General features: G+C 39.7%; 1 pseudogene; it reads left to right on the forward strand.

Moving 5' to 3' along the window:
- Nucleotides 1-37,971: 37,971 nt before the first annotated feature.
- LOC100437676 (mas-related G-protein coupled receptor member X3-like) lies at nucleotides 37,972-59,766 on the forward strand (annotated as a pseudogene).
- The last annotated feature ends 12,323 nt before the right edge of the window (nucleotides 59,767-72,089 follow it).

A 72,089-nucleotide genomic window follows, 5' to 3' on the forward strand; every position in this document is an offset into this window, starting at 1 on the left:
CTCATGTAACCAAATACCACCTGTACCCAAATAACTTATGGAAGGATAAACAAAAAGACTTTCACCTTTTGACACACATCTGTGTCAATTGGAAAGAAAATGAAAACCAGCATAGAAAGACTTCCTCTTTCCTGCTGCCAGATTATAGATTCCCTGCTGAAACTCATCAGCTCCTTCCACCCCATCTCCATCTCCATCCCCTACTTCTGTATCACTATGATAACTTATTTTTACATTACGAGTCTATGCATGCTCAGTGCCATTAGCACCAAGCACTGCAGTCCGTACTGTGGTGCATCTGGTATATTGTTACCACCACCTGAGACAGAAGTCAGCTGTCATATGTGGCATCTTGGTCCTGTCCCTGCTGCTGAGCATCCTTGAAAGGAACTACTGTAGCTTCTTTTGGGGTACTCTAATTTTGCTTGGTTTCTGGCACTTTATTTCATTACCATGTGTTCTCTCTGGGTCCAGCCTGTCCCTACTGGTCAGACTCCTGTGTGGCTGCAGCTGCTGCAGCTGACCAGGCTCTTATGTGACAACCTGCTTCTGGTCCTAGTCTTCCACTTCTGCGGCCTACCTGGTGGTATTCAATTGTTTCTTGGGTTGTGGGTTCAAATTGACTACAATTCATTCTTTTGTCTTGATTGCATTGTGTTTATCTTGACCTGCTAGCAGCTGCACCAACCCTATTATTTGCTTTCTTTGTTGGCTCCTTTAGGCAGTATCAATATGGGAAGACCCTCAAGCTGTTTCTCCAGAGGGCTCTGCAGGACACTGCTGAAGTAGATGAAGGTGGAGGCAGACTTGTTCAGGAAACCCTGAAGCTGTCGGGAAGCAGACTGAGGCAGTGACGAAAAGCCTCTGCCTTGGTCAGTCAGATGTGACTTTGGCAGTAAACACTGCCCTGCCAGACTTGACAATTACCTGCTCTTCTCTCAGCCTCATGCCACCAAAGTGCCTCAGTTATTCTTCAATGTCTTCAAATAGATATATTTAACGTGGCTTTTCTAGTTTTTCTCAGAGAAATCATTAGTCCCAAAGTAGAATATCTCTATGATACAAATAAATTTCTTATATTATCTCCTCTGGATCTTTTCTTATTCAACACTTTTTACTTTTTTCAATCTACTTAAATTTTAGTTGTTTTGGCTACATACGAGTTGTACATATATATGGGGTATATGTGATATTTTAATATAAACATACAATGTATTATGATCAAATGGGGTAATTGAGGTATCTACCTCAAGCATCTAACTTTTTGTGTTAGGGACACTCCAATTCCACTCCATTATTTTGAAAAATACAATAAAATTTTGTTAACTATAGTCACCCTATTGTACTACCAAACACTAGATCTTATTCCTTCTAACCATATATTTATACCCATCAGCCAACCCCTCTTTATCCCCCACTTCCCACTATCCCTCCCAGCCTCTGGTAATCATCATTCTACTCCCTCTCCCTCCCCGCTGCCCCCTGCTGCCACTGATAGCCTGCTCATGTCCCAGATGGATTCCCACTTCATGTTGGCCCTGTGAGGCATGCAGCCCTCTTCTCTCTGGGATCTGGAAGTAATAAATGACCTCTGTTATTGTAGGTGTTTTGTTGAGTTACCTCCTCTGTCTTACCTGACCAATACACTTGAACCTAACTTCTTTCCTGGTCAGGGCTGTCCTAGAGAGTGGCTATCTTGGCTAGGGGCGGTGGCTCACGCCTGTAATCCCAGCACTGTGGGAGGCTGAGGCAGGTGGATTACCTGAGGTCAAGAGTTTGAGACCAGCCTGGCCAACATGGTGAAACCCCATCTCTACTAAAAATACAAAAATTAGCTGGGCATGGTAGCACACGCCTGTAATCCCAGCTACTTGGGAGGCTGAGGCAGGTGGATTACCTGAGGTCAAGAGTTTGAGACCAGCCTGGCCAACATGGTGAAACCCCATCTCTACTAAAAATACAAAAATTAGCTGGGCGTGGTAGCACACGCCTGTAATCCCAGCTACTTGGGAGGCTGAGGCAGAAGAATTGCTTGAGCCCAGGAGGCGGAGGTTGCAGTGAGCTGAGATCAGGCCACCGCACTCCAGCCTGGCTAACAGAGCAAGACTGTGTCTCAAAAAAAAAAAAAAAAAAAAGAGAGAGAGAGAGTGGCTATCTTGGAAAAAGTAAACTGGACACAGATAATACAAAAGCCACAAGGGTGTCTGCCAGTATAAACAAGTTTCCTGTGCAAGGAATACCTGGCTGTGGGTCAGACACTTAGTCATTAGGCCATCTGCCAGGATAAAGAAGCATTACTTGAAAGGCACACTGTAAACAGCCATGACCACAGTCCCTGAGTCACATCAGAGCAGGACTAGAATTCATTGCTACTCTCTTCAGAGACAGATTTCAAGGCAAGACTAAAAAGAAAAAAAATACAATATCAGTTTTCTGACTCCAGATTTTATATTCTTCCAGGTTCAGTACTCTGTTGACTCTGTATCCTATAAATACACCCTTGACTTCCAAATGCTGTTGTAGATCTTGGCTATAGGTGAGGGCTTCCTATAGGAGGGAAGAAGCAGGAAGACAGTGTTTGTAGCCCATGCAGTAGGCATGGTGCCTTGATGTGATGTCACCAGATCAGACTAAGAATTATTATGAGTCAGCCCTGAGAATCTACCATCCATTGTACAGCTGTGGCTGAAGATGTTGTCCATCATAAAGAATCCTGTAATGCAAGGCCAAAATGAGAGAGGGAGAGATGACTCATTTTATATTAAATACAACATTTTTCTCCTACCATAAAAATTCAACTCTTAATCTTTTTATACCCTGATATAGATGATGTCTTGAGAGTTGGGTAACCAATTTTAAAATAAGAATTTTAAAAAGAATTTTTAGGTAAGAATTTTAAAATAAATTAGAAACTTTATTTTAAAATTGTACATGTCATACAGCACTGCTTTTGAAATATATTTTTGATAGTATCTTCATATTAGATACAATTGGATTTTTAACTTCCAGTTATCAAAACTGGATTAACTTCCACTATCTTCTTATTTAGATGAAATTGGATTGTTAACTTCCATTATTCTGATGGGCAGAAAAATGCCCATCAATTTCAACATCTTTGAAGAGCCACAGAGAGAGAAGCAATGCAAGGTTGGAGCATTTGTTGTATCTGTAGTTTTATTTATTCATTTTTAAAGAGAAATTGATGACAAATGATACATCTTTAATATATGCTTAATAATTTGCAGGGTGGGTATGTGAATGTTTATATTTTCGGTCCTAAGTAGCCAGTTTATAGACTTCTTCAGCATCACCCTGTCCTCATTCGTGATGACTCCAATGTCCTTGTAGATGGCAATCCAACATCCTAACCTTTCCATCTCCTAAACACCTCCTTCCTTTAATCTTGTCACCCACACCATTCTAACCATCCAGCCTTAGATCTTGTCATAACCCCCAATGGCATCACCTCCACAATCTCAGTTTCAAAATTGCACTGCCTTCCCCTCAACTCTAATCTGTACAACTTATTTTCCCTAATGCCTCAACTCTTGCACACCATCTCAGCCTCCAGTATCTTCACCCAACATGACTCATTGACCTTGGCTTCCCCACTGTCACCATTGCTAACTTTAGATTTCACACCCTATTTTTGTAATCACTACCTTGCACATACCCTCCACCTCCTTGCCACACCTTCCTCTGCCAACTTGCCAGACAAAACTCCATCTGGTTAAATTCATCTTTCACTCACTCTATGCTTGCTCCTAGAGAGCTGAGTGTGACTAGTGTGTGTGTTAACTTCCTTACATCTCACAAGGAGTGACAATTTATCCAGTTGTAACAGAAAAATGTTAAACAGAGTAATAAAATTTACTGTTCAAAGCTATATTCATAACTAATGAAATATTTAAGAACAAAAACTCTAACAAGTTGTTGCTTCTAGAGAACAGGATTTAGGAAGACTTTGACCTTGTATTTGATACACTTCTGATATGAATGGAGTGTGTGTCCCTGCTCAAATCTCATGTCAAATTGTAATCCCCAGTGTTGGAGGTGGGACCTGGTGGCTAGTGATTAGATCATGGGAGCAGATTTTCCCTTTGGAGCTGTTCTCTTGATAGTGAGCGAGTTATCACAAGATCTGGTTGTTTAAAAGTGTGTGGCACCTAGCCCTCCTCTCTTCCTCCTGCTCCAGCCATGAAAGAAGTGCCTGCTTCACCTTCCACCATTATTGAAAATGTCCTGAAGCTTCCTCAATCATGCTTCCTGTACAGCCTGAGGAACCATAAACCAATTAAACCTCTTTTCTTTATAAATTACCTCCCTCAGTAGTTATTTATAGCAGTGCAAGAATGAATTAATACAATTTCTGTGCTCTGGGATGAAAGAGTAAACATGGACATGTTACTACTTTGATAAAGAAAAAGGGTGGGACAGGCCACAGAGGGCCTTGAGTGACAAATGAGGAGGGTGTGCTTTATTCTTAGTTATAAACTCTCCCAGCACAGGCTCACATTGCTTGGCATTGCTGGTCATACACACAGTGAGCAGTAAAAGACTCCAAAACAACCATCATTTACAGGGACAGGAATTGGATGTGGGCAGGGATAGGCAGAAGTTCAAAGACAAGAGTAGAGTGAGACTAAATGGTGAGACACATCTCGTGAGCGGTCATGACTCAAACGACTCTGCACTCTCATTTGCCAGCAGATCCCTGCACAGGAAATCACAGGGCAGTCCAGTACTTTGATAAGCACCAGGCTTCCCTTCAACTACTGCAGGCACCTCTGTAGGTCAGAGAAGTGCCCTCTAGCAAGTGTCAATTGCAGTTTGTCACTGTCTTGAGCACAGATCAGCCTGCCACTTCCAGCAAGGAGAATGAAGGAAATGTTAGAATTTATTGAGCTTATTTCCAAAGCCATTATTATGTTTTTCCTCTTAGTGAACATTCACATAACTCCACCTTGGTATGGCATATTCAGGGAGCAATAGGGGCTCCAGCAGGAAAAGACAGGAGACATGACGCTCCCTCCTGGCAACTTTGGGAGCTGGCAGGCTTGACAGTGGGAGAGCTGAATGCTCAAAAACAGGACTGTGCCCCCTTGTTGCACACTCTCACCATTCTCTTCATCAAACCACACTAATTTGCTGTCATAGCGATGAATCTGATGTTTTCCTTAATTTAAGAGGCAAGCTGGGGCACATGCATGTTTCTCAAAGCTAAAACGCTGTTAATAACCCAGATTTCACTGATTTCCTTGCTTTTCAAAAGTTTTCCTTTTTGTATATCTGGCAGTGCCCTGGCATGAAATGCAGGGTCCAAACTGAAATAATTGAAAAGAGTTTAATTAAACCACTATTTACAAAAATGGACAGGTCAAGCAACTCTTAAGAGAGATAAAAACCCAAAGGCAATTAATTGGGAGGAGTTTTACTACAAGGCTGAAGAAATAAGAAAAAGGAACAGCTATCAAGAATTCAGAGGGCTGTAGCTGTGACTGTAGATATAGCTGTAGCTATAGAAAGGGTCAACAGGCAGGGACTATGTCATGAGGTAAATAACACTGCCACTGTCAACTCACAGCCTAGCAGGGAGAGAGCCAGGAGATAGATGAACAATCCCCATATCCCTCACATCCTGCCCTCTAATCTCATCAGTGTTTGCCTTTAACTGAACTTTACAAGGAGCCACAGGGAAAGGAAGCCCATTGGTAAGGTACGGAAATGTGTCCGACTGGGTTGTTAATTGTGCTAGAGAAGAATAGCAAATAGACCTTAAGGGTGAATGGAGAACATCCATCACCTTCTTATATCCATCATACAGTTTGTACTTCCTGGAACTAAAAGAAAGAGTGAAACTCTTATAAACAGAGTAGAATTGTGGTTACCAGAGGTTGGGGCTTGCGGGCAGAAATGGGGAGATGTTGGTCAAAGTGTACAAAGTTTCAGTAAGATGGGATAAATTCTAGAGATCTATTGTTTTGTAAAAAAAAAAAAATTCCCTAAATTTTCTTAGAGAAATGATTTATTCAGGGGGTAAAGTCAGTAAAATGTGAGAGTAGAAGCCCCAAGCTTACCTTCACAGAAACATCAAAAAGCAAGCAGGAACTGTCCAAAACAACTTTTTCAGAACTCTAGAAACTAGTCAAATGTTTACAGCAACCAACAGAATGCTGAATCAAGAAAAAGGAAATATGAAAATGCTAGGAACACTTTGCGGCTTTTTTAGTCATCTGCTCCACATCCTTCCCATCACAGCACAGTTTGAAGTGACAGCAGCCCCTGTTTCATTGTGGCACCTGAGACCCTGTTCCAAAGAGAGCAGTGCAGACTCCATTTGAAAATTAATGTGAATGTATGATCTAACTTGTGTAGGAGCTACCCAAAGCAAGGTACTCGTCTCTTTCTTACCCATCATTGAACTCAAGCCAAAAAAGCTGCAGATATTGCTCAAAAATGCTGCAAGGTGAACTAGTAATCCCAGGACATTTGGAGCAAAGGACTGTGGGTCAAGACATGCAATAAATCACCTAAAACCCAGGAGGAAAAGCTGGGGGAACATTCCTTGAGAAATTAGGACATTCAAAAGCACTCAGGTTTATGGAGAAATTTCAAGAGTCATGTGCATGTTCAGGGCAAGATTCATGCTCAGAAAACATCTGAGAAGACTATAAGCTTTCACTTCAGTCTGAATCCATAGGCTCAGTGCAAGTCTTGCTAAAGGTTGAAGAAGAACACAACACAGAGCCAATCTGCAAAAACTAGAAGAGGTGTTCTTTTCACAGGGTTGGGTTGGGAGAGACATTGCTTTCTTTTGTTCCAATTTTGTTGCTTTTCTTTTTTTTTAACCTCCTGCATTCAAGGAGATCTCTGTTACTTAAGATTAGCTGAAGTACAAGCTAAAGGAACAGCAAGACTGTTTATTTTTGCATAGACTATATTCCCTGTGTGTGTTCATTGAACTGCATTCCTTCACTGAACACACACAGGAATACAGTTTGTGCAAAAATAAATGTAAAAATTATCAAATGAACGACTACATCATTCAAAATAAAGCCCAGTAAACCGTGAGAAGGGAAGAATCATCTTTTTCTCAATTACCTCAATTACTCGAATGCCCTGATTTCAACATTTGGCAACCATTAGAATAACAGTTAATTCAGGCAAGAAAAATCAATGCATGCTAAAACTAGTGGGTTGAAATGGGGGTGAGGAATAGTATCTATTACAGTCTCAAAGTACTTCCTCTCAAAATTCTTACTTACAAAGTAGGGGTGGAGGGAAATAACAATAGTGGAGAAACACGGTAGATACCGTTTTGATCAAGTGATGAAGTTAATGCCACTGATAGTGGGATGAATTCACATCATGTAGCACGCAATGAGAACACAGCATCATTTTTGTGGTATTCTAGCCAAAATGTATAACCCAGGTATAGCCATGAGGAAATAATGGACAAAACCAGATTGAGGGACATTCTACAAAATGACTGGCTTATAATTTTCAACAAAATATCAAGGTCATGAAAATTAAGGAAACGCTGATAAGCTGCTACAGACTGAAGAAGACCGTAGGGACATAAAAAGTGAATGCAATATGTGATTCTGGACTAGATCTTTAAGTTATAAAGGATATTCTTGAAATCTGAATGGGGTTTCTGAGAGATGTACAAGATTTTTTAGAACTATTGTTGTAACTTTTCTGTAACTTTGAAATCATGTCAAAACAAAAAAGTTTAAAATAATCTACATTTTATTTTGGAGAAAGAAAAGCTAAGTCCACTTAAGGAAGGGCCCTGAAATACCACTGTGTAATAGTGATTCCTCTAGTCCTTCCCTGAAGAGACCTATTGCCAGTATTTTGGTAACTATAGTGCCAGTATTTGGATAAAGGAGAATACCTAGATCTAATGAGGGCTGTTATTTCTCATTTCAGCTGACACAGAAACCTAGGGACACAAAGCACCATCATCACCCCGTTAGTGAAGTGGCACATGGAATTAAGAAACAAATGGAATCTTGGGCCAGATCTGTCTGAGCCCACTGGGTCCACAAATCTACTAGTGGTCATCTCTCCAGTTCTGAAATGTACCATTGGTATGGACTTACTTAGCAGTCAGCAAAAGCTTCATATTGGTTCCTTGACCATGAAATGAAAACTACTATAGTGTGAAAGACTAAGTGGAAGCCCCTGAAATTATACCCTCTTCTGGTCAAAGTAGTAAAAAATAACATTGCATTCCAGGGGTAGTGACTGAGATTGGTACTACCTGCAACAATTTAAATGATGCACCAGTTGTTGTCTCAATGACATGCTATTTTCACTGGTCTGACTCTTGTAAAAAGCAAATGGATATTGCAGATGACAGTGGTCTACTGACAACTACCAAATCATAGTAACAACCACAGCTGCTGACCATAGTAACAATTATAGCGACATGACCTTGGGTGTATGGTATTGCTTCTGATCTGGAAAATGTATTACTTAAAAATACATCAGGAAGGAGGTTCAGAAGCAGTTTGCTTCAGTTTACTTTTACTTTGTGGTCTTCTTCAAAGTAAAAGACAAGATAATGGCACCTTGTACCCCCTACCGCCAAGAAAAAAACTCAAGGTTTGGTCAGTCTCTTTGGAGTTTGAAGGCAGAATGGTTCACACTGGAAGATACTGAGATGACTCATTTATTGAGTGATGTGCAAGGATGCCAGTTTTGAGGGGAACCCGAAGCAAGAAAAAGGCCCTGTAGCAGGTTTAGTCTGCAATACAAGCAACTCTGTCACTTGAGCCACATGACCCAAAGATCCCATGGTATTAGAGGCATCTGGGGTAGAAAAAGAAGATATATGGAGCGCTCGTAAATGCCTGGCAGGAATGCAAAATGGTACAACCACTGTGGAAACATTTGTCCGTTCCTCAAAACACCAAACAGAGTTACCATATGACCCAGCAATTTCACACCTAAGCAGATACTCAAGAGAAATATCTGAAATATGAAAATACATGTGTACATAAATTTCGTGCAGAAATGTTCATAGCAGCATTATCTGTAATAGACAAAACTGGAAGCAATCTAAGTATATATCAATTAATGAATGGATAAACAAAATGTGCATAAAAATGAGGTATTAATTATTATGCTACAACATAAATAAATCTTCAGAGCATTTTTCTCAGTGAAAGATACCAGACACCATATATTACATGATTCCAATTCTATGAAATGCCCAGAGTAGACAAATCCATAGGGACAGAAAGTAAATTAGTGGTTGCTTGGTGCTGAGGCAGAACAAGGGGAAGAGAAGCAGGTATTGGAAATAATTGCTAAAGGGTACAAAGTTTCTTTCTAGAATGAAAATGTTCTAAAATTAAAGTGTGATGATGTTTGTACAACTCCGTGAATATCTTAAGAACCACTGAACTGTGCCCTTTGTATCACAGTAATACCCACTAGAGAGCATCCACTGCAGAAGAGGCAGGAAACAATCACATGAATAGAATCCAGTAGATGTCAGCTAGATGCTGTTGGTGACCCCTTCCCCAGGGATTCCCTTTTTCCAGTTTGATACACTTACCCCCAGCTGCCAACTGAATTCCTGCTAACAACTCATGCTTGTAATCTCACCAGTGAATTGTCCTTGGGTGATTGGAGAGATCTCACAGTTCACATTATCTCCAACCCAGGCTGCCTAGAGCTAATGACTGACCAATATGTGCAGTGTACAGAAGCCCAGCTCACCTGACTCAAACTGGACAAGTCTACAGTGCAGTCTATACTCCAGGGCCGCCTACAGGAGCCAGCTGAAGCTAGACTTTTCTGAAATCATATTCCTGCCCAGTTTTTGTCCCCTTCCCTGCCCTCTTTTCCCCACTCCCTTACAGGCTTCCCCTGAGGGCATTCCTTAACAAGTCACATGCATATGAATCCTCACCTTGGATTCTGCTTCTGGAGCACCTGACCTGAAATTACAAAAGTGATCTCAACATCGACATTGACACAAAGTTTAAGTGAAGTTTAAATTGAAGTAATGAACATTTGAAAGTCTTCCTCTCAACCAGTGGTTCCCAGATCTACCTGGGATGGAAATCACATAGCAGTTTTTTAAATGCCATCTCCCAAAACAGTCCACTCCGTTGTTTCATTGAGGGATAGGCAGAGGAGCATGGTGTTGAGCTCCCTATATCCCCTAATCCTGCTAAGTCAAGAACTTGGGTGGCAGAAGGGTGCCATGACAAATGGGAAAAATTCATCTGTGAAAGAGAAAATACAAGCTCAGACACACTAGCTTTCCCATTGGTAGACTGTATTTTACTTTCTAAGACATTTAGGTACATTTTATCCTACCTTGAGGGTTAGGCCAAGACAGAGTTTGTTAAATGGCAGAGCCATTTCTGTAATTTTTACAGGTTACCAGGGAGTGAACATGTTGCTTAAATCATCACTTCATCATCCCTGAAGCTGAGCACCTGAAGAATCTGAAGGTGATTCTGGACTTGAAGAATAAATAATCAAAGACATTTAGGTCTTGTCATTAGCCATTTCTACAACACAGGAACTAACTTAAAAGAAATATTACCAAGCAAAGTTGATACTTAGGGAACATCAAATACAGTGAGAAAGGTAGAAAGCAAGCAAGCGCCTCCTTTACCATTTATTAGATAGCCAGCAGAGAGTCAGAGGAGAGAAAGCCAATGACCTAGAGTTGCATATTATGGCTACCAGGTGAAGGGGTCCCAGGACTTGGCTTACCTGGTTTCAGAGTTGTAGAGAAGTTACCCTGTGGTGCTACTTCACTCTCTAAATCTCTGGCAGTTTCCTTATAAAATGTTAGGGCTAGAAGGAGGTGCAAGAGCATCCAGCCATTCCAGTACTCTTTTATTTTACACAGGGGAAATTAAGGCCTAGAGAAAAATAAATTACTTGCCCAAGGTCAAATGACTATCTAGTGGCAGAGCCAAAATTAAAACCAAGAAGATTATTTTACTATTTGTTTGGCTGCTTGGGAGTTGTCTTTAGAATTGAATTTTTTGGATTCAAGACAACTTAAACTACTGTTGACTAAGACTTGTCTTTGTAGAAAAGGTTGATACCTTTGAGAGAGACAGAAAGAGAGAAGGGGGAAAGGAGGCAGGAAGTAAACTAAGAGTTTTCTGATGGTCTTGTTCCCAGGCAGCCTCTGTTGCTGTTCCGTCTTCTTAGCAACTGCAGCTATGCTGCATTTTTGAAGTACTCATTTTATTCAAAGATTAACAATAAACCCCCCAAAAAACAAGAGGAAATTTTCTTTCAAGGACTGAGATAAATCATAATTATAGGACAAAAGAGTCAAGGGTGAGCAATCCCTCAAAAACCATCTGCAGAACAATTAAGTATTGTCAACACCACAACTCATTTCTTAAGTGTAGACTTGGAAAGCCCTGGAAGCCAGAACCAGAAGAGGCCTTGGAATCATCACGTTTATATTCCTTACTTTGCAAATGAGAAATGCATGGTTCAGAGGGGAAGGGATAGGATAATAACTGAAATGCTTACAGGTTCCAGGTAAATGAAGCAAGCTGGGGCCAGGTAAGAAATACTTTAATATGTTACAGGAAATGTGTGACTTTCCCTTTTAAGAGAAAGAACTAAGCAAACATTTGATAAATGGAAAACAACACATGCCTTTAGTAATGGGGATAAAAGCAAGGATTGTGGGAACCTGGACATGCCCTGCCTCAAGGAGGCAACTGCTCTCCATCTCTATTTGGTCACTGTCATGTAGGGATATGAGCCTGAGGTTGCCAAATATTCTGTTATTTTTAAAAATATGAAATGCCCCATGTTTTAAAATGACAAAAACTAATTTGAATTAATTGCAGGCCAAACAGAACCCAACTGGAATCTGAATTCAGCCTCAGGTTTCTGGTTTGTGCCTTCTAGCTTAAAAGACAGTGGGATGGTTGGGAAGGGAACATCTGGGAAGCCGTGAGCTTTGGTTTCAGTTCAGTCATCCACTTGGTTTGTGATCTTCCAGAAATCATTTCTTATACATTTTTAAAATATACACTTAGAACTATACACTTAAAAAATAGAGCTGCAAACTGTGTTCACTTCCATAAATAAAAAGCCTAAGGTGCCCTAAAGGAACATGATGAAGTTATGGTTTACCTTCATATTCTTATGAGGTCAATCAGGGCTTGAAGGACCAAGATATCACATGATAGATGCAGTCAGTCCTTGATGTCCAGAGGTTGCTTCTCTCTGCCACTCAGGTCATCCTGTACTGTGCCAGTACTGGGCAGTCTGAATGAACTGGGGTCTTTTTAAAGATAGGAAGCATCTGCTAAGTTACAGGATTTGTTTTCCATTGCTATCCACTCACCTTTTGTGTGTTCCATATTTCAAGAGTTTTTTTTCCTTGCTATTTCCAAAATTTGCCTACTCTACTTTACTAAAAAAAAAAAAAAAAGTATGAGTTGCTATTTTTCAATCCCCAAGAGTAAAAGTTTCACTGTTTATTTTCCTTCCATGTGGTGCAGCAGAATGGGTAATGGGTGAGGACTGAAATCCAGACCTGTGGGCTCAAATCCAATCTCTACCAATTTGGAGGAAGAACTGGAACAAATTACCCAATATCCTTGTTTCTCTGTTTTCTCATATGAAGGAGAGGAATAATAATAGTACTTACTTCACATGACTAATTAGAGGATTAAAAGAGATACTATCAATTAACTCTTCAATCAACTGCTGCTGACACCCAGTTGACAGTCCTTGCTTTACTCCTGAAATGTGTATGAGCATCTCTCTCTTCACCCAAAGTTGTGGGTAAAATGGAAATCCACAGTATTTTAAAGTTTCTTCCCTGATCCAACTATGTGCTGCTTACAAGAGAATTACTTTAGCTTCAAGTACACACAAAGACTGAAATTAAAGGAATGGAAAACGATATTCCACTCAAATGGTTAGCAAGACAGTAGAGGTAGCTGTATTTATGTTAGACAAAATACAGATTGTCATAAATTGCCATAAGAGATGAAGAAGATTATTATATAATGATAAAGAGGTCAATACATCGAGATGATATAACAATTGTAAATATATATGAACCCAACATAGGAACACTGTTAATAGAACAGAAGGGAGAAACAGAAAGCAATATAATAATAGGGAACTTCAATACCCCAGTTTCAATAATGGATAGATCATCCAGATAGAAAAATCAATAACAAAATAGCAGACTTCAACAATGCTATAGACCAAATGGTCCTAGGAAATATATATAGAACATTCCATCCAAAAGCAGCCAAGCTCACATGGACCATCCTCCAGGATACATCATGTGGTAGGCTGTAAAAGAAGGTCTTAACAAATTGAAGATGAATGAGATCATATCAAATATCATTTCTGACCACAATTGTATGAAGCAAGAAATCAAAGAGATGACAAAAATTGGAAAATTCTCAAATATATGTGGAAATTTTACAGCAAATTCCTGAAAACCAATGGGTCAAAGAAGATATCAAAAAGGAAAGCAAAAAATATCTTGAGACAAATGAAAATGAAGACATTTCAAAATGAGAGAAATGAAAATGAAAACACAATATAACAAACTTAATGGATGCAGCTAAAGCAGTGCAAAGAAGAAAGTTTATAGTGATAAACACCTACATTAAGACAAAAGATGTTAAATAACTAAAGGGTACTAGACTTAATACCTGGTGGTGAAATCATCTGTACAACAACTCCCATGATACGAGTTTACCTGTATAAAAAACCTGCACATGCACCCCTGAATTTAAAATAAAATTTAAAAAAATAAAGGAAAAAAGATATTAGATAAACAACCTAACTTTACAGTTCAAGGAAGTAGGAAAAGAAAAACAAAGTTAAGCCCAAAATCCACAGAAAGGGGGAAATAATCAATACCAGAGAAAATAATAAACTAAATAGAGAATACAAAAACAATAGAAAAGATCAATAAACAAGAGTTGGTTTATTGGAAAGATAAACAAAATCCACAACATGTAGCTACACTAAGAAAAAATGAGAGAAGACTCAAATATCATAAATGAAAGTGAAAACATTACAACTAATGCCACAGTAATACTAATAATCATAAGAGACTACTGTAAACATTTTTATACCAAGTTGAATTACCTAGAAAAATAAATACATTCCTGGAAATATACAACCCACCAAGATTGAATCAAAAAGAAATAGAAAATCTTCACAAAAATTCAGTCAAAATAGATCATAGACATAAATATAAAAATGAAAAAGTATAAAACCCCTAGAAGATAACATAGGAGAAAACCTAGATGATCTTGGGTATGATGACTTTTTAGATACAACACCAAAGAAATAATATAGGAAATAAATAATTAAAAAGTTGGACCCCATTAAAATTAAAAACATCTGTTCTGCAAAAGACAACATAAAGATGGCAAGAAAACAAGTCACCATCTTGGAGTAAATTTTGTATGATACAGCTGACAAAGGACAGTTATCTAAGATACTAAAAAATCTCTTAAAAATCAACAATAAGGAAACAGGGAGGCAGGACTAGACTGCAGCTCTGGACAGAGCAGCATGTGGAGGCTCACATTGTGAATTTTAGCTCGAGATCAATGGCAAGAACAAACCAACAATCCCAAGAGGACCCACAGACCATTTGAAGGAAGCAGACTGCTCCTGAAGGACCTTGGAGAAACCCCAAATACTGTGAGTACCCCAACTGCAGAAGTGGGAAAGGGAGACTCTCCTCTCCTGAACACACACCCCCACTGCTAAAGCAAAAGGTCCGTTTGCAGGACAAGTTTCCGACTTTACCAGGAGCTGAGTCAATTTGGAGAGCTGAGTGTAATACAGGGGTTGAGTGTAATACAGGGGTAGAGGAAGCAGCAGAAAGGCCTGGGAGTGTGCTGGGTCCCCTAGCAGGCCATTCCTGCCTGGCACCACACGTATCCATTCAGAGGGTGCCAGAGGAGCAGGGGATAAAACTCCACAGAGAGAACAAAATGTCTAGCTGAACTTTGTAACAATTTGAACAGGGTAAGAAGCCTCCTGGCCAGAACTTGGGGGAGAGTGCACATCCAGTGTTCAGACTCCACAGTTGGGGGTAGAACCAAGCCCTTTTCATTTCCAGCTGGGGGGGGCAGGTAGCCTGGGACAGATTTTCAAGCCCATCTCGCCCTCTGCCTGGAAATGGACTCAGGGATATTGGAGGGGTAGGGCATGGTGGGAGTGAGACCAGCCCTTTGGTTTGTGTGGGAGCTGGGTGAGGCCTGTGCTTGCTGACTTTCCCCCACTTCCCTGACAACCTGCATGACTCAGCAGAGACAGCCTTAATCCTCCTAGGTACACAACTCCAGTGACCTGGGAATCTCACCCACATCCCCCACAGCAGCCACAGCAAATCCTGCCCAAGGAGAGTCTGAGCTCAGACACACCTAACCCCACCCTCTCCTGATGGTCCTTCCCTACCCACCCTGGCAGTGGAAGACAAAAGATATATAATCTTGGGAGTTCTAGGGTGCTGCCCACCACAAGTTCCTCACCATACTACCACAGCTGATGTTCTCTGGAAAGCGCCACCTCCTGGCAGGATACCAACCAGCACAAAAATAGAGCATAAATCACCAAAGCTAAGAACGCTTATGGAGTCCATTGCACCCCAAGCCCTGCCACCTCCACTGGAACAGGCGCTGGTATCCAAGGCTGAGAGACCCATAGATGGTTCACATCACAGAACACTGTGCAGACAACCACCAGTACCAGCCCAGAGCTGGGTGGCTAGAGAGAAGAGACAACAATCACAGCAGTTCAGCTTCCAGGAAGCCACATCCATAGCAACAGGGGGAGAGTGCTACATCAAGAAAACACCCTGTGGAACAAAAGAATCTGAAAAACTGCCTTCAGCCCTAGACCTTCCCTCTGACAGAGGCTACTCAAATGAGAAGGAATCAGAAAACCAATGCTGGTTATATGACAAAGTGAGGCTCTTTGACACCCTCAGAAAATCACACTAGTTCACCAGCAATGGATCCAAACCAAGAAGAAATTCCTGAAAAAGAATTCAGGAGGTTAGTTATTACCTGAAAAAGAATCCAGGAGGTTAGTTATTAAGCTAATCAGGGAGTAACCAGCGAAAGGCAAAGCCAAATGCAAGGAAATCCAAAGAATGATACAAGAAGTAAAGGGAGAAGTATTCAAGGAAATAGATAGCTGAAAGAAAAAAAAACAATTCAGGAAACTTTAACACACTTTTAGGAATGTGAAATGCTAGGCTGGGCATGGTGTCTCATGCCTGTAATCCCAGAACTTTGGGAGGCCTAGGTGGGTGGATCACAAGTTCAAGAGATTGAGATCATCCTGGCCAACATGGTGAAGCCCCGTCTCTACTAAAAATATGAAAATTAGCTGGGCGTGGTGGTACACACCTGTAGTCCCAGCTACTTGGGATGCTGAGGCAGGAGAATCGCTTGAACCCAGGAGGCAGAGGTTGCAGTGAACCGAGATCGCACCACTGCACTCCAGCCTGGTGACAGAGCAAGACTCCATCTCAAAAAAAGAAAAAAAAAAGTGAAATGCTCTGGAAAGTCTTACCAATAGAATTGAACAAGTAGAAGAAAGAAATTTAGAGATGGAAAACAAGGTCTTTGAATTACCCCAATCCAACAAAGACAAAGAAAAAAGAAGAAAATAGAAACAAAGCCTCCAAGAATTCTGGGTTATGTTAAACAACCAAACCTAAGAATAATTGACGTTCCTGATAAATAAGACAATTCTAAAAGCTTGGAAAACATTTGGGGAACTAATTGAGGAAAACTTCGCTGGCCTTGCTAGAGACCTAGACATCCAAATCCAAGAAGCATAAAGAACACCTGGGAATTTCATCACAAAAAGATCTTCACTAGGCACACTGTCATCAGGTTATCCAAAGTTAAGATGAAGGAAAGAATCTTAAGAGCTATGAGACAAAAGCACAAGTAACCTATAAAGGAAAACCTATCAGATTAACAGCACATTTCTCAGCAGAAACCCTACAAGCTAGAAGGGTTTGGGGTTGGGGCTGTATCTTCAGCCTCTTCAAACAAAACAATTATCAGCCAAGAATTTTGTATTCAGCAAACTAAGAATCATATATGAAGGAAAGATAGTCTTTTTCAGATAAACAAATGCTGACAGAATTCACCATTACCAAGCCATCACCACTACTGACTGCTGAAAGGAGCACTAAATCTTGAAACAAATCCCAGAAACACAACAAAACAGAACCTCTTTAAAGAATAAATCACACAGGACCTATAAAACTAAAATACAAGTTAAAAAGCAAAAACAAAAAAGAAAAAAAAGTATACAGGCAACAAAGAGCATGATGAATACAACTGTATCTCACATTTCAATACTAACATTGAATGTAAATGGCCTAAAAATTCCACTTAAAAGGTACAAAACCACAGAATGGATAAGAGCTCACCAATCAACAATGTGCTCCCTTCAGGGGACTCACCTAACACATAAAGACTCACATAAACTTAAAGTAAAAGGGTGGAAAAAGGCATTTCATGCAAATGGACATCAAAAGTGAGCAGGGGTAGCTATTCTTATATCAGACAAAACACACTTTAAAATGGTTAAAAGAGACAAAGAGGGACATTATATAATGGTAAAAGGCCTTGTCCAACGGGAAAATATCATAATCCTAAACATACATGCATCTAACACTGGAGCTCCCAAATTTATAAAACAATTTCTAGTAGACCTAAGAAATGAGATAGACAGCAATGCAATAATAGTGAGGGACTTCAATACTCCACTGACAGCACTAGACATGTCATCAAGACAGAAAGTCAACAAAGAAACAATGGATTTAAACTATACCTTGAAACAAATGGACTTAACAGATATATAGAAAATATTTCATCTGACAACCGCAGAATATACATTCTATTCAACAGGGCATGGAACTTTCTCCAAGACAGCCCATATGATAGACCATAAAATGAGCCTCAATAAATTTAATAAAATTGAAATTATATCAAGCACTCTCTCAGACCACAGTAGAATAAAACTGGAAATCAACACCAAGAGGAACCTTCAAAACCATGCAAATACATGGAAATTAAATAACCTGCTCCTAAATGAGCATTGGGTAAAAAACGAAATCAAGATGGAAATTTAAAAATTCTTTGAACTGAAAGACAATGACACAACGTATCAAAACCTCTGGGATAGAGCAAAGGCAGTGCTAAGAGAAAAGTTCATAGTCCTAAACGCCTGCATCAGAAAGACTGAAGGAGCGCAAACTGACATTCTGAGGTCATACCTCAAGGAACTAGAGAAACAAGAACAAACCAAACCCAAACCCAGCAAAAGAAAGGAAATAACCAAGATCAGAGCAGAACTAAATGAAATTGAAACAATAAAAAATACAAAAGATAAATGAAACAAAAAACTGGTGCCTTGAAAAGATAAATAAAATTGATAGACCATTAGCAAGATTAACCAAGAAAAGAAGAGAGAAAATTCAAATAAACTCACTAATAAATGAAACAGGAGATATTACAACTGACACCACTGAAATACAAAAGATCATTCAGGCTACTATGAACACCTTTACACACATAAACTAGAAAACCTAGAAGAGATGGATAAATTCTTGAAAAAATACAACCCTCCTAGCTTAAATCAGGAAGAATTAGATACCCTGAACAGACCAATAACAAGCAGCAAGATTGAAATGGCAATCTAAAAATTATCAACAAAAAAAGTCCAGGACCAGACAGATTCAAGCAGAATTCTACCAGACATTCAAAGAAGAATTGGTATCAATCCTTTTGACAGCATTTCACAAGATAAAGAAAGAAGGAACCCTCCCTAGTTCATTCTATGAAGCCAGCATCACCCTAATACCAAAACCAGGAAAGGACACAACCAAAAAAAAAAACTACAGACTGATATCCTTGATAAACATAGATGCTAAAATCCATAACAAAATACTAGCTAACTGAATCCAACAATATATCAAAAAGATAATCCACCATGATCAAGTGGGTTTCATACCAGGGATGCAGGGATGGTTCAACATACATAAGTCAATAAATGTAACACATCATCTAAACAGAATTAAAAACAAAAATCACATGATCATCTCAATAGATGCAGAAAAAGCATTTGACAAAATCCAGCATCCCTTTATGAGTAAAACTCTCGGCAAAATTGGCATACAAGGGACATACCTTAATGTAATAAAAGCCATCTGTGACAAACCCACAGCCAACATTATACTGAATGAGGAAAAGTTTAATGCATTCCCTCTGAGAATGGGAACAAGACAAAGATGTCCATTCTCACCACTCCTCTTCAACATAGTACTGGAAGTTCTAGCCAGAGCAATCAGACAAGAAAAAGAAAAGGGCATCCAAATCAGTAAAGTGGAAGTCAAACTGTCACTGTTTACAGAAGAAAACTTCAGTCCCTGAAAACTCTGAGGACTCCTCCAGAAAGCTCATGAAACTGATAAAAAGAATTCAGCAAAGTTCCTGGATACAAGATTAATGTACACGAATTAGTAGCTCTGCTATACACTGACAGCAACCAAGTGGAGAATCAAATCAAGATCTCAACCCCTATTACAATAGCTGAAAAAAAAAAAAAAGCAAGCTTAGGAATATACCTAACCAAGGAGTTAAAAGACCTCTGCAAGGAAAACTACAAAACATTGCTGAAAGTAATCATAGATGAAATGAACAAATGGAAATACATCCCATGCTCATGGATGTGTAGAATCAATATTGTGAAAATGACTATACTGCCGAAAGCAATCCACAAATTCAATGCAATTTCCATCAAAATACCACCATCATTCCTCACAGAATTATAAAAAACAATTCTAAAATTCACATGGAACCAAAAAAAAAAGCCCACTTGGCCAAAGCAAGACTAAGCAAAAAGAACAAATCTGAAGGTATCACAATATCTGATTTCAAACTGTACGGCCATAGTCACCAAAACATTGTGGTACTGGTATAAAAATAGGCATATAGACCAATGAAACAAAATAGAGAACCCAGAAATCAACCCAAATACTTACAGCCAACTGATCTTTGACAAAGCAAAAACATAAAGTGAGGAAAGGACACCCTTTCCAACAATGGTGCTGGGATAATTGGCTAGCCACATGTAGGAGAAAAACTAGATCCTCGTCTCTCACCTTATACAAAAATCAACTGAAGATGGATTAAGGACTCAAACTTAAGACTTGAAACTATGAAAATTCTAAAAGATAACATTGGAAAAACCCTTCCAGACATTGGCTTAGGCAAAGATTTCATGATCAAGAACCCAAAAGAAAATGCAGTAAAAACAAAGATAAATTGCTGGAGCCTAATTAAACTGAAGAGCTTTTGCACAGCAAAAGGAACAGTCAGCAGAGTAAACAGACAATCCTCAGTCAGAGAAATTCTTCACAGTCTATACACCTGACAAAGGACTAATATCCAGAATCTATAATAACTCAAATCGGTAAGAAAATAACAAAATCACATCAAAAAGTGGGCTAAGGACACAAATAGACAATCCTCAAAAGAAGATATACAATTGGCCAACAAACATGAAAAAATGCTCAACATCACTAATGATCAGGGAAATGCAAATCAAAACCACAACGCAGTACCAACTTACTCCTGCTAGAATGGCTGTAATCAAAAGATCAAAAAACAGTAGATGTTGGTGAGGATGTGGTGAACAGGGAACACTTCTGCACTGGTGGTGGGAATACAAACTAGTACAGCCACTATAAAAAACAGTATGAAGATTCCTTAAAGAACTGAAAGTAGAATCACCATTTGACCCAGCAATTCCACTACTGGGTATCTACCCAGAGAAAAAAAAGTCATTACTCAAACAAGATACTTGCACACGCATGTTTATAGCAGCACAATTCACATTCGCAAAATCGTGGAACCAACCCAGATGCCCATCAATCAACGAGTAGATGAAGAAACTTGGTATATATACATGATGGAATACTACACAGCCATAAAAAGGAATGAATTAACAGCATTTGCAGTGACCCGGATGAGATTAGAGACTATTATTCTAAGTAACTCAGGAATGGGAAAACCAAACATTGTATGTTCTCACTGATATGTGGGATCTAAGCTATGAGGATGAAAAGGCATAGAATGATACAATGGAATTTGGGGAGTTGGGGGAATTAGTGGGAGGGGGATGAAAGATAAGACTACAAATATGGTGCAATGTATACTGCTTGGGTGATGGGTGCACCAGGATCTCACAAATCACTACTAAAGAACTTACTCATGTAACCAAATGCCACCTGTACCCCAATAATTTATGGAAAATTTTTAAAAAGATGCACAAAAGTATGTTTATACTATCCCATCATCTATTGAGTGCAATGGCATGATGTCTAAAGAAAAGTACATACCTTAATTAAAAAATACTTTATTGCTAAGAAATGCTAATGATCATCTGAGCCTTCAATGAGTCATAAACTTTTTTACTGTTGGAGGGTCTTCCCTCAATGTTGATCACTGCCTACTGATCAGGGTAGTGGTTGTTGAAGGTTAGAGTGGCTGTGGCAAAATCTTAAAACAACGCAACAAAGCCAGGCACAGTGGTTCACACCTGTAAACCCAGCATTTTGGGAGGCCAAGTCAGGAGGATCACCTGAGCTCAAGAGTTCAAGACCAGCCTGGACAACCTGGCAAAGCCCATCTCTACAAAAAATACAAAAATTAGCTGGATGCAGCGGCACATGCCTGTAGTCCCAGCTACTTGGGAGGCTGAGGCAGGAGAATGACTTGAGCCTGGGAGGTGGAATTTGCAGTAAGTCATGATTGCATGACTGCACTCCAGTATGGGCAACAGTGAGACACTGTCTCAAAACTAGTAGTAGTAGTAGTAGTAATAATAATAATAATAATAATGCAATGCAATAGTTTAGTTTGTCACATTTGTTGACTCTTCCTTTTACAAAAGATTTTACTGCAGCATGCAATGTTATTTGATAGCATTTTACCCACAGTAGAACTTCTTTTAAAATTGGGGTTAAAAACAACATGGTACTTGTATTAATTCATTTTCTTTTTTTTTTTCTTTTTTTTTTTTTTTTTATAGTTTTAATAGATAGTTTTTTTTTTTTTCTTTTATTATTATTATTATTATTATTATTATACTTTAGGTTTTATGGTACATGTGCGCAATGTGCAGGTAAGTTACATATGTATACATGTGCCATGCTGGTGCGCTGCACCCACCAACTCGTCATCTAGCATTAGGTATATCTCCCAATGCTATCCCTCCCCCCTCCCCCCACCCCACAACAGTCCCCAGAGTGTGATGTTCCCCTTCCTGTGTCCATGTGTTCTCATTGTTCAATTCCCACCTATGAGTGAGAATATGCGGTGTTTGGTTTTTTGTTCTTGTGATAGTTTACTGAGAATGATGATTTCCAATTTCATCCATGTCCCGACAAAGGACGTGAACTCATCATTTTTTATGGCTGCATAGTATTCCATGGTGTATATGTGCCACATTTTCTTAATCCAGTCTATCATTGTTGGACATTTGGGTTGGTTCCAAGTCTTTGCTATTGTGAATAATGCTGCAATAAACATACGTGTGCATGTGTCTTTATAGCAGCATGATTTATAGTCCTTTGGGTATATACCCAGTAATGGGATGGCTGGGTCGAATGGAATTTCTAGTTCTAGATCCCTGAGGAATCGCCACACTGACTTCCACAAGGGTTGAACAAGTTTACAGTCCCACCAACAGTGTAAAAGTGTTCCTATTTCTCCACATCCTCTCCAGCACCTGTTGTTTCCTGACTTTTTAATGATTGCCATTCTAACTGGTGTGAGATGGTATCTCATTGTGGTTTTGATTTGCATTTCTCTGATGGCCAGTGATGGTGAGCATTTTTTCATGTGTTTTTTGGCTGCATAAATGTCTTCTTTTGAGAAGTGTCTGTTCATGTCCTTCGCCCACTTTTTGATGGGGTTGTTTGTTTTTTTTCTTGTAAATTTGTTGGAGTTCATTGTAGATTCTGGATATTAGCCCTTTGTCAGATGAGTAGGTTGCGAAAATTTTCTCCCATTTTGTAGGTTGCCTGTTCACTCTGATGGTAGTTTCTTTTGCTGTGCAGAAGCTCTTTAGTTTAATGAGATCCCATTTGTCAATTTTGGCTTTTGTTGCCATTGCTTTTGGTGTTTTAGACATGAAGTCCTTGCCCATGCCTATGTCCTGAATGGTAATGCCTAGGTTTTCTTCTAGGGTTTTTATGGTTTTAGGTCTAACATTTAAGTCTTTAATCCATCTTGAATTGATTTTTGTATAAGGTGTAAGGAAGGGATCCAGTTTCAGCTTTCTACATATGGCTAGCCAGTTTTCCCAGCACCATTTATTAAATAGGGAATCCTTTCCCCATTTCTTGTTTTTGTCAGGTTTGTCAAAGATCAGATACTTGTAGATATGTGGCATTATTTCTGACGGCTCTGTTCTGTTCCATTGATCTATATCTCTGTTTTGGTACCAGTACCATGCTGTTTTGGTTACTGTAGCCTTGTAGTATAGTTTGAAGTCAGGTAGTGTGATGCCTCCAGCTTTGTTCTTTTGGCTTAGGATTGACTTGGTGATGCAGGCTCTTTTTTGGTTCCATATGAACTTTAAAGTAGTTTTTTCCAATTCTGTGAAGAAAGTCATTGGTAGCTTGATGGGGATGGCATTGAATCTGTAAATTACCTTGGGAAGGATGGCCATTTTCATGATATTGATTCTTCCTACCCATGAGCATGGAATATTCTTCCATTTGTTTGTATCCTCTTTTATTTCCTTGAGCAGTGGTTTGTAGTTCTCCTTGAAGAGGTCTTTCACATCCCTTGTAAGTTGGATTCCTAGGTATTTTATTCTCTTTGAAGCAATTGTGAATGGGAGTTCACTCATGATTTGGCTCTCTGTTTGTCTGTTATTGATGTATAAGAATGCTTGTGATTTTTGCACATTGATTTTGTATCCTGAGACTTTGCTGAAGTTGCTTATCAGCTTAAGGAGATTTTGGGCTGAGACAATGGGGTTTCCTAGATATACTATCATGTCATCTGCAAACAGGGACAATTTGACTTCCTCTTTTCCTAATTGAATACCCTTGATTTCCTTCTCCTGCCTAATTGCCCTGGCCAGAACTTCCAACACTATGTTGAACAGAAGTGGTGAGAGAGGGCATCCCTGTCTTGTGCCAGTTTTCAAAGGGAATGCTTCCAGTTTTTGCCCATTCAGTATGATATTGGCTGTGGGTTTGTCATAAATAGCTCTTATTATTTTGAGATACGTCCCATCAATTCCTAATTTATTGAGAGTTTTTAGCATGAAGGGTTGTTGAATTTTGTCAAAGGCCTTTTCTGCATCTATTGAGATAATCATGTGGTTTTTGTCTTTGGTTCTGTTTATATGCTGGATTACATTTATTGATTTGCGTATATTGAACCAGCCTTGCATCCCAGGGATGAAGCCCACTTGATCATGGTGGATAAGCTTTTTGATGTGCTGCTGGATTCTGTTTGCCAGTATTTTATTGAGGATTTTTGCATCAATGTTCATCAAGGATATTGGTCTAAAATTCTCATACTGCTATAAAGAAATGCCCGAGACTGGGTAATCTATAAAGGGAAGCTTTAATTGACTCACAGTCCCATAGGCTTAACAGGAAGCATGGCTGGGAAGCCTCAGGAAATGTACAATTACGGCAGAAGGTGAAGGGGAAGCAAAAGCATGTCTTATATGACAGCAGGTGAAAGAAGTGTTGCAAATGGAGAACTTCCAAACACTTTTAAAACCATCAGCTCTCATGAGAACTCCCTCACTATCATGAGAACAGAATGAAGGAAACCATGCCCATGATCCAATCACCTTCTACCGGCTCCCTCCTTCCACATGTGGGGATTACAATTCAAGATGAGATTTTGGTGGGGAACACAAAGCCAAACCATATGATTCCACCCACAGCCCCTCCCAAATCTCATGTCCCTTTCACATTTCAAAACCAAATATGCCTTTCCAACACTCCCCCAAAGTCTTAACTCATTACAGCATTAACACAAATGTCCAAGTCCAATGTCTCATCCGAGACAAGTTCCTCCCACCTGTGATCCTGTAAAATAAAAAACAAGTTAGTTACATCTAAGATACAATGAGGGTACAGTCATTGCATAAATGTTCCCATTTCCAAATGAAAGAAATTAGCCAAAACAAAGGGACTATAGTCCCCATGCAAGTCTGAAATCCAACAAGGCAGTCTTTAAATCTCAAAGCTCCAAAATGATCTCCTTTAATTCCATGTCTCACATCCAGGGCACACTGATGCATGGGGTGGGCTCCCACAGTCTTGAGCTGCTCTGCCCCTGTAGCTTAGCAGGGTACAGCCCCTACAGCTGCTTTTATAGTCTGGCACTGAGTGTCTGCAACTTTTCCAGGTGTACAATATAAGCTGTCAGTGGATCTGCCATTCTGGGGTCTGGAGGATGGTGGCCCTTTTTTCACAGCTCCAGCAGGCAGTGCCCCACTGTGGACTCTGTGTGGGGGCTCCAACACCACATTTCCCATCTGCATTGCCCTAGCAGAGGTTCTCCATGAGGGGTCCACTGCTGCAACAGACTTCTGCCTGGACATCTGGGCATTTCCATACATCCTTTGAAATCTAGGCAGAAATTCCCAAAGTTCAGCTCTTGTATTCTGTGCACCCACAGGCTCAACACCACTTGGAAGCTGCCAAGGCTAAGCAATGGCCCAAGCTATACCTTTTAGCCATGGCTGGAGCTGGAGCAGCTGGGATGCAGGGCACTAAGTCCTGAGGCTGCAGAGCAGTGGAGCCCTTAGCCTGGTACACAAAGCCATTTTTCCCTCCTAGGTCTTTGGGCCTGAGATGTGAGGGGCTTCCTCAAAGGTCTCTAACATGCCCTGGAGACATTTTCCCCATTGTCTCTGATATTAACATTCAGCTCCTCATTACTTATGTAAGTTTCTGCAGCCTGCTTAAATTCCTCCCCAGAAAATTAGTTTTTCTTTCCTATCACATGGTCAGGCTGCAAATTTTCCAAACCTTTATGCTCTGCTTCCCTTTTAAATGTAAGTTCCAATTTCAAACCATCTCTTTGTGAACACATAAAACTGAATGCTTTCAGAGTAATCCAAGTCACCTCTTGGATTCTTTGCTGCTTAAAAATTTCTTCCACCAGATACCCTAAATCATCTCTCTCAAGTACAAAATTCCACAAATCTCTAGGGCAGGGGCAAAATGCTGCCAGTCTCTTTGCTAAAGCATAGCAAGAGTCACCTTTACTCTAGTTCCCAACAAGTTCCTCATCTCCATCTGAGACCACCTCTGCCTGGAATTCATTGTCCATATCACTATCAGCATTTTGGTCAAAGCCATTCAACAAGTCTCTAGGAAGTTCCAAACTTTCCCACACCATCCTGTCTTCTTCTGAGCCCTCCAAACTATTCCAACCTCTGCCTCTTACCCAGTTGCAAAGTCATTTCCACATTTTTGGTTATCTTTATAGCAGTACCCCATTCTACTGGTATCAATTCTCTGTATTAGTGTGTTTTCACACTACTATAAAGAAATGCTTGAGACAGGGTAATTTATAAAGGAAATAATTTTAATTGACTCATAGTTCCACAGGCTTAAGAAGAAGCATGGCTAGGAGGCCTCAGGAATCTCACAATCATGGTGGAAGGCAAAGGGGAAACAAAGCATGTCCTACATGGTAGCAAGCAAGAGAGAAAAGCTGGGAAGGGGGAATTTGCAAACACTTTTAAAACCATCAGCTCTCACAAGAACTCCCTCACTATAATGAAAACAGCCTGAGAAACTGCCCCCCATGATCCAATCACTTCCCACCAGGTCTTTCTTGTGCTGTTCTTGTGATAGTGAATGAGTCTCATGAGATCTGATGGTTTTAAAAATGGGAGTTTCCCTGCATGAGCTCTCTTTTTGCCTATCACCATCCATGTAAGATGTTACTTGCTTTTCCTTGCCTTCTGCCATGATTGTGAGGCCTTCCCAGCCACATGGAAATGTAAGTCCATGAAACCTCTTTTTCTTCCCAGTCTCAAGTATGTCTTTATCAGCAGTGTGAAAATGGACTAATACACAGAGATTGGGCAATTTATAAGAAAAGAAGTTCAATTGACTCACAGTTCTGCATGGCTGGGGAGGCCTCAGGAAGCTTACAATTATGGCAGGAGGCACCTCTTCACAGGACAGCAAGAAAGAGAATGAGTGCCAAGCAAACAGGGAAAAGCCCCTTATAAAGCCATCAGATCACATAAGAACCCACTCACTATAACAAGAACAGCATGGGGGTAACCACCCCCATGATTCAATTATCTCCTACTTGGTCAACATGTGGGGATTATAGGAACTACAATTCAAGATGAGATTTGGGTGGGGACAGAGCCAAACTATATCAAACAGAAAGCCAAATACCACACGTTCTCACTTATAAGTGGGAGCTTGTTGCGGGAAGTCAGGGATCCCAAATGGAGGGACCGGCTGAAGCCATGGTAGAAGAACGTGGATTGTGAAGATTTCATGGACATTTATTAGTTCCCCAAATTAATACTTTTATAATTTCTTATGCCTGTCTTTACTGCAATCTCTAAACATAAATTGTAAAGATTTCATGGACACTTATCGCTTCCTCAATCAATACCCTTGTGATTTCCTATGCCTGTCTTTATTTTAATCTCTTAATCCTATCAGCTGAGGAGGATGTATATCACCTCAGGACCCTGTAATAATTGCATTAACTGCACAAATTGTACAGCATGTGTGTTTGAGCAATATGAAATCTGGGCACCTTGAGAAAAAGAACAGGATAACAGCAATGTTTAGGAAACAAGAGAGATAACCTTAAACTCTGACCGCCAGTGAACCAGGTGGAACAGAGCCATATTTCTCTTCTTTCAAAAGCAAATGAGAGAAATATCACTGAATTCTTTTTCTCAGCAAGGAACATCCCTGAGACAGAGAATGTGCACCTGGGGGTGGGTCTCTGAACTGGCCCCCACTGGGCATGGCCATCTCTTATGGTCAAGATTGCAGGGCTGAAATAGACCCCAGTCTCCCATAGTGCTCCCAGGCTTATTAGGAAGAGGAAATTCCTGCCTAATAAATTTTGATCAGACCAGTTGATCTCAAAAACCCTGTCTCCTGATAAGGTGTTATCAATGACAATGGTGCCCAAAACTTCATTAGCAATTTTAATTTCGCCCTGGTCCTGTGGTCCTATGATCTCACCCTGCCTCCATTTGCCTTGTGATATTCTATTACCTTGTAAAGTACTTGATGTCTGTGACCCACACCTATGTGCACACTCCCTCCCCTTTTGAAACTCCCGAATAAAAACTTGGTGGTTTTTGCAGCTTGTGGGGCATCACGGAACCTACCAACATGTGATGTCTCCCCCGGATCCCAGCTTTAAAATTTCTCTCTTTTGTACTCTGTCCCTTTATTTCTCAAGCTGGCTGACACTTAAGGAAAATAGAAAAGAACTATCTATCAGGACAGGACTATCGGGGCAGGTTCCCAGATAGGAGCTAAATAATAAGAACTTATGAACACGAAGAAGGATACAACAGACGCTAGAGTCTACTTGAGTGGGGACAGTGGGAGGAGAGGCAGAAAACATAATTATTGGGTACTGAGCTTAATACCTGGGTGATGTAATAATATGGACAACAAACCGCCATGACACGTTTATCTGTATAACAAAACTTCACATGTACCCTCAAAACTAAAATTAAAAAATCAATGAATAAATAAAACTGAGGACAATTCTCTCAAACTCTGCCACTGCTTTATCAACTAAATTTATGCTATAGTCTAAGTCCTTTGTTGTCACTTCAACGATGTTCATAGCATCTTCACCCATCTCAAGAAACCACTTGCTTTGTGCATCTGCAAAAAGCAACTCCTCATTCACTTGGGTTTTATGAGATTGAAACAATTTATTCGCATCTCCAGCTCTTCTTCCAGTTCTAGTTCTCTTGTTATTTCTACCACATATGCAGTTACTTCCTCCACTGAAGTCTTGCACCTCTTGAAATCATCCATGAGAGTTTGAATCATCTTCTAAATTTCTGATAATATTGATACTTTGTCCTCCTCCCATGAATCACAAATGTTCCTAATGGCATCTGGAGTGGTGAATCCTTTCCAGAAGATTTTCAATTTACCCAGATCCATCAGAGGAATCACTATATATTGCAGCTATAGCTTTCTGAAATATATTTCTAAAATAACAAAGCTTAAAAGTCAAAATTACTTCTTGGTCCAAGGGCACAGATGGATATTGTGTTAGGAGGCATGAAAAAAGTATTCACTTCCTGCACATCTCTATCACAGCTCATGGGTGACCAGGTGCATTGCCCATGAGCAGTAATTTTTTGAAGGGAATCTTTTTTCTGAGTACAAGATCTCAACAGTGGGCTTAAAACGTTCAGTAATCAATGCTGTAAACAGATGTGTTGTCATCCAGGCTTTGTTGTTGCATGTATAGAGGATTGGTGAGATCCATTTACCTTAGTTTTTAAGGGCTGTAGTGTTTTTAGAATGGTAAATGACCATTGCCTTCAAGTTAAAGTCACCAGCTGCATTTGCCTCTAATAAGAGAGTCAGCCTGTTCTTTGAAGCCAGGCATTGAGTTTCTTCTTTAGCTATGAAGGTTTTAGATGGCATCTTCTTCCAATAGAAGGCTGTTTAGTCTACATTGAAAATTGTTGTTTAATGTAGCCACCTTCATCAATTATCTTAACAGGACCTTCTGCCTAACATACTGCAGCTTCTCCATCAGCACTTGCTGTTTTACTTGGAACTTTTATGTTTTTTACTTAAACCTCATGAACTAAATTTTTCTTCTGGAGCTTCTGGAGCTTCCTCACCTCTCTCATCCTTCATAGACTTGAAGAGAGGAAGGGCCTTGCTCTGGATGAGGCTTTGGTTTGAGGGAATGTTGCAGCTGGTTTTATTGAGCCAGACCACTAAAACTTTCTTCATATCATCAATAAGGATGTTTCTCTTTCTCATAATTCATGTGTTCACTGGAGTAGCACTTTCATTTCTTTCATGAACTTTTCCTTTGCATTTACAACTTTGTGAACTATTTGGCAAAAGAAGTCTCACTTTCTTCTTATTTTAGCTTTCAGCTTTCATGCATTCCCCACTGAGTTTAATCATTTCTAACTTTTGATCTAAAGTGTGAGGTATGGGACTCTTCCTTTCCCTTGAACACTTATTCCCCATTGTGGCATTATTAGCTGACTTAATTTCAAAATTTTAGTGTCCCAAGGAATAGGGACACCCAAGAAGGGAGATGAGGGAATGCCCTGTCAGTGGAGCAGTCAGAACACACATAATGTTTATCGACTAAGCTCACGGTCTTTTATGGGCATGGTTTGTGGTGTCCCAAAACAGTTACAATAAGTAACATCTAATGTCACTGATTACAAGTTACTATAACAGATAGAATAATAATTTTAAATTTTGAAATATTGTAAAAATTACCAAAATGTGACACACAGACCTGAAGTGAGCATATGTTGCTGGAAAAATTTTGCTGACAGACAGGGTTGCCACTAACTTTAAACTTCTATAAATGCAATATGTGTGAAGCCCAATAAAGTGAAGCAAGATAAAATGAGATGCAGGAGGGAGGCAGAGCAAGATGGTGGAATAGAAAGCTTCCCCAGTTGTCCCCCAAGCAAGGACACAAAGTTAACAACCATCTACATGGGCAAAAAAACCTTCATAAGAACCAAAAGTCAGGTAAGCACTCATAATACCTACTTTTAACTTCATATTTCTGAAAGAGCCACTGAAGAGAGAAAAAAAAAGCCCTGAATCACAGACACCACCCCTCCCTGACCCCTAGCAGAGGCAGTATGGTGCTGACAGCATCTCTGGGTGCTGGGGGAGGGAGAATACAGCAATTGTAAGGCATTGAACTCTGCTGACCCCCACCCACAGAGGGAGCATTTAAAGCAGCCCTAGCCAGAGGGGAATTTCCAATACCAGCAGTCTGAACTTGAGTGCCTGCAAACCTTGCCACCTAGGGCCAAAGTGTTCTGGGTGTCTCATCTTGAAAGGCAGTCTGGGCCATAAGAACTGTAATGCATAGGCCAGTCCTAGGGCTCAACTAGGCCCAGAGGCAGTGAACTGGGGAGCAAGGGACGCCACCCATCGACATACTAGCTGAGGTGGCTAAAGTAGTGCTGGACTCAACAACCCTCCCCTAACCCAGGCTGCACAGCTTGTGGCTCCCTTTCTTCTGCTTGAGGAGAGGAGAGGGAAGCCTGGGGAGAACTTTGTCTTGCATCTTGGATACCAGCTCAGCCACAGCAAAATAAAGCACAGGTCAGTCCTGAGTCTCCCATTCTAGGCCCTAGCTCCCAGACAACATTTCTAGACATATCCTGGGCTAGAGAGAACCCACTTCCTTAAAGGAAACAACCCAGCCCTCCCAACACTCATAACCTGCAAACTTAAAAGCACTTGGGCCCTAAATAACCAGCAGCAATACCCAGGTGTAGCAGCAATACTACATCAAGGGCCTTGGTGAGGCTGAGACTTGCTGGCTTCAGGTACCAACAATGCCACACAGGGGTAGAGCACCAAGCAGGCTCTTTGGGATCCTCAATTCTAGGACTTGACTCTGGAACAGCATTTCTGGACCTGCTCTGGGCTAGAGGGAAGTCTACTTTTCTGAAGGGTGAGTCCCAGGCCAAGCAGCATTCACCACAAGCTGACTTAAGAGACCTTGGGCCTTAAGGGAATATCGGTGGTAGTCTGAGAGGACTTCTTGTGACCAGGCGTGGTGGTGGCTACAGAGTGAGGCTCTTCTGCCTTTGTGAGGGGGAGGGAAGAGTAGTAAGGACTGTGTCTTGTGGTTTGAGTGCCAGCCTAGCTGCAATGCAATAGAATACCAAGTAGATGCCTAAGGTTTTTGACTTTAGACTCTGATTCCCAGATGGTACTTCTGGACCCACCCAGGGCCTGGGAGACCCCATCATCCTGAAGGGAAAGACATAGGCCTGGCTGAATTTGCCACATACTGATAATAGAGGCCTAGGACCTTGAGGGAACATAAACAGTAGCCAGGGACTGGTTACAGCAGGCCTTTGGATGAGACCCAGCATTGTGCTGGCTTCAGATCAGACCCAGCACAGTCATAGTAGTGGTGGCCACAGGGGTGCTTGTTTCACTCCACCGCCAGGTTTAGGTGGCTCAGAACACAGCAAGAGAGAGACTCAGTATGTTTGGGAAAAAGTAAGGAAAGGCTACAATAGTCTCTGCATGGTAATCTAGAGAATTCTTCCAGATTTTGTCCAACACTATCAAGGTGGTATGTCTATAAGTCTGCAAGAACCACAGCATTAAATGGCCTGGGGTGCCCCCTAAAGCAGAAACAGCTTAGATAACACCACCTAAGTCCTTCTGAAAGCTTTCCCAAGAAGGATGGGTACAAATAAGTCCAGACAGTGAAAACTGCAATAAATACCTAACCCTTCAACGTTCAGACACTGAAGAACATCTACTAGCATGAACCACATTAAGGAAAACATGACCTCACCAAATGAAATCGACAAGGCACCAGGAACCAATCCTGGAGAAATAGGGATATGTGACCTTACAGAGAAGTTGAAATAGCTGTGTTGAGGAAACTCAAAGATATTAAAGATAACACAAAGAAAGAATTCAGAATTGTATCAGATAAATTTAACAAAGAGATTGAAATAATTTTAAAAACTCAAGCAGAAATTCTGGAACTGAAAAATGCAACTGGCTTACTGAAGAATGCATGACAGTTATTTAATAGCAAAATGGATCAAACAGAGGAAAGCATTAGTGAGCTTGAAGAAAGGCTATTTGAAAATACATAGAGAAGACAAAAATAAACAATGAAGCACAGCTGCAGGATCTAGAAAATAGCTGCAAAAAAGCAAATCTGAGAATTATTGGCCTTAAAGAAGAGACAGAGAAAGAGATGGTGTAGAGAGTTTATTCAAAGGGTTAATAACAGAGAACTTCCCAAACCTAGAGAAAGATATCAATGTCCAAGTACAAGAAGGTTATAGAACACCAAGAAGATTTAACCCAAATAAGACTACCTCTCAAGGCATTTAATAGTCAAACTCATGAAGATCAAGAATAAAGAATAAAGAAGGAATCCTAAAAATAGCAAGAGAAAGGGGACAAATAACATACATTGGAGTTTCAATCATCTAGCAGCAGACTATTGAGAGGAAACCTTGCAGGCCAGGAAAGAGTGGCATTTAAAGTGCTGAAGGAAAAAAACTTTTACCCCAGAATAGTATATCTGGTAAAAATATTCTTTAAATATGAAGAAATAAAGACTTTCCCAGACAAACAAAAGCTGACGGATTTTATCAATACGAGACCCATTCTACAAGACATGCTAAATGGAGTACTTCAATCAGAAAGAAAATGGGATTAATGAGCAATAAATAATCTCCTGAAGGTACAAAATGTACTGGTAATAGTAAATACACAGAAGAACATAGATTATTATAACACTGTAAGTGGGGTGTGTAAAGTTCTTTTATCCTAAGTAGATAAACAATGAGCCAATCAAAAATAACTACAACAACTTTTCAAGACATGGTCAGTACATTAAGATATAAATAGAAACAACAAAACAGAAAGCCAGGGAATTAAGTTAAAGAGAGTTTTTATTAGTTTTCTTTTTGCTTGTTTGTTCATGTAAATAGTGTTAAGTTGTTATTAGGTAACAATAATGGGTTACAAAAGTATTTGCAAGCCTTTTGGTAACCTCAAATCAAAAAATATAGAATAAATACACAAAAAAATAAAAAGTAAAAAGCCAAATCATATTATCAGAAAAATCATCTTCACTAGAGGGAGACAGGAATAAAAGAAAGAAGAAAGAGAAGGCTGCAAAACCACCAGAAAACAAATAACAAAATGGCAGGAGTAAGTCCTTATTTATCAATAATAACACTGAATGTTATTGAAAGGACTAAGCTCCCCAATCAAAAGCCATAGACTGGTTAGGTAGATGAAAAAACAAGATCCATTGATGTGTTGCCTACAAGAAACACAGTTCACCTATAAAAAACATAGACTGAAAATAAAAGGATGGAAAAAGATATTTCATGCCAATGGAAACCAAAAAAGCAGGAGTAGCTACACTTTTATCAGCCAAATAGATTTCAAGACAAAAACTATAAGAGACAAAGAAGGTCACTATATAATGATAAAGTGATGCGTTCACCAAGAGGATATAACAATTTTAAATATATATGCATCCAACACTGGAGCACCCAGATATATAAGCAAATATTATTACAGCTAAATAGAGAGGTAGGCCCCAGTACAATAATGGCTGGAGATTTTCAGCATTAGACAAATCTTCTAGACAGAAAATCAGCAAAGAAATGTCAGAATTAATCTGCACTATAGACAAAATGGACCTAATAGATACACACAGAACATTTTATCCAAGAACTGCAGAATACTATTTTCCTCAGCACATAGATCACTCTTGAAGATAGACTGTATGTAAGATCAGAAAGCAAGTCTTAAAACATTCAAAAAATTGAAATAATATCAAGCATCTTCCCTGACCACAATGAAATAAAACTAAAAATTAATAACAAGAGGAATTTTGGAAACCATACAAATACATGGTAATTAAACAATAGGCTTCTGAATGACCCATAGGTCAGTGAAGTAATTAAGAAGAAAATTTAAAAACCTCTCTAAGCAAATAATAATGGAAACACAACATGCCAAAACCTATAAGATACAGCAAAAGCAGTACCCAGAGGGAAATTTAGAGCTATAGGTTCTTACAGTTAAAAAGAAAACCTTTAAATAAATAATCTAGCAATGCATCATAAATAGCTAGAAAAGCAAGAGCAAACCAAACACAAAACTTGTAGGAGAAAAGAAATCATACAGACCAAAGCAGAAATAAACTAAATTGAAATGAAAAAATAAAAAATATCAATAAAAACTGAAAGTTTTTTGAAAAGTTAAACAAAATTCCAGAAACTTTAGCCAGACTAAGAAAAAAAGTGAGACGATCCCAATAAATAAGATCAGACATGAAAAAAGACACTAAACTGGCACTGCAGAAATTCAAATGATCACTAGTGGCTACTATGAACAACTATATCCCAATAGAAAAATTGCTAGATACATACAACCTTCCAAGATTGAACCAGGAAGAAATCCAAAACCTGAAAATATCAAGGAACAAGATCTAAGATGTAACAAAAAGTCTCCCAGAAAAAAAAAAAAAAAAAGCCCAGGAATCTGTGCTTCACTGCTGAATTCTACCAAACATTTAAAGAGTTAATCCTACTCACATTATTCAGAAAAATAGAAGAGAAAGGAATACTTCTAAATTCATTCTACAAGGTCAGTATTACCTTGATACCAAAACCAGGCAAAGAGACATCAAAAACAGAATACTACAGGCCATTATCTCTGATGAATATTGATGCAAAAAGCCTCAACAAAATATCAGCAAACCAAATTTAACAATACATTAGCAAGATCATTCATCAAGACCAAGTGGGATTTATCCCTGGGATGCAAGAATGGTTCAACATATGCAAATCAATCAATGTGATACGTCATATCAACAGAAAGAAGGACAAAAAAAATGACCATTTCAACTGTTGCTGAAAAAGAATTTGATAAATTTCAATAACTCTTCAGGATAAAAAAAGACTCCAAAAACTGGATATAGAGGAAACATACCTTAACATAAAAGGCATATAATCCAGACCCACAATTAGTATCATACTAAATGAGAGAAAACAAAGTCTTCCCTCAAAGAACTGGAACACAACAAGGATGCCCACTGTCACCACTGTGATTCAGCATAGTACTGGAAGTCCTAGCTACAGCAAGAAGACAACAGAAAGGTATAAAGGGCATCCAAATTGGAAAGGATGAAGTCAAATTATCCTTGTTTGCTGATAAAAATCTTATATTTGGAAAAACCTAAAGATTCCACAAGGAAACTATTAGAACTGATAAATTCAGTGAAGTTATACAATACAAAAATCAACATACAAAAATTAGTAGCATTTTTATATCCCCACAGTTAAAAATCAGAAAAGGAAATAAAAAGGTAATCCCATTTGCAATAGCCACACATAAAATTAAATACCTAGAAATTAACTGAACCAAAGAAGTGAAAGACATCTATAATGAAAACTATAAAACACTGATAAAGGAAATTAAAGAGGACAGAAAAAATGTAAAGACATTTCATGTTTATGGACTGAAAGAATCAATATCATTGGTGAAAATTTCCAGGACATTGGTCTGGGCAAGGATTTCTTGAGCAACACTCCACAAGCACCGGCAACCAGAGCAAAAACAAACAAATGGGATTACATCAAGTTTAAAAGCTCCTACACAGCAAAGAAAGCAATCAACAAAATGAAGACACAACCCACAGAATGGGTGAATATATTTGCAAACTACCCATCTGACAAGGGATTAATAACCAGAATATACAAGGAGCTAAAACAAGTCTACAGGAAAAAAAATCCAATAATCCGATTAAAGATAGGCAAAAGATTTGAATAGACATTTCTCAAAAGGAGACATATAAATGGCAAAGAGGTATATGAAAAGGTGCTCAACCTCACTGATCATCATAGAAATAAAAATCAAAACTACAATGAGATGTCATCCCATCCCAGTTAAAAGTTTATATCCAAAAGACAAGAAATAACATATGCTGGTGAAGATGTGAAGAAAAGGGAACACTTGTATACTGTTGGTAAGAATATATTAATAAATTAGTATGACCACTATGGAGAATAGTTTGGAGGTTCCTCAAAACACTAAAAATAGAGCTACTAGATGATCCAGCAATCATACTGCTGGGTATACACAAAAGAAAGGAAATTGGTATGTCAAAGGGCTATCTGCACTCTTATGTTTGTTGCAACACTGTTTACAATAGCCAAGATTTAAAAGCAACTTAAGTGTCCATCAACAGATGAATGGATAAAGAGAATGTGGTACATGTACACAATGGAGTATTATTCAACCATAAAGAAGAATGAGATCCAATCATTTGCAACAGCGTGGATAAAACTCGAGATCATTATGTTAAGTGAAATAACTTTACATCACACTTTCTCACTTGTTTGTGGGATCTAAAAATCAAAACAATTGAACTCATGGACATTCAGAGTAGAAGGATGGTTACCAGAGGCTGGGATGGGTCATGCGGTGTGTGGGGCGGTGGGTGGGGGGGGGAAGTGGGGATGGTTAATAGGTACAAAAAATGTTTAGAAAAAATGAAGAAGACCGGGATCTGTTCCAAGATGGCCGAATAGGAACAGCTCCGGTCTGCAGCTCCCAGCGTGATTGATGCAGAAGACGGGTGATTTCTTTCTGCATTTCCAACTGAGCCTCCACTGGTGATACCCAGGCAAACAGGGTCTGGAGTGGACCTCCAGCAAACTCCAACAGACCTGCAGCTGAGGGACCTGACTGTTTGAAGGAAAACTAACAGAGAGGAATAACAACAACATCAACAAAAAGGACATCTACACCAAAACCCCATCTATAGGTCACTAACATCAAAGACAAAGGTAGATAAAACCACAAAGATGGGGAGAAACGAGAGCAGAAAAGCTGAAAATTCTAAAAATCAGAGAATCTCCTCTCCTCCAAAGGATCGCAGCTCCTTGTCAGCAATGGAACAAAGGTGGATGAAGAGTGACTTTGACGAGCTGACAGAAGTAGGCTTCAGAAGGTCGGTAATAACAAACTTCTCTGAGCTAAAGAAGCATGTTTGAACTCATCACAAGGAAGCTAAAAACCTTGAAAAAAGTTTAGATGAATGGCTAACTAGAATAAACTGTGTAGAGAAGACCTTAAATGACCTGATGGAGCTGAAAACCGTGGCACGAGAACTTAGTGATGCATGCACAAGCTTCAATAGCCGATTTGATCAAGTGGAAGACAGGGTATCAGTGAATGAAGATCAAATTGATGAAATAAAGTGAGAAGACAAGGTTAGAGAAAATAGAGTGAAAAGAAATGAATAAAGTCTTCAAGAAATATGGGACTATGTGAAAAGACCAAATCTACATTTGATTGGTGTACCTGAAAGTGATGGGGAGAAGGGAACCAAGGTGGAAAACACTCTTCATGATATTATCCAGGAGAACCTCCCCAACCTAGCAAGGCACGCCAACATTCAAATTCAGGAAATACAGAGACCACTACAAAGATACTCCTCGAGAAGGGCAACCCCAAGACACATAATTGTCAGATTCACCAAGGTTGAAATGAAGGAAAAATTCTTAAGGGCAGCCAGAGAGAAAGGTCGAGTTACCCACAAAAGGGAAGCCCATCAGACTAACAGCTGATCTCTTGGTGGAAACCCTACAAGCTAGAAGGGAGTGGGGGCCAATATTCAACATTCTTAAAGAAAAGAATTTTCAACCCAGAGCTTCATATCCAGTCAAACTAAGTTTCATAAGTGAAAGAGAAATAAAATCCTTTACAGACAAGCAAATGCTGAGAGATTTTGTCACCACCAGGCCTGCCTTATAAGAGCACTAAACATGGAAAGGTACAACCAGTACCAGTCACTGCAAAAACATGCCAAATTGTAAAGACCATTGATGCTATGTAGAAACTGCATCAATTAATGGGCAAAATAACCAGCTAAGATCATAATGACAGGATCAAATTCACACATAACAATATTAACCTTAAATGTAAATGGGCTAAATGTCCCAATTAAAAGACACAGACTGGCAAATTGGATAGAGTCAAGACCCATCAGTGTGCTGTATTCAGGAGACCCATCTCATGTGCAAAGACACACATAGGCTCAAAATAAAGGGATGGAGGAAGATCTACCAAGCAAATGGGGGGAAAAAAGCAGGGGTTGCAATCCTAGTCTCTGATAAAACAGACTTTAAACCAGCAAGATCAAAAGAGACAAAGGCCATTACATAATGGGAAAGGGATCAACTCAACAAGAAGAGCTAACTACCCTAAATATATATGCACCCAATACAGGAGCACCCAGATTCATAAAGCAAATCCTTAGAGACCTACAAAGAGACTTAGAATCCCACACAATAATAATGGGAGACTTTAACACCCCACTGTCAATATTAGACAGATCAATGAGACAGAAGGTTAACAAGGATATCCAGGACTTGAACTCAGCTCTGCACCAAGCAGACCTAATAGACATCTACAAAACTCTCCACCCCAAAATCAACAGAATATACATTCTTCTCAGCACCACATCACACTTATTCTAAAATTGACCACATAATTGAAAGTAAAGCACTCCTCAGCAAATGTAAAAGAACAGAAATCACAACAAACTGTGTCTCAGACCACAGTGCAAACAAATTGAAACTCAGGATTAAGAAACTCACTCAAAACTGCACAACCACATGGAAACTGAGCAACCTGCTCCTGAATGACTACTAGGTAAATAAAGAAATGAAGGCAGAAATAAAGATGTTCTTTGAAACCAATGAGAAAAAAGACAAAATGTACCAGAATCTCTGAGACACATTTAAAGCAGTGTGTAGAGGGAAATTTATAGCACTAAATGTCCACAAGAGAAAGCAGGAAAGATCTAAAATTGGCACCCTAACATCACAATTAAAAGAACTAGAGAAGCAAGAGCAAACAAATTCAAAAGCTAACAGAAGACAAGAAATAACTAAGATCAAAGAGACACAAAAAACTCTTCAAAAGATCAATGAATCCAGGAGCTGGTTTTTTGAAAAGATCAACAAAATTGATAGACTGCTAGCAAGACTAATAAAGAAGAAAAGAGAGAAGAATCAAATAGACACAATAAAAAATGATAAAGGGAATATCACCGCCAATCCCACAGAGATACAAACTACCATCAGAGAATACTATAAACACCTCTATACAAATAAACTAGAAAATCTAGAAGAAATGGATAAATTCCTGGACACATACACCCTCCCAAGACTAAACCAGAAAGAAGTTGAATCTTTGAATAGACCAATAACAGGCTCTGAAATTGAGGCAGTAATAGCCTACCAACCAAAAAAAGTCCAGGACCAGATGGATTCACAGCCGAATTATGCCAGAGGCATAAAGAAGAGCTCGTACTATTCCTTTTGAAACTATTCCAATCAATAGAAAAAGAGGGAATCCTCCCTAACTCATTTTATGAGGCCAACATCATCCTAATACCAAAGCCTGGCAGAGACACAAAAAAAAAAAAAGAACTTTAGACCAATATCCTTGATAAACATCGATGTGAAAATCCTCAATAAAATACTGGCAAACTGAATCCAGCAGCACATCAAAAAGCTTATCCACCACAATCAGGTTGGCTTCATCCCTGGGATGCAAGGCTGGTTCAACATATGCAAATCAGTAAACATAATCCATCACATAAACAGAACCAACCACAAAAACCACATAATTATCAATAGATGCAGAAAAGGCCTTTGACAAAATTCAGCAGCCCTTAATGCTAAAAACTCTCAACAAACTACGCATTGATGGAACATATCTCAAAATAATAAGAGCTATTTATGACAAACCCACAGCCAATATCATACTGAATGGACAAACACTGGAAGCATTTCCTTTGAAAACTGGCACAAGACAGGGATGCCCTCTCTCACCACTCCTATTCAACATAGTGTTGGAAGTTCTGGCTAGGGCAATCAGGCAAGAGAAAGAAATAAAGGATATTCAATTAGGAAAAGAGGAAGTCAAATTGTCCCTGTTTGCAGATGACATGCTTGTATATTTAGAAAACTCCATAGTCTCAGCCCAAAATCTCCTTAAGCTGATAAGCAACTTCAGCAAAGTCTCAGGGTGCAAAATCAATGTGCAAAAATCACAAGCATTCCTATACACCAAAAACAGACAAACAGCCAAATCATGAGTGAACTTCCATTCACAATTGCTACAAAGAGAAGAAAATACCTAGGAATCCAACTCAAAGGGATGTGAAGGACCTCTTCAAGGACAACTACAAACCACTGCTCAGTGAAATAAAAGAGGACACAAACAAATGGAAGAACATTCCATGCTCATGGATAGGAAGAATCAATATTGTGAAAATGACCATACTGCCCAAGGTAATTTATAGATTCAATGCCATCCCCATCAAGCTACCAATTACTTTCTTCACAGAATTGGAAAAAACTACTTTAAAGTTCATATGGAACCAAGAAAGAGCCCGCATTGTGAAGACAATCCTAAGCAAAAAGAACAAAGCTGGAGGCATCACACTACCTGACTTCAAACTATACTACAAGGCTACAGTAACCAAAATAGCATGGTACTAGTACCAAAACAGAGATATAGACCAATGGAACAAAACAGAGGCCTCAGAAATAACACCACACATCTACAACCATCTGATCTTTGACAAACCTGACAAAAACAAGAAATGGAGAAAGAATTCCCTATCTAATAAATGGTGCTGGGAAAACTGGCTAGCCATATGTAGAAAGCTGAAACTGGATCCCTTCCTTACACCTTATACAAAAATTAATTCAAGATGGATTAAAGACTTAAATGTTACACCTAAAACCATTAAAAACCCTAGAAGAAAACCTAGGCAATATCATTCAGGACATAGGCATGGGCAAGGACTTCATGACTAAAACACCAAAAGCAATGGCAACAAAAGCCAAAATAGACAAATGGGATCTAATTAAAGAGCTTCTGCATGACAAAAGAGACTACCATCAGAGTGAACAGGCAAACTACAAAATGGGAGAAAATTTTTGCAATCTACCCAACTGACAAAGGGCTAATATCCTTACAAGATAAAAACAAACAACCCCATCAAAAAGTGGGCAAAGGATATGAACAGACACTTCTCAAAAGAAGACATTTATGCAGCCAAAAGACACATGAAAAAATGCTCATCATCACTGGTCATCAGATAAACACAAATCAAAACCACAATGAGATACCATCTCACACCAGTTAGAATGGCAATCATTAAAAAGTCAGGAAACAACAGAAGCTGGAGAGGATGTGGAGAAATAGGAACACTTTTACAATGTTGGTGGGAGTGCAAATTAGTTCAACCATTGTGGAAGACAATGTGGCAATCCCTCAAGGATCTAGAATTAGAAATACCATTTGACCCAGCCATCCCATTACTGGGTATATACCCAAAGGATTATAAATCATGCTACTATAAAGACACATGCACACGTATGTTTCTTGTGACACTATTCACAATAGCAAAGACTTGGAACCAACCCAAATGTCCATCAATGATAGACTGGATTAAGAAAATGTGGCACATACACACCATGGACTACTATGCAGCCATAAAAAAGGATGAGTTCATGTCCTTTGCAGGGACATGGATGAAGCTGGAAACCATCATTCTCAGCAAACTATCACAAGGACAGAAAACCAAACACTGCATGTTCTCACTCATAGGTGGGAATTGAACAATGAGATCACTTAGACACAGGGCAGGGAACATCACACACAGGAGCCTGTGGGGGGTGGGGGCACTGGGGGAGGGATAGCATTAGGAGAAATATCTAAGGTAAAGGATGAGTTGATGGGTGAAACAAACCAACATGGCATATGTATACCTATTTATCAAACCTTCACATTATGCACATGTACCTTAGAACTAAAAAAAAAAAGTAAAAAAAAAGAAAAAATGAGTAAGACCTACCATTGATAGCACAATAGTGCTACTGTAGTCAATAACAGAATTGTATAACTTAAAGAATATAATGGGATTGTTTGTAACTCAAACGATAAATTATTGAGGGATGGATACACCATTCTCCATGATAAGCTTATTTCACATGGCATGCCTAAATCAAAACATCTCATGTACCCCATAAATATATACATCTACCATGTACCCACAAAAATTTACAAAAATAAAAAATTATAAAAATAAGAGATATGACCGTACTATGTTTCCATATGCATTTGTGTTAGTTTTACAAATTTGATTAGCTTTTCTATATATGAATGACTACTACAATATTGTGCTTATTCAGGCTTTACACTATGCCTTAATCATCCATCCTCATTACCCTTCTTTTTCAGAAGATGTGGTTGGGTTCATTTTCTCTTATTTCTTCCTACCGCTTGTTTGTATATAGAAACACTATTGGTTGTTATACAATAACATGGCATGCAGCCACCTACCTGAACTGTCTTGTCTGTGGTGTTTCAGTTCACATCAGGGGTGTCCAGGAAATCCATCACACCATTCGCCATTCTCTCGCACACCTGCTCTGCTTCGTCTTCAGGCCACTCTTTCTCTGCAACCACTTTGACAACATTGGCAATGACTCCTCATTGCTCAGCCAAAGGTTAATCTTGCAACCATGTAGCCGCTACTGACACTACTTACTCATCAATGACTCCATGGCTTGGAATTCTGGAACATCATAATCTCCTCGTTTTCTTCTTCCCCCGCCCTGTTTCTCCTTTTCATGTTTTGCCAATGTTAGATATCAGTTCTAAATTTCTTTTCAAAGAATCAGTGTCAGTACTTTCAATTCTTTGCCTTCGACTTTTAAACTTAACTTTATTGTAAAGCAACCTTTTTCGATTACCTGCTCTACCCTGACTCATTCTGATTACCTATTCCACCCTAACTCATTCCAATTACCTGCTCTGTCATAACCATTTTTCCTGCCAAACCACTCACCCCATCACTCTTTAAATTAGCCAGTCAAAATTAGTTTAGCCTGTGCGGTCTAACCCTAGCCAATAGGGGAACAACACAGCAGCAGGGGCCATGTGCGTCAGGGATAAGAACTTGTTTCCCTCCCTTGTCCAAGTGTGCGCTCACCATTGCTCCATCTGTAAGGGTGCACCCTTCTATAGAAGTGACTTGCCTTGCTGAGAATTAAAAAGAAAATTTTATATTCAAGTGCTATTTCTTTTGTGGCACTGAAACTTTATTTATAACAGAGGGATGCCAGTAAAATTGGGGAAGGACCACAGGGAGAAGGAAACTTCCAGCTGAACTTTGTGATCATTTCAACTGAGCGTGAATTTTCCAGGACATAATTTGGGAGTGGGAGGCAAACACGAAGTGCCAATAAAAGCACAGAAGCCGGGGCAGGGAGGGGGCAATGCCTGAAAGCCCTGCTTGCTTTCTCAGCAGGTGGGCTTCCTCTGGCAAGTTCTCAGCCCCTGGATATAAAGTCAGTGCTGCTGAGGGAGCACAGCAGGAGTGAGACTGGACTTTCTGGCTGCATGGGAGCTGGGTGAGGCCTGTCACTGCCAGCTTTCCCCCCACTTCCCTGAAGTCCTGTATGATGCAGCAGAAGCAGCCCTAATAGCCCTGGGAATGTAACTCCATCAGCCTGAGAAACACACCCGCATCTCCCACAGCAACCACAGTAAGCCCCCCCTCAAGGATAGTCTGAGCTCAGACATACCTAACCCTACCCTCAACTGATGGTCTCTCGCTGCCTGCCCTGGAAGCCAAAGACGAAAGACATAATCTCTTGGGAGCTCTACAGCCCCACCCAGCACCTGAGAAACTGGAATACTTATCCAGGTGACTTCAGGGAAAACTTGTATCCTCCCTAAACTACTGCAGCTGATGCTGTTGAAAGCCTCATCTCCTGGCTGGAGACCAACCACACAACCATTATAGCAACTCACAAAACAACCCTGCCTGAAGAAAGGAGAAAATATCAGATAACTCCACAGCCTGTAACATACTGGCTAACCAGAGGTCCTGAATCTGTCCATGTGACAACTTTACTGCCAGCACAACCAGCATTTGAAAAAACCAATACACTAAACAAAACTACAATCAAGGTCCCACATAGAGTCCACCTCACTCCCCTACTACCTCCACCAGAACAGGTCCTGGTATTCACGACTGACAGACCTGAACACAGATCACATCACAGGACCCTTTGCAGACACTCCCCAGTACCAGCCCAGAGCCTAAGAGCTCCCCTATGTGGCTAGACTCAAAAGAGAAATAACAGTCACTGAAGTCCGGCTCTCAGCAAGTCCCATCCGTAGGAGAAAAGGGAGAGGATCACTTCAAGGGATCACCCCATGGGAAAAAAGAATCTAAACAGCAGCCTTGAGCCCCAGATCTTCCCTCTGACATAGTCTACCCAAATGAGAAGGAACCAGAAAAACAATTCTGATATGACAAAACAAGTTTCTTTCACACCCTCCAAAAATCACACTAGCTCACCAGCAATGGATCCAAACCAAGAAAAGATCTCTGAATTGCCACACACACACAAAAAAAGAATTCAGAAGGTCGATTATTAAGCTACTCAAGGAGGCACCAGAGACAGATGAATACCAACTCAAAGAAATATTTTAAATGTTACAGGATATGGACAGAAAAAATTCCCCAGAGAAATAGACAGCATAAATTTAGAAAATTACAGCTTCTGAAAATGAAGGACATAGAGAAATGCAAAATACACTGGAAAATCTGAATAGAATCAAACAAGCAGAAGAAACTTCAGAGTTGTAAAACAAGGCTTTCAAATTAACCCAATATGACAAAGGCAAATAAAAAATAACTTTAAAAAAATGAACAAATCCTCCAAGAAATTTGGGATGTTAAATGACCAAATCTAAGAATAATTGGAGTTCCCAATATGTTAAATGACCAAACGTAAGACTAATTGGTGTTCCCAAGGAAGAAGAAAAATCTAAAAGTTGGGAAAACATATTTGAGGGAATGATCAAGGAAAATTTCCCTGGCCTTGCTAGAGATCTAGACACCCAAACACAAGAAGCTCAAAAACCATCCCATAAAATTCATCACAGAAAGACCACCAACTAAGCACATAGTCATCACGTTATAGAAAGTCAAGATGAAGGAAAGAACCTTAAGAGCGGTGAGGCAAAAGCATGAGGTAAAGGAAAACGTATCAAATTAACAGCAGATTTCTCAGCAGAAACCCTACAAGCTAGAAGGGATTGGGGCCCCATCTTTAGCCTCCTTAAACAAAACAATTACCAGGCAAGAATATTGTATCCAATGAAACTAAGCTTCATAAATGAAGGAAAGATACAATCTTTTTTAGACAAACAAATGCTGAGAGATTTTGCCACTACCAAGCCAGCACTACACGAACTACTGAAAGGAGCTCTAAATCTTGAAATAAAACCTTGAAATACACCAAAATAGAACCTTGTCAGAGATTAAATCTCACAGGACCTATAAAACAATAACATGATGAAAAAAATAAGGTATTCAGACAACAGCTAGCATTATGAATAGAATAACACCTCACATCTCAATACTAACACTGTAAAGGGGTGGAAAAAGTCCACTCAAATGGACACTAAATGTGAGCAGGAGGAGCTATTCTTATATCTTATATTCTTATTCTTATATCAGAAAAAACAGACTTTAAAGCAACAACAGTTAAAGACAAAGACAGATATTATGTTGTGGCTGACTGCCACAACCACTACTTGAGACGGTCACTACGACAGTTACTACTGTTACTACTTGAGACCATCATTACGGCAGTTACTACTGTTACTGCTTGAGACTGTCCTTATGATTGAATGAAGGGACAAATGTAGAAATGATAACAAAAAAAAACTTTTAGGGAAAGGCAACATGGAGAGAAGAGAGAAGATCCCCCTACTCCTAGTGAGCAAAGGCCACCACCCGAGCTTCTCAGAGCTTCATATTTATTGGGTAACAAGAGCAAGGAGGAGGTAATGATTGTTCAGCTGCTTAATTGATCACAGGTTCATATTATTACTGACAGGCTTCAATTGTGCCTAATCATAAGAAATACTTGTGCAGCCTCCAACATCTCCTTTTTGTTTTTAAATTAATTGAGCAAGGCAATTGCAGGCTGTGCAGCCCTTAATTGCCAGTTGGTGATCCAGCTTAATTTTTCTTAGCCCTTATTCAAAATGGAGTCACTCTGGTTTGAATGCTTCTTTCATATTTCCCCCTTCCCTTTTACAAGAGGACCCTTAATCCTAAGACTTGCAGAAGGATGAAGGTCCATCTTCTGCAACTTCTTCTTGCTGAATAGGGGCGATGACATTCCTGCTTAACTATTAGGGTCTCTTGTATTCAGGGTAGAGAGGAGCCCAGTCAGAAAGCATTGGTCTGTTAAGCATTGATTGTACCTCTGAGTTCCAGCAAAAGGTGAAACCCTGGTGCTCCAGCAGTTTCTCAGCTTCCTGTGTGGTTTTCTTGATCTGTCCCCATATTATGGTGGTTGATGTCAGCGTGACTCCAGTCGGTCCTCCTTCCGTCTTCGCGTCCAAATTCAACTGGCTTATGGCTTATACTGGGGGAACCAGGCCTGTAGTTGGAATTCATGGGTCCCTCCAGTCTCCCATTCCATGGTCACACACATCTTGAGGGCACCCGCATGGCTTGTTCATCTTCTGCAAAAACACAAGCATACCCTCATCCCCACGTTAGTGAATCTACTGAAACAGAAACAAAGGCTTTTGTGTCTGTAGCTGGGAGGCATGCTGTTGCTAAAGCATTTGTTCTACAGGCAGTAACTCAGCTTCTGCCTCTTTGGTTAATTACCGTGGGGTAAAACTTTCCATTCATAATGAGAGACAGGCTCTTTCTGATTAAAGAAGACACAGAAAAAGCAAATTGAGGCTTATCCTTCTTGTAAACAATCCTCAAGATCTATTACCATGAGAGACCAGTCTCTTGCTCCCGTATCCATAAGCCCACAAAACTTAACTGCACAAGTGGGTCGATGAGAAGCTATGGATTGTGTAGATAAATCTCTCTCCTAGCTGCACTTCCAAATCCCTGACCTCCTTGCTTCTTCTTATGTAGAGAAGGGTACAACTTAAAGGGAACAAGCAACAGTTGAGCAACATATTCTCCTGGTTCAAAAACCCAAAGATCTTGTGACATTACCACTACCTGAATTTCTCCTTCACAATAAAAATCAACAACTCCTGGGCCTGTAAGTTAAGACAATTTTACCAAAATCAATCCCATGTATTTTGTTGGCAAAGATCCCCAAATATCAATGTGAATCTTAGTGAGTTTGTTTCTTTCAATTAATATAATTTGTTCTCTAGGGGATCTAATCCTGTGTTTCCAGATGTTCCTGGGGAAAGGGAATCAGTGTGCCTCCGGAAACCCACCCCTGAGACAGAGTTAGGGCCTGGACAGGGAAATGCCTTCATAGTTTGAAGTGCCCAGGTCCAGGCCCCCTTCTCGCTTCCCAACAGGGGGGTGCCATTTTGATGAAATTTTGAGTGACACTGATTAGCCTAATGATTTATTTTATTGCGACGAGGGCAAAGTCCTGGCGTTTTTTTCTGTTGAGAGGGGAACTGTGTTACAAGATCCCTTTTGCCCAGTGGTCTGGTAGTGTTCTTTTCTGAAACATCCAATTTTTCTACATTTAACACTTTCCCACTTTAGGGCTTGACCCTTGGCTTCCTTTATATCTGTCAGCTACCAAATTAGCCATTGCCTGAGTCAATACTGCAGAGCAATGAAGCTCAATTCCCATATCTTGACAGGCTCCGAAAAAACCTCCCAAGTCCTCTGCACATCTCACAGGTGCCAGTGCACGTTACAATCCATGAAAGCCAAAGCTAAAGTCAGCCTTTCGGTAGCCACAAAAGAAGACAGTACAAGCCAATTTTCATCTTCCCTCTCCTGATCATCCTACAGCACTTTTGATAGATGCTGTAGGTGTAGCAAAAAATTCTCTCAAACCCTGAAATAACAAAAAGATGGTATATACCAAACTCCAAACAAAAAAGAGAAAATAAACAGAAACAACCAAATTCTTCCTCATGTTACCCTGATTCAAAAACTTCCCGTTCTTTGTACCTCTAGGGCACTGACCAGTACCTTTTTAGAGCACTGACATTATGTTGTTCCCGGCAGACTTGTAACAGGGTTTCTAATTTGTCTAGTTGGTGTTAGATTTTTCTGGGCTTTAGTTTTTTCTGTTCCAGCAGACCTTCCTCATTCAAGTCCCTATAGGACCCTATCTATCCCTATCTGTCCATGTCTGTCCCTGGAAATCTCTGCTAGTCTTTGCTTGTCTCTACTTGTGTGCTTCTTTAGGGCATTGACCTTATATTGCTAGTCTTTGCTAGTCTTTATCTATCCCTATCTGTCCCTATGATACCTGTTAGTTCCTGCAAGTCCCTGTCTTTCCCTATCTCTGCTTACTTATCTCTACTTACTTATCTCTACTTACTTATCTCCATTTCTATTTCTCTCTATTTCTGTTCATCTCTATTTATCCCTGCAGGCCTCTTCAGATCTTTTCAGGTCTGTTTGTCTCTGATAGTCCCTGTTAGTGTGCCACTTGTGGCTGACTGCCACAACTACTACTTGAGACTGTCACTACAGCAGTTAGTACTGTTATGGCTTGAGACCATCATTCAGCAATTACTGTTACTGCTTGAGACCATCATTATGACTGAACAAAGGGACAAATGTAGAAATGATAACCAAGAAAAAAAAACTGTTTTAAGGAAAGGCAACATGAGGAGAAGAGAGGAGAGAAAAAGAAAAGAGCTCCCTGCTTCTAGTGAGCAAAGGCCACCGCCCGAGCTTCTCAGCCCTTCATATTTATTGGGTAACAAGAGCAAGGAGGAGGAGGTAACGACTGGTCAGCTGCTTAATTGATCACAGGTTCATATTGTTACTGACAGGCTTCAATTTTGCCTAATCATAAGAGACATTTATGCAGCCTCCAACATTATATAATGATAAAAGGTCTAGTTCAACAGGAAAATATTAGAATCCTAAATATATATGCACCTAACACTGGAGCTCCCAAGTTTACAAAAACAGTTACCACTAGACTTAAGAAATGGGATAGATGGTAACACAATAATAGTGTGGGACCTCAATACTCCACTGACAGCACTAGACAGGTCATCAAGACAAAAAGCCAGAAAAGAAACAATGGATTTAAACTATACCCTAGGACAAATTAACAGATATTTACAGAACATTCTACCCAACGACTGCAGAATGTACATTCTATTCATCAACACATGGAATATTCTCCAAGATAGACCCTATGATAGGCCACAAAACAAGTCTCAAATTTAAGAAAATCAAAATTATAGCAAGTACTCTCTCAGATTGTGGTGGAATAAAATTGGAAATCAACTCCAAAAGGAACATTCAAAACCATGCAAATACATGGAAATTAAATAAACTGCTCCTGAATGATCATTGGATCAATAATTAAATCAAGATGGAAATTAAAAATTCTATGAACTGAACCATAATAGTGACAAAATCTATTAAAAGCTCTGGAATACAGCAAAAGTGGTGCTAAAGGGAAAGTTTATAGCATTAAATGCACATATCAAAGTGTCTGAAAAAGCACAAATAGACAATCTAAGGTCACACCTCAAGGAGCCAGAGAAGCAAGACAAAACTAAACCGAAACCCAGCAGAAGAAAAGAAATAACAAAGATCAGAGCAGAATTAAATGATACTGAAACAAACAAACAAACAAAAGATAAGTGAAACAGAAAGCTGGTTCTTTGAAAACATAAACAAAATTGACAGACCATTGATGAGTGTAGCTAATAAAAGAACAGAGAGGGTCCAAATAAGCTCAATTAGAAATGAAACAGGAGATATTACAACCAATACCACAGAAATACAAAGATCATTCAAGGCTATTGTGAACACCTTTACATACACAAACCAGAAAACCTAGAGGATATTCATAAATTCCTGGAAATATACAAACCTCCTAGATTAAACCAAGAAGAAATAGAAACTCTGAACAGACCAATAAAAAAGCAGTGAGATTGAAATAAAAATTTATAAAATTCCCAACAAAAAAAGTACAGGACCAGATGGATCCACAGCTGAATTCTATCAGACATTGAAAGAAGAATTGGTACTAATCTTACTGAAACTATTTCAAAATATAGAGAAACAGGGAATCCTGCCAAAAGCATCCTATGAAGCCAGTGTCACCTTAATACAAAAAACGGGAAAAGATATAACAAGTAAAGAAAACTACAGACCAGTATCTCTGATGAATGTGGATGCAAAAATCCCCAACAAAATGCTAGCTAACCCAATCCAACAGCATATCAAAAAGATAATCCACCATTATCAAGTGGGTTTCATACCAGGGATGCAGGGATGGGTTAACATACAAAAGTCAATAAATGTGATACATCGGATAAACAGAATTAAAAACAAAAATTATATGATCATCTCAATAGACATTGAAAAAGCATTTGACAAAATCTAGCATCCGTGTATGATTAAAACCTTCAGCAAAATCGGCATAGAAGGGACATATCTTAACATAATAAAAGCCACCTATGAGAAACCTATAGCCAAGTTTATACTAAATGGGGAAAAGTTGAAAACATTCTCCCAGAGTTGAAAACATTCTCCCAAGACAAAGATGCCCACTTTCACCACTTCTATTCAACATAATAGTGGAAGTTTTACCCAGAGGAATCAGACAAGAGAAAGAAATCAAGGGCATCCAAATCAGTAAAGAGGAAGTCAAACTGTCCCTGTTCACCAATGATATGAATATATACCTAGAAAACCCTAAAGACTCATCCAGGAAGCTCCTAGAATTGATATATAAATTCAGTAAAGTTTCAGGATACAAATTCAGTGCACAAATCAGTAGCACTGCTATACACCAATAGTGATCAAGCTGAGAATCAAATCAATAAATCAAACCCTTTTACAATAGTTGTAAAAAAAAAAAAAACAACAACAACAACTTAGGAATATACCTACCCCAGGGAGGTGAAAGACCTCTACAGGAAAACTATGAAACTGCTGAAATCATAGATGACACAAACAAATGGAAATCCACCCCATGCTCGTGGATGGGTAAAATCAATATTGTGAAAATGACCATACTGCCAAAAACAATCTACAAATTCAATGCAATTCCCACAAAAATATCATCATTCTTCACAAAACTAGAAAAAACAATTCTAAAATTCATACCAAAAAAAAAAAAAACAAAAAACCTGCATAGCCAAAGCAACACTAAGCAAAAAGAACAAATCTGGAGGCATCACATTACCTGTCTTCAAACTATATTACAAAGCTAAAGTCACCAAAACAGCATGGCACTGGCATAAAATTAGGCACATAGACCAATGGAAAAGAATACAGAATCCAGAAATGAAGCCAAGTACTTACAGCCAACTGATTTTTGACAAAGCAAACAAAAACATAAAGTGGGGAAAGGACACCCTATTTAACAAATATTGCTGAGATCATTGGCAAGCCACATGTAGAAGAATGAAACTGGATCCTCATCTCTCACCTCATACAAAAATCAACTCAAGATGGATCAAAGACTTAAATATAAGACCTAAAACCATAAAAATTCTGGAAGATAACACCAGAAAAACCCTTCTAGACATCCACTTAGGCAAAGACTTCACAACCAAAAACCCAAAGATAAATGCAACAAAAACAAAAATAAATAGATGGGACTTAATTAAACTAAAAAGCTTTTGCACAGTGAAGGAAATCATCAGCAGAGCAAACAGACAACCCACCAAGTGGGAGAAAATCTTCACAAACTATGCATCTGACAAAGGACAAATATCCAGAATCTACAAGGAACTCAAACAAATTAGCAAGAAGAAAACAGTCACATCAAAAAGTGGGCTTAAGGGCATGAATAGACAATTCTCAAAAGAAGATATACAAATGGCCAACAAACATAGGAAAAAATGCTTAACACCAGTAATGATCAGGGAAACGCAAATCAAAACCATAATGCAATGCCACATTACACTTGCGAGAATGGCCATAATTTAAAAATCTAAAAATAATAGATGTCGGCAGGGATGTGGTGAAAAAGATACACTTTTACACTGCTGGTGGGAATGTAAACTAGCACAACCACTATGGAAAACAGTGTGGAAATTCATTAAAGAACTAGAAGTAGATCTACAATTTGATCCAGCAATCCCACTCCTGGGTATCTACCCAGAGGAAAAGAAGTCATTTTACGAAAAAGACACTTGCACTTGCATGTTTATAGCAGCACAATTGCAATTACAAAAATATGGAACCAGCTCAAATGCCCATCAATCACCAAGTGGGTAAAGAAAATTATATATATATAGTGTGTGTATGTATATATATATGTATATGTGTGTGTATATATTTATATATATTTTATATATATATAATATATATATATAAATATATACACACACATATACCATGGAATACTACTCAGTCATAAAAAGGAATGAAATAATGGCATTCTCAGCAACCTAGATAGAATTGGAGACCATTATTCTAAGTGAAGTAACTCAGGAATGGAAAACCAAACATCATATGTTCTCACTTATAAGTGGGAGCTAAGCTGTGAGGACACAAAGGCATAGAATAATATAATGAACTTTGAGGACTTGGGGGGAAGAATGAAAGAGGGATGAGAGACAAAAGACTACACATTGGGTACAGTATACACTGCTTGGGTGATGGGTGCACCAAAATCTCAGAAATCACCACTAAAGAATTTATGCATGTAACCAAACACCACCTGTTCCCCCAAAACCCATTGAAATACAAACAATAATAAATGATTTGATTTCACAGAACTTAAAAAAAGTTCGCTGTTCAGAGTTGATAAAAGAAGTAATAATGAACAATGTAGCAAGTGGTAGCCTCTAGACAATGGGATTCTAGACTTTCACTTTGCATACACTTCTCTAGCATTTGGAAAGAAAGTATACACATGAATATATTACCACTATAATAAAGAAAACACCAAAAAAATGGTGTCAGGACATTGTCAGCCTTGAATGATCCTATGATCCACTTTTTTCATTATTTATAAAGCCTCATAATGAAAGTTCACATTACTTGATGTGATACCTAGGCCCATAATTGATTTTTAAAATCAGGACAGCAATTACCTACAGGAAAGTGAACAACATGGGATGTGATGAGAGAGGCTTATATGTACTGGATATGGGACAGAGGCCAAGAATCATCTCAGTTGGGATTTGTGTCTTGAATACCTCTGGCCTCTGATTTGTCCACAGTCCTCATACAGGAAATAACAAGTCTGTCCAGCATCTTCATAAGCCTGGGTTGCTAACCAGTGTTCAATCTAGCTCTCGTAGGCATCCCCTGAATTAAGCAACACAAAAGGGTCCTCTGAAGTTACTGAATCCCAGAAAGGCCCTCCACCTTTACCACAAGGGAGATCTTCACCTCTGGACAAAAGAAAAATGAAAGATAAGGGTAAGTACCAAGAACTGTCTTCTTTTATAGTCAGTTACAGTTCTAGCTACAAGATCATGTCCCTATGTTTCCACCTCTGTGCTACATGCAGGGGATCATGAGCTTGTTTCATGAAAAGACAGGAGACATACAGCTTCCTTCTGGAAACCGATTGCTACCAACCCAGTCTGTGTGAGTTCCAAATAGGGTCCCCGCTTCTGATTTATCTCCCCATATCACTTCCTTTATTCCAATCATTCAATCTGCCCTCATGGAGAGAATGCTACCTCCAACATTCATTAAATGAGCAAGGGGACATACAGGCATTGCTTCCTAGAGCTGAACTGCTGTAGAAGCCAGTTTTGTTGTTTTATTTACTTTTCAAAATTTTTCTTCCTTGCCTATCTGGAAAGTTTTAAGGAAGACATGGATGGTCCAAACTGAAATGATTGAGGAGTGTTTCATGAGAGAAGTATTTACAAAGACGTGCAGGGTTAAGGAAAGAGAAAATGCATGGGTCAGCACCCTAAGCAGCAATACCTAGGGGAGCACTAAGTCCTCCCCTAGGCTGAAAGTGACAGGGAAGGAGCAGTTATTATTGTCGCCATAGCCATAGCTGTATCCATAGGGGTGGGAGAACATGAGCAGGCAGGTGGAGAAGCCCTGTGTGGCCAACACACAGCCACACAGGCTGATATGCTTTGGATCTGTGTCCCCAACCAAATCTCATGTTGATTGTAATTCCCGACGTTGGAAGGAGGACCTGGTGGGAGATGATTATTAGATCATGGGGATGGTTTCGCATGAATGTTTTAATACCATCCCCCTTTGGTATTGTAGTTGTGACACTGATGAGTTCTCATGAAATCTAGTTGTTTAAAAGTGTGTAGCACCTCCTCCCTCTCTCTCTCTTGCTCCTGCTCTCACCATGTGAGATGCCTCTCTCCCCCTTGGCCTTTCACCATGAATGGAAGCCTCCTGAGGCCTCCTTAGAAGCAGAAGCTGCTATGCTTCCTGTATAGCCTGCAGAGCCATGAGCCAATTAAACCTGTTTTCTTCATAAATTTCCCAGTCTCAGGTATTTCTCTGTAGCAATTCAAGAACGAACTAATACACCTGCAGAGAGCCAGGAGGTGGAAATCCCAAGTGGCTCTCCTGCTGTCTTCCAGTCTCCCCCTGGTGTCTCCCAGTGTCTCAATTCCACCAGAAACAAGAATTTAAAAGAATCCCACTGATGTGGTACATAGAAGCCGCTCTCTTGGGATGTCAAACAGGATAGAGAAGAATGGAAAACAAATCCTCCTGGCAACTAAGACTATCCCTCACACCTTCTTATATCCTCCTACTTCCTGTGTTTTTTTCTGTCTAAAGGTGATTGATTGATGTCTCATTTCAACTCTATCAGACTAATGTTTGGCATGTCCTTCTCTACTGTCACTTCTATGCAGACATGTTTGCATTCATCAAAAATGTATAGAAAATTAAAAGTAATTTTTTAAAGAGAGGACATATTTCTTTTGTTTAGAATATAAGTTTGGTTGTTCTCATAAAGACACGAAGTAGAAATATCTTAACAAGAAAGTACAGTTGTGCCTCTGGGTCACTACATTCTGAATCTGCAGATTCAACAAACCACAGGTGGAAACTACTTTAAAAATAAGAGTATGGTGGAGTTGTGTATATACTGAGCAGGTATAAACTTGTTTTTTCTTGTCATTACTTCTGAATTGATACAGTAAAAAAAAGAATTTACATAGCAATTGCATTTTGTCAGTTATTCTAAGTAACTTAGAAATGATTTAATGTATCTAGGAGAAAGCGCATAGGTTGCATACAAATATCACATCATTTTGTATAAAGAAATGAGCATCTGCAGATTTTGGTGTGTGCTGAGGTTCTGGAAGCAAGCCCCAATGAATACCCAGAGATGACCATCTTCTAGATCCCAGCTGGAAGCTCCAAGGCATCATACATCAGAATTCCAAAACTGCAACTCCCCAGTGCCTAGAGAGTTGCCCTTATTTTTGTGATCCTGCATGATTCCCAGCCACATCAGCATTCCGGCATGATGGAAAAGGATGAAAGGAAGGAGAGGCCTTGCTCGTTCTACTGATCCCATGAGCCAGGGATCACTTTTGTACATCTTACATTGAACAGCACCTGCTCATATGATGGCACCATCATCAAGGAACACTGGGATGTGGGTCCTTGTGCTGCTTTTACACTCTCAGAATTGTTATGTGACCAAAGAGGAAAATGATTATTGGGGAAACCTAGCAGTCTCTTCAGCCCCGCACTGTCTCTGATTCTGTGCTCACATCAAGATTTTTCAGGAACTCCTCAGAAATAATAAATGATGGGGCAGAGAACAGTTCAGAAGTCTCATATAGGGCTCCAGCGACCAGGGACTGGTATTGGACCTGCTTTCCATGTTATGATCTCAGGAAAACCCTTTAATTCTATAGGCCTCGGCTTCATCTTATGTTATATGAGGATAATACCATAGATGGTCTTTAAGAAAGACATCCTAAATATTGATGATACTACAGTGAAAAAGACAGGTGATACTACAGTGAAAAAGACAGCTTATGGAGCTTCAGTTTTCATGAGAAAGACAAATATATCATACCCTAAATATAGATGGACAAAGTGTTTAGTGCCCTGAATGTGGATAACAGATGTTCTCCTTTTCCTCCCATTTCCTTTTCGGGCCAATCAGGGATGTGGCAGCTTGTCTTTCTACTAAAGGTCAGGATGGTTACATTAATTCTTGATGTTTCTCTGTACTCCCAGCAGAGGGTGAATCTTCTTTCCTCATGGAAGCCTCCTGCCCATGTGCATTCTTGGGATTCCAGAGCAAAGGTGGCCTCAGATAGGCAAAAAGGAACTCCTGAATTTGTTCCTAAATGGTTTTCACTCTCCTCTATATTGTTCCCTATTTGATTAGCTTCTCATTCTCTATCTAGAGTTTGTTTAGGTTAGTTTTTTTTTTCACCCCACAATTTTGACTGCCAACCTGGATTTCACTTGAGAATCACTCTGTTGCTTTACTCCCTCTAACATATATAATCGACACAGAGTCATGCTGGTTCGAAAGGGCTGGTCAAAGACTGGATCATGAGTCAGCCCTGCTGGGCTCAAATTCATACTATATAAGTCCCAGGACAAATAATTCATCCTTTTTGGGCTCCAATGCATTATTGGCCACATGGGAATAATACTCATTCTTACCTCCTAGGCTCTTCAGATAATTAAAAGAGACAATACCTAATAAACTCCGAATCAGTTGCTGTTATTCTCCCGGATTAGACCCAGTCCTCATTCTCCAGTTGAAGTTTGCATGAATCTCTCTCTTTATACTCCAAGCCCTATACTAGCCCATTTCTCTCATTGACTCTGCTAACACAAATATTTTCATCAACAGAGAAATAAACCACAGATCTACTGAAAGAGAGAAGGAAATAGGGTTACATTTTGTATACGGAGCAGAACACTTATTAGTCCCCCATAGATATTCCAACACTTCAATTATTTCCTTCAGTTGCACTCAGACCTCACCCGCACTTACTCTTTCCTTTGCTCTATTCCTGAACAGTTCAGCTCAGACCCACACCCTACCCAAACGCTGTGTACAAAAATGCTTCTAGGTGTTCAGCAAAGCTACACTGAGACCTCATTTCAAAGGCACATCAGTGGTCATTTTCTGGTGTTGGGCACACATCAATCATTCTTCTCAACACAGATAGAGCTGTCCACAAATAGATTTCTGATTAATGAAATTCTCTTCATATAATTACAAATGTGTGTTCTAATGCCTTACATTGTGCTTTCATTTTTATTTTCCATTTCACCAAAATCTACCAGTACCATTAGGTTCCTCATGCATTCATTCATTCATTGAATGAATATTTATGAAGAGCACAGTGTTCTGCTCATGGAAATAGGCACTGGGAGTATAAAATGTAAAATGCGGTCCTGTCGGCAATAACTGACACACTGAGTTATTTCTCACCCACCAGACCCAGCCATTTCCACTCTTATCCTAGCGAAGGTCACATTTTCCTCTGCTTCATAATGCGTGGTCTTCTTTCCTATCCATGGATGACCAGTCCTAGTCATGAGGGTGTCAAAACCACCTCTTTGTGTATCTGAATTCCTCCACCTGAGAGAAAATGTCAGGCCCAGGATACAGTAATGATCGGGTCCACAGCCCTGGCCACTTGAATGGGGGTGTTTTGATCCTAATGTTATTCCCATGTCAGTACAGAACTTGTGTGGCAATAAGTCAGGCTTCAGAGTCAGCAGGGACTGGATTTCAAACTGGATTTGAGGACCCCCACCTTTTGATAGGTGACTTATTCTCTGTGAGCCTCTGTTTCTCTCCTCTTTACGATGAGAATAGTAAATCCCACATGGCAGGGTGGTGGGGAGAATCAGAGATCAAACAGCTGGTGACCACATCTGGTTTGTGTTCCCAGGGTCACCAGACTACGGTTTCTGAGCGTGGATCCAAGCATCCCAGCCTTGGATACAGAACTGACACCAATTAACGGAACTGAGGAGACTCCTTGCTACAAGCAGACCCTGAGCCTCACGGTGCTGACATGCATCATTTCTCTTGTCGGGCTGACAGGAAACGCGGTTGTTGCTCTGACTCCTGGGCTTCCGCATGCGCAGGAACGCCCTCTCCATCTACATCCTCAACCTGGCCGCGGCAGACTTCCTCTTCCTCAGCGGCCACGTTATACGTTCCGCCTCACTCCTCATCAATATCTGCCATCCCATCTCCAAAATCCTCATTCCTGTGATCACCTTTCTATACTTTACAGGCCTCAGCTTTCTGAGTGCCATGAGCACCGAGCGCTGCCTGTGCGTCCTGTGGCCCATCTGGTACCGCTGCCGCCGCCCCACACACACCTGTCAGCGGTCGTGTGTGTCTTGCTCTGGGCCCTGTCCCTACTGCGGAGCATCCTGGAGTGGATGTTCTGTGACTTCCTGTTTAGTGATGCTGATTCTGTTTGGTGTCAAAACATCAGATTTCATCACAGTCGTGTGGCTGATTTTTTTATGTGTGGTTCTCTGTGGGTCCAGCCTGGTCCTACTGGTTAGGATTCTCTGTGGATCCTGGAAGATGCCGCTGACCAGGCTGTACGTGACGATCCTGCTCACAGTGCTAGTCTTCGTACTCCGCAGCCTGCCCTTCGGCATTCAGTGGGCCCTGTCTACTGGGATCCACCTGGATTTGGAAGTCATTTTCTGTCATGTCCATCTAGTTTCCATTTTCCTGTCCCCTCTAAACAGTAGTGCCAACCCTGTCATTTACTTCTTCGTGGGCTCCTTTAGGCAGCGTCAAAATAGGCAGAACCTGAAGCTGGTTCTCCAGAGGGCTCTGCAGGACATGCCTGAGGTGGATGAAGGTGGACGGCGGCTTCCCGAGGGAACCCTGGAGCTGTCGGGAAGCAGATTCAGGCAGTGAGGAAGAGCCTCTGCCCTGTCAGTCAGACGGGACTTTGAGAGCAACACTGCCCTGCCACCCTTGACAATTACATGCGTTTTCTTAGTGTTGTGCCTCAGAAATGTCTCAGTGGTAACTCAAGGTCGTCGAATAGATGTTTATCTAACCTGACAGTTCCAGTTTTCACCCACGGAAAGCATTAGTCTGACAGTACAATGTTTAGATTCTCCTTGATATTACCAACACACTTTTCCTGTTATCTTACATTGAAAACTTTTTCTGCAATTTTCATTGTAATAAAAGGAGTTCCTCTCCACAACCCTAAACTCATCTTTATACGTTTCCTACCTGATTGTATCAAAAAGGAAGTTTCTAACCTCTCAGACTATGTTCCCCTGAAACCATATTCCGTTCTATGACTGGAGGCATTACTGAAGTTGGGAGCTCGATTCTGAATAAGTGAGTTCTGTTATCTCTACATTCCATTGAATTCTCAGATGTAAAGCAAAATAATGTCCTTAGAGACAGACTCTCTCTTCATAAAAACACTCTCACAAATTGGTTTTATGAAAAGTCCTCTCCTGTCATTTGTCCACAGCATGGTGACACACTGGCCTTGATTTCTAGTAAAGACAACCATGGCCCCTTCCCCTTGAGAACTGGTAAGTTCTTATTTAGCTCTTCCTGGACTAATAGACCAGTGAGGAGCCTATAAATATGTCCCACCAGTTCCATTTTGCCCACTGGAAATGTCAGTATTGATTATAAAGTGGAAACTATCTTGAAAAATAATTATTCACTTACAGAATCTTTCAGTTGTAGGAGAATTCTTACTTCCAGGTTTTGCACGAATTTTTCTGGCTGTAACTTTCAGTTAGTTTTATGGCCATTCACGTGAGAAGCAAAACTGAGAATAACTGACCTTTCCATGCTAATGTCAATTATAGTATCTGGATAATAACTTACAGTCGGTATAGAATTCTAATACATGCTGTGACATAGATGAACCTGAAAACATTGTGCTAAGGAAAATAAGCCAGACCAAAGAGCAATATTGTAAGTTCAAATTTTATGAGGTATTGAAACTAGAAAATTTGTGAACGCAGAAAATAAGTTAGGAGGAGCCTAGTGCTGGATGATGGAGGGAATGTGTAGCCATTATTTAATGAGCACAGAATTTCTGTGTGGAATAATGCAAAGTTCTTAAAGGGGACAATGGTAACAGTTACAACTTATTGGAATATACTTAATGAAACAGAATTTTACAACTAAAATAGTTAAAGTTGTAAAATGTATGTTATGTAAATTTTACAATTAAAAACATTTAATTATAAACACAGGATCAGTACAAAATTCAGAACTATTCTCCACCAGTGATCATCCCTTCCACAGATAACTCAAGCATACAGAAGAGACCATCAAGAGATGTGACATCACATCACAATGGGCTCTGTGCTGCTCTTAGACAGTGAGGCTGCCCCTCAGATTGACCCTCACTGAGGGGAGCTGACACATACAATTTGAGTATGCAGGAGACAGTATAAAGTAGCTATGAAAACAATAAAGAGGTATATAGTTTTCAATTTGTCCAAACAAATTTATGAGTGGCTCTTATCACACTGTTCACAACATTGAACTCAGCTCCCCTCAGTCTAGATCCATTGCTTTTCCAGGCCCAGCGCTCCATTGATGCTGAATCCTATCTGTCCACCCTCAATTTCCAAATGCTGTAGTAGGACATGGCTGTAGGCGAGGGTTTCCTACAGATCAGAGGAAGCAGGAAGCCAGTGTTTGCAGCCAATGCTCCCAGCAAGGAGCTTTGACGTCATGTCTTCAGTTCAGACTGAGGGTTATTGGGAGAGTCCACTCTGGACGTCTCTGATATCAATTGTACAGTTTTGGCCTAAGATGTTGTCTACATGAGGAATTTTGTAGAGAATATTCACCTGACAATTGAATCAAATAATGTTGGTCCTCACCTGGGAATTGCTTGGTTTGATGTTAGAAACATTCTTTTTCTTTTGGCAGAAGAAAACTTCAACTTCATGAAGGTTAGATTCAGTCCATGAAGCCCATTTTGAACTTACTTGGCCTCACACATTGCTCTATGATAAAACTTATAACAGCGAAGTTGAAATACTTTTCCTCTCATCTTTCTCTTCAACTGCATTCTGAAGTCTTTCAGACGCAAAGAACATGTCCTTGAATTTCTAGTGCAACAGACTAGGTGTGGAATTTAGAAGATGCTCGGTAAATATTTTTCTCAAGTAGCTCCCACCTGAAAATCACAGGGTTGTCCAGCATCTTGCAAAGGCTGGCTCAGTCACCAGGTCTCACTGGAACTCCTATAGGCACCTTCCACTTAACAGAGTGTCCTCTGCTGTTGGTCGTTCTGAGAACAGCTGTTCCCTTTTATTGCAGGTCTGCTCACTGCCTCTGGGAAGAAGAATAGAGGGGATGCGGGAGTCTGCTCATGAGCTGCCTTCTTTCCAAGGTCAATGATATCATTTCCTCTCAGTTCTATGTCAAGGAAGAGCATGCAGGACATCCAGGAGTGTTCTCCAGAAAATGAGAAATGATACGAAAATCTCTCATGGCACTTTTTGGGAGCTGCCATTCATGACTATATTTTAGGCATGAATTCAACTAACATTCAAACATAATTCATCAAGCACTGTGCTAATTCTACATAAAAGCAAACACCTTTCAAATAAGTCTCTCACTGATACATTCTGTATCTATAACCAGTCCTTTCCACTTCATGAAGAAAATATGCTGATTGATGCTGAGCAAATGCTGAGCCTTTGTGGCCATTCACTGATGCTCTAGTACACCTGGGCTCAAGGGCACTGGGCCATCACACTCACAAGAACCAACTGGATCTGTTTCTTGTCCTGCTTTTGCCAATTAGGCTTGTCAATATAATTACCTAATTTTTCAAAATACAGCACAAGTCAATGAAATACAAGTATGAAAGAATTGCAGTTTCCATAAAAACTAATGTGAATGTGTAAATGGACAATAAAAGCAGGTTCTAAAATTACTGTTAGTTTACTAGGTGTGAGTCTGCCAACTCTATAAGATTAAACAAAAATGGACAATATTGAACAACATCCTCAGACAGAATGCTATGCATCTGATGCTAAGATCTACACTTAAACTAATCCAAGCTGCAAATTATAGACAATGATTGATAGATATGCTTTCAGACAGAGTAGAATTCTATATGCTGAACCCTACACAAAGGATTGTTCTACAGCCTAGTTCTATTATAGTGAATTAATTCTAGGTAAAATTGAAATACTCATGTTACAAATGTATCCTTTTTTATGAATACTGATTAACAGACATTTTTGATTAATCTATCTACTCACACTCCTGAATATATCATTAAGTGGGCTTTACACAGCAATATCTCTCACTTTTTCTACTGTTTGTTGTATAAATATATACTGAGCATCTTGTATTCTCTAGCTTGCATGCCAGACAGTTGGGAGTCAAAGTAAACATACCCACATTCACAGAGCCCACAGCCTGTGAAGGAAGGACACTAGTGCAGGAAAGACTGCCTCCCAATGTGACACATGCTATCCAAGCGTTGTGTTTGTGGCTTAAGGGTGCTCAGAGGAGAGGGTGTCTAAAAATTCCCAGTTATCTTGCTGCCATCCTGAAGAGGAATGCCACATCCAAGCACCCAGCTGAAGCAGGACGATATAATTCCAACAAATGAGAGAATGTGCACCAGGTGACTGCTCATGCAAGACAACAATCTCAGCAACAGTTCTATAATTGATGACATTACAAGACTAATAGGCTAAATCTTACAATAGCACTCAGTCTATAGTCTAACAGCACACCATTGCACAATTCCTGAAAGCATTTTCTAGAGACCTTGCAGATGCTTAGGTCACAGGCATTGCAGAACTACCTGCTACCACTACCTTGCATTCCTGCGAAGAAGCCCTTTCCTCCAGGCAAACCCAATTCAGCATCTACAAATCCCAGGATACGGAGGGAAGAATGTGCAAGTGCTAGAATGGGAAGAACACCTGACCTGGTTTCAGGGATTTGGGATTCTCAAGCTGACTGCATGGCCAACGTGGGTGGCACGCTCATTCCAGGCAAACTAAGCAGAAGTGAAGTTATGGGATTGCCCCAGTCATTTGTGCATTTGTGCTCAGGTATCTCTTTTCAGAACATGTGGGTAAAGTGTGACTTTACCATAACCATGGACTGAAGATAACTAGTGCTGTGATCCAGGTTGCCTGAGAAATTCATGTCACTACACAGTGACCAGTAAGCATATGTTCTTCCCACCTATGTGGAAGCGACCTAGAATCCAAAGAGACTGCTCTGATGCTTGTTCTGTATGAAGGTGTGGTATCAGTTGGGCACAATTAGTGTCAATGTATCAGTGCTGGCTATAGATATAGATGGCATTTGTTTGCTGTTATCTAGCAGTTACAGCAGAGTATAGAAGAAGAAATCTCAATGCTCATGCCCTTCGTATTGGTCCAAATTTTTCGGAAACCTTGCAGGATGAAAACACAAGGAAGGAGAGCAGAGACAGAGCAGATCTCATTCCTGAGTGTGTATGTAGAAGTGAGTGGATCATGAAAGGCTTTGTGTAATAGGTAGAATTTTAACTGATGACTACAATTGACCCAGCATTATTATTATAATTGTACCCTCTGTAAATTTTGCCAGTCACTTAAATTTTTGTATCGGGCAAGGATTGGTAAATTGGATCTGGACTGATGGAAATGGCAGAAGAGATAATTTACAGTGACTCTGTTAATAAAAGCATAGAGTTTTTTTAGGGAATGGTGAATAATTCACACCGGAGTTTTATTCCTTGTGTCACTCCGTATATTTGGTCATGATGGCAAGATCCCTCTTAAATAGAATCACAAGACTGGAGTGCTCTGAATAATGGGCATTATCTTTCGTGGCCTTGAAGTGATAGAGCTTGATGTTAGTTTTGCGATATTCATAGGAGTGAACTCTATAATAATGTAAAGTCCAGAGAGGGCCAGGCAAGTCAGGCCAGCAGGACATGCCACAAAGTCAATGCCATGCTCTCCTTACCCTCCTCACTGGGATACGTCCAGCCCTCCAGGGTCAGAAGGCATAGATTAAAAAATTAAAATAATAATAATAATAAAACACGTGGGGGTTAGGGGAGAAGAGAGAGGCAATGGAATGCGGCCCCTTCTCTGGAGCGGCATTTTTACCTGCAAAAGGCCCATATTGGGAGTAGGGGAGATACTTAATCTTTGAATTAAATTCAACATTTTATTTGTCACATAAAAATTCAAATCTAAATTCTGCATAGCCTTGATATGGATGTCCAAAAATTCCTATTCAAATTCTGTGTCACTTTGCAACTCTTTTGTAATGTAATATTTATAGTGACTTGAAATTTAATATTCCTGTTTTAACACGCTGCTACACATGTGACAGAATAATACATACCAAACTCAGACATTCTGAAGTTGAAGAAAATTGTCATTCCCATTCCAGGTGTGCAGGCACCCTTGCCTTCTTATCAAAGACATGTGTAATTATTGGTTAAAGATGTAAGTAAGATTCAGCCTTAAATTGTATCTGTAAAATGTATGTATTTATTTTTAAGAGTTATTGGAAACAAATATGATAAAAATTTAATATGTGCTTAATTTTGTATTGGGTGTATGAATGTTAATTATATTACCTTCTAGCCTATGTGCCTGGTTTACAAACTTCCTTCCAGCATACCCAATTTTCTCATTCTTGGTGACTTCAATATCCATAAAGGTAGTCCACACAATGAAGAGGCATTTCAGTTGTTTTTAAGTTTTCATTCAGAATTAATTGTAGACTATGAAGAAGTTACTAAAACAGTACAGAGAGTTCCTGTATGCCCATCACCCAACCTACAGCAATACTGACATGTTAAGTAAATGTAGCACCAAAACCAGGAAATTGACATTGGTACCATCTAATTATCTACACTACAAATCTTATGAGATTTCACCAAATATCTACAGTACAATGTTACCAAATTTTACCAGTGTTTGCATGCACTCATTTTTGGAGTGAGATATTCCTTCTATGTTTCATTCCACAATATTTCATCACAGGTGTAGATTCATAAACACAATCACATTGAATACAGAAGTGTTTCTTCACCACAGAAGAATTCCCTTGGGCTCCTCCTACTGTCACACCCAAAGTATGTTTCTTCCCAAACTCCTCTAATCACTGATCTATTCTTCATCTCTATAATTTTGTCATTTCAAAAGTGTTACGTAAATGGAATTATACAGTATCTAATCTTTTGACTTTTTAAAATTCAGCATAATGTCCTCAAGATCCACCCAACTTTTTGCAGGTATCGATACCTTATAGCTGATTTATTTTTAAACTACTGAGGAGTGTTCCATTGTATGGATGTACTATGCTTTGTTTCACTAATCATAAGTGAAAGGACATTGCTGTTTCTTCTATTGTGGCATTTATAAATAAAACAACTATAAACATATGTGTACAGATACTTAAGTGAACAAAGTTTTCCAGTTTATTGGAAAAATTTAATGGCTGAATTGCTGGATTGTATGAAAATGCAAAACGATTTTCCAGAGTAGCTATACTATTTTGCTTTCTCACTGGCAGTGTATGAGACCTCCAATTCCTTCAAATCTCAGCAAATACTTGAAACTGTCAGTATTTTCTATTTTAGCTATATTAAGAGGGTAGAGTGGTATCTAATTGTAGTTTTTATTTATTGCCCTAAACGTTAGTGATGTTGAGCATCTTTTTATGTGTTTATTTGTCATGCATATATGTCTTTGCTGAAGCATATGTTAATCTTTTGCCCTGGTTGAATCCAGCTCTCCACTAACTTCATGCCTGTTCCCATAGAACTGAGCATGGCTGGAGCTCAACACACAACCATGCCCAGCAGTTTCACTGTACATTTATGACCTTGAACCTGAAATGTTCACTTATATCTCCTGAACAGTCATGAAACATTTCCATAATTGCCTCTCACTCTCCAAAGGAAAATCTTCATGCCATCTTCTCTCTCCTGAAACCTCTTACTTTTTATTTTTTTAAAATCTCTGTCAGGTGATGCTCTTCTGAGGATTACTCAGTCTCTCCAGAGCGAACCTACCTGCCCATCTGCCTCTGAGCGCATCTCTCTGCATTTTCTCTCATGCCAGGAAATGGGCTCTGCAAATTCCTGTTTGAAACCACCCTTTCCATTTGTGCAGTTTCCCCTGTTCCCTCCCCAGAAACATTTTATAGCATCATTGTTTCTCCCTCCTGCATCTTCAATGTTTCCTTCTCTAATGGACCCTTCCACTGCAATTGAAACACCCCATCTTATTCTGGTTTAAAACACCATCCAACCCCCCATTCCCCTCTATCCACAGCCTGATTTGTCCTCTTTCCTTTAGAAAAAAAAAAATTTTCCAAAGAGTTTTCTGTACTCATGTCTTCATTTTTTCATCTTTCCTCATATCGTCTCATATCTCTATCTCCCTCTCTTAGCTAGATCATTAAATTTGTTTTTTGTTTGAAAATTTATTTGTGACATGGTAATAAAGTCAAAGCTTTCAAAAACAATCTTTAAATGCATGCACTGAAAACTGTCATTCCCATTTGAGGTCCTCAGGTATCTTTGCCTTGTTAACAAAGACATATCCTATTATACTTATTAATGAGTTTATATTAATTCACAAATATTTAATAATAAAACAATAAATTTTTTCGTCATACAATATATACATTGGCATGCACACTTTTTAAAAGATTTAACAAATTCTGGAGGGCCTTTTATATTAGGTTTGTTGCTTTTTCTGTGCAGCTACAGAGTATTCTACTGCACAGACAATAATTTATACAGTATTGATGGCCATTTTGGCTGTCACCAGTCTTTTACTGTAAATAACACTGCATTCATTAACTTAGTACATAGATCTTTTGAACATGCACAAATATATCTCTAAGATAAATTCCTAGATGAGGAATTACAGGGAGAAAAGGATGATACTTTTTACCTGCTTACATATGTTGAAAATAGCCTTCACTGGAAGTTGTATCCATCTGCATCCTCAGCAGAAATGAGTGAGGGTACCTGATCCCACTCCATCCCCACACGATAATCTATCAAACTTTATGGCCTTTTACATTTTGGTAAGTAAAATGTAACTCTGTAATTTTAATTGGCATGTCTTTTATTATGAGTTGCATTTCTCCTCTTTCCATATGTTTAGGAGCCATTTTTATTTTCTAGAAATTCTGAATCATGACTTAAAGTTATTTCCCTGTTAGCTTTTTGGATTTTGAATTATTAATATCATTTTAGAAAAATTTTTATCAATAGATAAAATTTACACTTTGGCTATAACATACATTACTAAAAAAACTCCCCGTTTATTTATTTATTTAATTTTATTAATTTATTAATTTATGTTTTGGAATGGAGTCTCACTCTGTCACCCAGGCTGGAGTGCAGAGAGGCGTGATCTTGGCTCACTGCAACTTTCGCCTATCAGGTTCAATCCATTCTTTGCTCAGCCTCTCGAGCAGCTGGGATTACAGGCAGGTGCCACCACACTTGCCTAATTTTTAGATTTTTAGTAGAGACTAGGTTTCACCATGTTGGCCAGGTTGGTTTCATACTCCTGACCTCAGGTGATCTGACCACCTCGGCCTTTGAAAGTGCTAGGATTACAGGGGTGAGCCACCATGACTGGCCACAGTTCATTTATATTTTGATTCTGATGGTTCGTGTCATGCTAAAAATAGCTTTTGGTTTTGGGGGGTTTTTGTTGTTGTTGTTGTTTTGTTTGTCTTGTGAAAAGGTCTGGCGCTATCAGCCAGGCTGGAGTGCAGTGATATGATGTCAGCTCACTTGACCTCCACAGCCTGGGCTCAAGCCGTCCTCCCACCCCAACGTCCCAAGTAGCTGGGACTACAGACATGCACCACCACACCTGGCTAGTTTTTGTATTTTTTGTACAGACAGGTTTTCACCATGTTGCCCAGGATGGTCTCAAACTTGTGAGCTCAAGCAATCCACTCACCTCGGCTTCCCAAAGTGTTGGGATTATAGAAGTGGGCCATCAGCTGGCATTCTTTTTGTCTTTTTTAATATTTTATTTAATGTCTTCTGAATTGTATCCTATAATTGAAAGTCTTTTTCCACTTTGATTTAAAAACTATTTGGCTATGGCTCCTCCAGGTAATCGTATTTTCTTTATAAAATTATAAGTAGTGTATTTGGATTTATCCTCAAATCATATGTAAAGTATGTTTCCACCTTTATTTATTTCACACAGAAACTCAGTTGTCCCAATCCCATTCATTCAATTATGCCTGTTTTACACACTACTTTGATATACAACCTTTATCATAATAGGCATACATTGAAGATATTGCAAGTCTTCCTCCATCACTGTAATACAGAAAATATTACAATAAAGTGAATCACATGAATTTTTGGTGTACCACTACATGTAAAAGTTATGCTTATACTATATTGTAGTCTATTGAGTGTGCAATGGCATTATGTCTAAAGCAATCTACATGCATTACTTTAAAAATCCTTTTTTACTAAGAAATGGTAACCATCATCAGAACCTTTATCAAGCCAAACGTTTTGCTGCTGGAGGGTCTTGCTTGATATTGATGGCTGCTGAGGTGGCTGCTGAAGGTAAGACAGGCTGTGCCAATATCTTAAAACAAGACAACAGTGAAGTTTGCCACATCGATTGACTCATCCTTTTATGAAAGATTTTAATGTAGCATGCAATGCTATCTGATAGCATTTTATATACAGTAGAACTTCTTTTAAAACGGAAGTCAGTTCTCTGAAACCTTGCCACTGTTTTTATCAAGGAAGTTGAACAAGATAGAATGTGATGGGAGAGGCTTATATATATTGGATATGGGACAGAGGCCAAGAATCATCTCAGGTAGGGTTTGTGTCTCCAATACCTCTGGCCACTGATTTGTCCATAGTCCTCATACAGGAAATAACAAGTCTGTCCAGCATCTTCATAAGCCTGGATTGCTCACCAGCTTTGACTCCAGCTCCTGTACACATCTCCTGAATTAAGCAACACAGAAGGGTCCTCTGAAGTCACTGAATCCCAGAAAGGCCCTCCACCTTTAGCACAAGGGAAGTCTTCACCTCTGGACAAAAGAGAAAAAGATAAGGGTAAGTACCAAGAACTGTCCTCTTCCATAGTCAGTTATGGCTTTTGCTATAAGATCGTTTCTGTGTTTCCACCTAGGTGCTACAGGCAGGGGATCATGAGCTTGTTTCAGGAAAAGACAGGAGACATGATGTTTCCTTCTGAAAACTGAGTGCTGCCAACCCAGACTGTGTTGAGCTTCAGCTGGGATCCCTGCTTCTGATTTGTCTCCCCATATCACCTCCTTTATTCCAATCACTGAACCTGTCCTCATGGAGAGAATGCTGCCTCTCACATTCATTTAAGGAGCTGGAGGACATGCAGGCATTGCTTCACAGAGTTGAACTTCTGTAGAAGCAGGTTTTGTTGTTTTACTTACTTTTCTAAATTTTTCTTCCTTGCCTGCCTGGAAAGGTTCAAGGAAGAAACAGACGGTCCAAACTGAAATAACTGAGGAGTGTTTCATGAGGGAAGTATTTACAAAGATGTGCAGGGTTAAGGGAAAGAGACAATGCATGGGTCAGCACTCTAAGCAGCAATACATAGGGGAGCACTAAGTCCTCCACTAGGCTGAAAGGGACAGGGAAGGAGCAGTTACCATTGTCGCCATAGCCATAGCTGTAGCAATAGGGGTGGGAGAGCACCAGCAGACAGGTGGAGAAGACTTGCCTGGCCAACACACAGCCACACAGCCTGATAAGATTTGGATCTGTGTCCCCACACAAATCTCATGTTGATTGTAACTCCCAATATTGGAGGGAGGGCCTGGTGGGAGGTGATTAGATTGTGGGGACAGTTTCACATGAATGGTATAAACACCATCCACCTTTGGTATTGCTGTAGTGATAGTAAGTGAGTTCTCATGAAATCTAGTTGTTTAAAAGTGTATAGTGCCTCCCTCTCTCTCTGTATTTCTCTTGCTCTCACCGTGTAAGATGCCTCTCTCTCCCTTGGCCTTTCACCATGATTGGAAGCTTCCTGTGGCCTCCCCAGAAGCAGAAGCTGCTATGCTTCCTGTATAGCCTATAGAGCAATGAGCCAATTAAACCTGGTTTCTTCACAAACTTGCCAGTCTCAGGTATTTCTTCATAGCAATGTGAGAATGAACTAATACCCAGGCAGAGAGCCAGGAGGTGGAAATCCGAAGTTGCTCTCCTGCTGTCCTCCAGTCTCCTGCTGGTGTGTCCCAGTGTCACAATTCCACCAGAAGCTAGAATTAAAATGAATCCCACTCATGTGGGACATAAAAGCCACTCTCTTGGGATGTCAAACAGGATAGAGAAGAATGGAAAGCAAAACCTCAAAGCAAATGAGACTATCACTCTCACCTTCTTGTATCCTCCTAATTACTGGGCATTCTCTGTCTAAAGGTGATTGATTTCTTTCTCATTTCAGCTCTATCAGACCACTTCAATGTTTGGCATGTCTTTCTCTACTGTCACTTCTATGCAGAAATGTTTGCATTTATCAAAATTGCATAGAAAATAAAATGTAATTTAAAAAAGAGAACATATTTCTTTGGTTTAGAATATAAGTTTGGTGGCTCTAATAAAGAGTGAAGTAGAAATATCTTAAAAAAGAAGGTACAGTTGTGCTTCTAGGTCTCTAGGTTCTGAATCTGCAGATTCAACAAACCACAGGTGGAAACTATTTTAAAAATAAGGGTATGGCAGAGGTGTGTATGTACTCAACAGGTACAAACTTGTTTTTCCTTGTCATTACTTCCAAAAAAAGTATAGTAAAACAAGAATTTACATGAAAGTTGTATTTTGTCAGTTATTCTAAATAACTTAGAAATGATTTAATGTATCTAGGAGAAAGAGCACAGGGTGTGCACAAATATCGCATATTTTTATATAAGGAAATTGAGCATCTGCATATTTTGGTGTGTGCTAGGGTTCTGGAGCAAGCACCAGGGAATGCCCAGAGATGACCATCTGTGAGATCTGAGCTGGAAACTCCAAGACATCATACATGAGAATTCCAAAACTGCAACTCCCCAGTCCCCAGGGAGGTGCCCTCATCCTTGTGATCCTACATGGTTCACAGCCACATCAGCATTCCAGCGTGATGGAAAAGGATGAAGGAAAGGAGGGGCTTTGCTCTTTTGATTGATTCTATGAGCCAGGACTTGCTTACTTCACTTTTGTGCACCTT

This window comes from Pongo abelii, chromosome 9 (assembly GCF_028885655.2).
Source record: "Pongo abelii isolate AG06213 chromosome 9, NHGRI_mPonAbe1-v2.0_pri, whole genome shotgun sequence".
NCBI classification, from domain to species: Eukaryota; Metazoa; Chordata; class Mammalia; order Primates; family Hominidae; genus Pongo; species Pongo abelii.